Here is a 72,089-nt window from a genome sequence, read left to right as displayed (position 1 = left end):
CTTCTTATCATCGGGGGCTTTTTAATTTCCATCTCCTATATTTTTTGGTGTTTGTTCAAGGGGTGTCACTAATTTTTCCCTGGGATTTTTGGCCCCATTTTTTGCTTCCCGTTTTTGGGGCTCGATGTATTGGTTACCAAGGCAATGTGTGCCATAGTTAGTTTTATTCTTTCTAAGGACGTTTCTCTGTCCTATTTAGTGGGATAAATATTTACTAGGGTTTTTATGTCTCGTGTTGTAATTTTTGGTTGCTCGTTGATGGGTTTGTATGAGAGAGCCCTTGAATTTGTGTTTTTGGTCTAAGTGTTTAGAATTTTTCCATAGCCTTCTTGTTGGCCCTTCGAGGTTTCTTCAAATGGAAAATGTTATTTTCTTAGTGCCTTTTTTGGAATTTGTTACACGCATATGCTGAATTTAAATTTTTTCTTTTCTGATGAATAAAATTACGCGTCCTTTTTCCACATAAGAAAACATCATTAAATAAGTTGGTTAGTAAAATGAAAATAGTTTGATTTTCTTAACACTCAAATTCCTTTATGATGTACTAGTACTTTATAGATTAATATAACCATTCATTTATAGATTAATATAACCATTCAAGATTAAAGGCAAGTTTTAGTTTTAGGAAATTTGGACGGAATAGATACCTTTAGTAATAATGAATTCACTAAAGAATATATTTTTTTTGAGTTGTGAGATCTCTTTACTTCATTAATATTACATATTACACATGTTAGTGTAAATTGAAATCACTCATTAAAAACATATGATTTTGAATAAAGTTATAATAAATAATTTTTTAAATAATAAATTGGTTATGAGTAATAAATTTTTTTTATAAATTATTTTCTAAATATAAAATGTTAAGTTTGAAATTATTTACATTTAATTACTTTTAAATCAATGAAATAAATCTTTAATTCCAAAAACTCATACACCCTTAAATCTTTTAGTTAAATCATAATCTTTTTAATAAAACTAATGTTAAATTTTATATATATATATATATATAATAACACTTTGTATTACTTGAAGAAATGTTTACATAATGATTACATCCATATCTAGATTGTCCTCAAAACAAAGATGTGAGGTAGAGGACATGAGAAAACCTCCAAACCACAAGATACTCATTGATAAACAAAATCCATGTACCAAGAGACATGAAAACATTACATAAGAGCACATAACAACTTTGAATCAATTTCATGCAACTGCAAACCGAAGAGGACTGTAGGACATATTCCATCAAAGTCTTAGCCATATGCCATGAAACAAAACTAGAGGTGAGGTCTACAAAAATGCACCATCGATAAGAGACCAAAAATTAAATCTTTCAAGTCGCAGCAACCATAAGTGCCATCCCCTGCAAAAGAAAAGTGAACCATCACTGACCAAGGTTGAATTGAAGCTTCATCCAGCACATATGTGATAATGAAAGTCTGTGAGCCAACACCTGAAATCGCAGATACCAACTACAGGAACCAAAATGAGTTAACCAGCAAGCCAAAAGCAAATAGTGTCACCCATGCCAATACTTCTGAGAATTATAAGCACTCAAAGCCACTGACAAGGCCTTCAAAACCCATGTAACAACCATGTCAAAACTATGCAAAAAACACGACTATTCAAGGCTTAATCCTGATCAGAAGATATAATAGTCAAGCACGGAACACTCTCCACTGGTGGGTCAATTAAATCACTTGGATCCACAAGAGGGTCAGTAAGGTTACTAGAATCCAAAACATACATAAGGAAGCTCTCCACTCGAGCCATTCTAGGATCCAGATTGTCTAGACAAAATAGTTGATTTTCCAGCATGTGCTTAACATCTTCCAAGCTAGAGAAAACATTATAACTATTTGTCTATTTATATTGGAGTATGAAATTAAGCAAAGTGTCCATTTGTTGATATAAGGCAAGAGAGTACAAAAAATGCAACCTCTTCTTACAAAATATACCTGGTTATGGGACCCTTCTTAGATCCAGGACTGATCTTTGTAACTCAGAATCAGAATGATAGGGCCTCTCCTCATTTTATTTGGCCTCCAAAAGAAGCAACTCTTGCCTTACATCGAGAGGTACCGCACCAAAGAAGGTTTCCATAGAGTCGAAAGCAAACGATCGGGTGTGTTTAATGCCCACATTACCTATACCACCCTGCTGACTCACCATTCTCTAATGAGGAAGCATACTCCCTGAAACAAGACTACAAACTAAACAAGAACAAAACCATGCCAAGAAAATCTAGGATGTGAACACAAGATTGACCCTTGAACCCCATAACATAGAATAACTATGTTTTCCCCCCAACGTCAGCACGGAGGGCCAAATTCCAGTAAGTAACTCAATTTCATACAAATAAGAGACATAAGATACCAACAGTACTAGGACCAACCTATACTCCAGAAATAATTTAATAATGATAAACTCAAAAACAAGTTCGTAGAAAAGAGAAATAACAGATGTGGAGAAAATAATACCTTAAAGCACCAAAGCAACCCAATGTAGCGACTATCCAATGCAACAACTCTCGAAAGAGTGAATCGAAGCCCCTGCGTAAAACCAGACTTCCCTAGAAAAGATGCCACCCAAACCAAGGAGAAGGAGGGTGCACATGAAAACTCACCGTCCTTCGAACAAGTTACGTACCTTTGCCACCCAAAATGCATTACTCCACATTTAAAATGATAGGACCTATGGAACAACTCCTAAATCTCTCCTCCATCAAAATTCCATGCCATAACAATATTAAACCAAGTGTGAAGCAGGAGCACCCTCCAACAAAATATGTTTACATTGCAAACTCTCAACTCCATTGAGGATTGACTGATCCAATTGTTGAAAAACTTGAAGTGAGGAAAAATATCCCTCTAGATGAGGAAGGGAGCATTTCTCATCCAGCATCGCTTGTTTGAGTCGTAATTTTCTAGAAAGTCGACCACCTTGTTTCCATTTCGCCGAACTTGTTGAACTATGACATACTCTAGTTTACCAAGCAAACCGCTTATGCTCTCTATAATTCCATCCAACCCCAAACTTTTGACCATTTTCTATCATGGTTGTCCATTTAAAAAAATTTGGAGACATTGAATAGTGATATGTGAATTTCCCTCTATCTATGATAATTTGAATCCTTCTCTAATGGAAATTTGAATATCCACTACCATGAAATTTGCTAGATTATTACCAGTAACCCCACAACTTTGAGCAAAGGCCCAAACAGTAGAAGAATCAAAATCTCTGAAAACCCCTCCAAATTCCATAACACCAGGATTCCCTTTGAGGCTAAAGGTGCAATTTGATAAAATCACCTATCAGCGGGGAGAAATAATCCTTTGAGGCTAAAGGTGCAACTTGAACTGAGTTCTTTGTGAGCATAACTATTCTATGATCCAAGTCCAACTTTTGCATAATATCAACCTCTATACCTTCAACCTGCCAATCATCCACAAACCAAGGTATGACAAGGAGAGATTCCCCGATGTTCATTAACACCATTTTCCTTATCATTGCACAATTATGCCTCTTACCTCTAAAGATTCTATGATTTCTTTCCTTCCAAAGGTTCCACAAAATGAAGCCAGATCCTAGCATCCAGACCCGATTCAAAATTATATTCTTAAATTGAGCATGATTCCATTGAGCTAGCAACTCATAGACATTATCTTGTTGACAAATACCTCTTCCAAAAACATAATTAAGGATAGACCATACCTCTTGAGCCTACAAGAAAGAAAGAAGAAGATGATCTAGTTTTCCTGATGCTTCCAACATAAAAAATAAAAATAAATAAATAAATAAAGGGTCCTGCATATCCTTTCCTACAAAGGCGATCCCAAGTTAACAATTGACGCCTACTAATCAACGAAAGAAAAAGAGTGACTTTGGCCAATCAACTCCAGACCAAATTTGTCGCCAAATATCTTCCCTAATTAGCCTGTCACGACCTGCAAGGAATTCATAAGCTTCATTTAGAGTAAAAGACCCAATCTTCCTCACACCCCATTAAAGAATGTCTCTATCTTGGGAAAATTGAATCCTCCTCTCATCTATGATTCGCTGAAACATTTCCTAGGTTATGTTTGGTAATGCACAAGGCCAATCCTTTGGACCCTTCCATCTCATCCATAGATTTTATTATGTCTCTGTTTTCCAAAAATCTTGCACCTGGGAAAAATCCATGGAGTTTGTAAAGGTTTGGAGTGCTCGAAGGTGCTCATTCTCCATTAAGTGTGGCAACTATTTCCAAGCTTCCTCCCAGAAAAGAGTAGAGGATCCATCCTTTATTTCCCAAAAATAATAACGACAAACAACTTCTATATTGGCTTGAGCCCAATACCATAAACTAGAGCCTGTGACAGACATATGGAACCTAAGACACTCTTCTTATGATTGCCATTGAGCATACTTCTACACCCAGATCCTCTTACATAATTGATTCCCACCTAACACCCATCTCCTCCATAACTTTTCCTTGACTACCACACTAGTAATTATTGGATCCCACAATCCTAAACCACCAGATAATTTAGCCTTCACTAGTGTATCCTTAGCTACCAATGACCATTGCTTTGCCTTGTTTGTGCCTCTCCAAAGAAAGTCTCGCCGGATAGACCTGATAGTACTGCATACAACCTTAGGAATCGGCATAACTGCCATCTGATATATCAAAATTCCCTAAAGAACAAACTTGGTTAAAATTAATCTACCAACAAAATTTAAAGCCCGAAAAGTCCAATTATTAATCTTCTTTGACAACTTTTGAATCAATTCTTGCCCACAAGAAATTCCATTAGGGTTCAAAACTAAAGGGATCATCAACTTATATCTAGATGGGAGAGTGACTCATCTAAACTCCATAACACAGGCTAGATGAGGCTGGATTGACTCTTTATAATTAAAGAAAAGGATATTAGAATTCTCATTGTTAATCAATACCAAAAAAGGCCATAAAATGTGATAACAAGGAACGAATAGATTTAGCTTCACCATGAGTGGGAATACCGAAAATACATACATCATCAACAAATTGTGATGAGTAACAGGGAGATCCTCCCCCAGGAGCCTCAAACCTTTAATGCTACCATGAGAACAAGTCTTGGAAAAAAAGTGACCTAGACCCTCCATAGCCAAAATTAAAAGAAAGGGTGACATTGGATCACCTTGTTGTAAGCCACGAGAAGGAACAAAAGTACTAGAAGGTGACCCCATCACTAATATTGACAAAAACGAAGGGGAGATGAGGGAGAGAATCCAAGAAATCCAATACCAAGAAAACCCAAAAGCATTAATAACTTGAGTTAAGTAGTCCCAGCATATTTGATCATAAGATTTAAACAAATCAAGCTTAACAATAATGTCTAGCTTATTTGAATGCTTCAAACACTAAATTATTTCCTACACTGTAGTAATACCATCTGAGAATTGATGACGTTCAACAAAACCAGTCTTCTCCGTAGAGATGAGTTTTGAAAGTAGTGGCTTCAAATGATTTACAATCATTATTGATATCACTTTGTATATTATGTTACAAAGGGATATGGGTTGGAAACCTATTGGATCCTCTGGCATTCTAGATTTAGGCACTAAAATTTAAAAATTTGCATTTAGAATACCCCACACTGATTATAATTGTCTGGATTCCTCCACCACCTCATCTATTTCACGTCTTAGAAAACTCCAAGGAGCCTTGTAAAACTCTGAGGTGAAACCATCAGGCCAAGGCACCTTATTTCATGCCATGCTCATGACCACAACTTCCACTTCCTAAAAATCAAATGTTCACATCAATGGCATATTCTGCTCTTTACTAATAAGTTTTGTAATAATCCACAATATCGTTTTGATAGTAGACTCCCTATCATAAGAAGGTTCAGTTAAAACATTCCTAAAATGAGCAATCGTTTCCTCCTCCATTTCTGAATGTGTGATCTTATGTTCACCGCCTCTCCCAATGATGGAGAATATCTGGTTGGAGTGACAATGTTGGAACATGGTCTTAGGGAATAATTTTGAATTTTTATCACACTCTTTCAACCATTGTACTCGATATTTCTGTCTCCGCAAAATTTCCTCTTGTTGCCTCTGCAATTCTAGTTTGTGTGAGGTGGTGCCTTCTTCTAAAACTAAACATGGTGTTATGCCTTCCAAAATCATATGTTTTTGTAACTATTTCATAATAATTTCAAGCTTAAATCCCTCCTCAAAAATGTTGCAAAATTACTTCTTGTTCCATAATTTGATTTTATATTTGAGCTCCTTAAGTTTCAACTAAAAAGTATGTAATTTTTTCTTACCTGTAACTGAGATTTACTCCCAAAAACCTTTGGCTTTCTCCACAAAATATGGCGCATGAAGCCAAAAACTCTCAAAACGGAATGGTCAATTCTTAGGAGCTGCTTTTAGGTCAATTTCCAACTGCACCGGCCAATGATCTGACCCCAACAGAGGCGAATTTAGGCCTCAATAAATATATCCCTATCCAAAACATCTTTAGAAACCAAAAAACCTATCTAGATGACTAGCCACTTGATGCCTTCCTCCCCGACGATTATTCCAAGTATAGACACCATTGACATTTGATATGTCCACTAATCTTAATCCCTCAATAAATCTCTCAAAAGATGTCGAATCATAATCCAATTTACGAAGACCACACTTTTTCTCCTCCAAAGAACAAATGAGATTAAAATCTCCACCAAGAATCCAAAGGGGGTCAATAATAACACTACAGTGACTGTGAATAGTCTCCAAAAATTTGAGTTTCTCCCCTATCACAGGTGGTACATAAACTATAGTGAGTGCCACCATATATTTAGATCCTAAATAGAAAAATCTACTTGTGAAAACTCGCGGACTCGCCACCCAATCCTAGAAAATAATTTCCTCTGGAGTCCAAAAAAATGCAAGCCCGCCTACACTACTCCTTGCATCAATAATCATGACTTCACAACCCTGCCAACATCTATTGCTAATTTCCACCAATTTATTGATGAAAACCTTTATTTTTTACAAAATTAATACAACTGGTTTTTCCATCTTGATCCTATCACGCAAATAATGATGTTTCCCTTTACTATTCAAACCCTGCATGTTCCAAGAGTCCTGGGGATGGATTTTGAGAATGGGGATAATAATAAAAAAACACATTTTCTTGACCAGAGTTAATTCTTGTATTCTTAAGTAATTATTGTGACATCCTGTGGCCCTTCCTCTTATGGTCCTTAAATAGGTCCTTGACCAACAATGTATTTCCTTTCTCCTTCAACTCATTCACCGACTTAATTGTATTCGCATTCGATATGTCTTGACACTTCTTAACCTTCCAATCAATATACACTTTTCCGTATAATTCTCGTTGTTCTTTTGGTAACTCCACACAATATGTGAGACCTAATCATTTAAAAGATTTGGTAATTTCCTTTCTTCCTTTATCAGCGTAACATGGGGTACCTTAGACAAAGAGACAACTTCTCTAATACCAGACATATCAAAAAATAACTCAGACGCTTCTTATATATTTTCCCCATCGGGGATTTACATTTCAGTGGAAATTCTTCCACCTGAGAATCTAAGGGTGACTCTAACATTAAAATATATCTTGACATAGTAAACTCTATCTTCATTTCCTCTAAAACAACAAATGGGTTCTTCTCTTCCAACTTCTTAATGGATTGAACATTTTGTCCTCAATTATCCCTTTGTCTCAAATCCGTCTTGATAAAACCTTCATTGAATTGTGGCCCAATAGTTCAAATTCTTTCTGGCACAGTAAACATTCCCTAAATAAATTGTCATGCTTGTGGCAGTGCCAACAACAAAAAGGCACACGTTCATAATCTAGGGCTTCAGACCAAATTTTCCCTTGATATTCTAAATCTATAGACTTGGGTAATGGCTAGGAAATATTCATATACACACAAAACAGGCATAAGACATATTTATATCTCTCTTAGTGGCCTTTGAAACCAAAACAAATTTACCTAGTGCATTTCCAATTTCTTCCAAAACCTAAGGGATCCAAAAGTCAACTCACAAGGAATAGAGTCTCACCTAGAAAACTAATGCTAACTTTTTTTAAACAAAAATTAGTATTATCATTAGTAAATTTGTGCCCAGTCATAGAAGATACACGAGTACATCTCTTAGATTCAAAGCATCAACAAAACCATCTTGCTATACCATTACAAAAGTCTACCTAATGACCTATTGACATACAAACTTGACATTGCCTGGTAAACAAGAAAGATATTACACTATGATTGTTACTGGTGGTGGCATAACCAGGACTTACCAAATATGAGCCTCATTACAAAGATATTGCCTTTAGCAATACACATACTCAATAAACCACAAAACTGTAACCCGACAAAAAAATACATGTAAACCATTCTGATTTTCGTGTTGGATTGTTAATGTCATTATCTAGCTTGACAGAAGAGTCCACAAGTTGGTCCAAAAGAGTTGACTTAGTTTTGTTGAGCTTGAGATCTGTGAGAATCCCTCTGAGAGTGTCAACCTCATCTGCCAACCTGGAAATTTGCTACTTAAGAACTAGAGTAAGCTCCTCTTGTTCAATCTACGCTTAAAACATCTTCCCAAATTTCACCTGTTGATCATAATTTTCCTTTTGCAATGCTTCTATTTTTGGATTGCATTTAGAACACTGGTGATAACTCAAAAGGGTGTCAGAATTAGAGCTGGAATCCATTTAAAAGGGGGAACTGTTGTGCTAGAACAAACTAGGTTGACCCTAACTGACGAGGAGGAGAAAGATCCTAAAGTGAGCGAATTGAGTGAGAATTGGCATACTAGAGGCAAAATTGTGACAATTCAGGATTGCAAACCAGCAACTCCCAAATTCCCAACCTATACACTACTCCACAGTAGGGTTACTGAGTGCCCCTAAACCAAAGGCTCACATGGGCCAACAACATGCATATGAAACAAAGAATAATCTTGTACAACTACATCGAAGTCTAGTTTGAAGGAACTGCCTTTCCCATAAAGAAACTGTGAAATTTCTGAATTCAACAAAGATGACTCATATATACCTTAGACCATGATTACATGGAGAGATATATTGTCCTCAAGAGTTGTGTAGCCAGCGTCTGCAGAAGAACACTGCGAGCCAGAGAGGTATTTGTGCAAAATTACCCACGAAACAAAGTGACGAACCTCGGAATCCTCTACTGCCAAATAAAGAGCTAGGTTCCTGCCTGGAAGATCTTCACAGAGTAGACCAGAGGAAGCCAGTCTAGATGCCACAACTAATTTCACAATCCAAACCGTTTTCCAATTCCTCAACCACGAGAAGAGACACAAAATTTTTGAATTACTGGGTGAAATCTTATTCAAATTAAGAGCCATTTTATCACCAATTCACATAACTTGCCACACGATTGGCATCATTCCTTCATTAATTTCGCTTGAATGCCCAACATCGAAATTCTTCAGAGGTTTGGCTTGATGGAGATTCCAAGAATTTAGCCTTGGATAAATGGAAGTGAAAGCATACGAAGAGGGGACATCAACCTCTGCTTGGCGGCGAATACCATATGCAAGCACATCAAGGACTTTATTGAAAGAGGACATCTTAACTCACATAATAATGATGACAAGATGGAAAAGGCGCTTGAGGAGCCTTGAAATGCAGAAGGAAGAAATGGCAAAGGGAGAAAGTGAATCAGGGGAGGGGAATAAGGGGTCAAGGTTGAGGGAAAGAGGGGAGGGGAGGGAGGGCGACAAGAATAGGGTTTGAAAGGAGAAGGAAGAGGGACACATATCCTAAAACGGGACATGAGAGAAAAGGATAAAAAACTTGAATTCAATCTTGATTTCAAATATCACTAAGGAGTTGAAACTTTTGTTAAGAACTAAGTTCATTGGTCCTTAGGGAATGAGATTGAGACTAATGTTCTCATCTATATCAAGGATGACTTCTCCTAATGCACAAGCTTTGTTTGCTTCCAAATCAGCCTCCGGGTTGTTGCCTCTGAGAATATGGTAATACTCTCTAGAGTGCAAATATTTTGCCAAGCCTTTTATGCAAACAAAGATTTGGGAGAGGGAATTGTCCTTTGGGCTACTTGGCTTAATAAGATATAAGATTTTGATTAGTGAGTCCCCCAAGATGATGATGTCTTCAATACCTTTATCTTTTGCAATACTGAGGCCTTGATAAATTCCATAAAGTTCAGCTTGATTGTTAAAGTTGCCTTCCCAATCCCCATGCATGTTTTATTTCAACTATTCCAATGAGATTGAATAAAATCCCTCCCCCTCCTACCACCCCTAGAAAACTAATACTAACTTCACTAAATAGTTGTTAGACTATTTATCATTTTTGAATGATTTGATTCAATTTAAAAAAATTATTATTTTTATTATTTTTATAAGATGAAAGATTTTACTATCTAATTATATAATTGGTTAATTAAATTTTATATAAATCTTAAAATTTTATATTTAAACTAAACAACAATTCAATAATTTATAAAAACTCACTAACTTTAGTTGAGGGAAAAACAATAAATCCTTTATCTAAAAGGCATTTGGGTTACTTGGAGTTATGTGGATATTTTTTTAACTAAAATTTTTTGTATCCTAGATGTTATTAGTAGTTAGTTTTTCATCATCTCAAGTCCATGCCCTTAGGGTTGGCAGGGACTATAGTAATCGGTTGGCGCTTTGCCATTAGTCTATGCACAAATAACGATGACAAAAACTTTGTTTTAAGCTAAAGTTTCATTTACGTTTTACTTTTAACGAAATTTTATATTTTCCACATGTTATTGATAAGCAAAGTTTTATTTCACCATCTTATTTGGCCTCTTCGCGAGGTCAGATGGAAAAGGCCTACATTAACATTAAGATATGAGCATGTATTTAGGGGCACATTGGCATTATGATATGGACATGTATTTAAATTTTTCTCAAAGTGAAGTAATGCTAGCATTACTTCACTAACATTTAATGTTTGTTTGTTACAATTCCCTTACTTGATGTTTATTAAACTTCCCATCTTGACATCATTAAATTTCTCTAGCTTGACATCTGGGTCTATGCCCTTTTCTTGGAAAGCTTCAACATGCTCTACCTAGCGCAACTCCAGTACCCTATGGTCATCTCATACTACATCCTTCCGCAGAGACCTAAGATATTTAACTTTTGGTTACATCTTGCAGATGTTTAACTCCCAATTTCAGTTTCAGCTCTGTAATTCCTATAATTCTCCAGTTTCAGGTTCAGCTTTGCTTCCTTTGTTGATTCCTCTATTCCCATTCTCGACTTAGGATTCCCCACTGATAAAAGAAAATGTGTTTTTCATTTTTCTGCTTCAGTCACTTAGGTAAACTCTAGCCGCTCAAGTAAGCAAAGGCAACTGAGACCTGAAACTCATAGCTACCCACTTGAACAAATTGTCAGTTATTGAAACATATTTTCAATATTGCAAGTTTCAATTATTTTGATTACAATAACATCAAACTATTGTGGTATGAACATTTTTCATGAGTGTTTTTCTTATTTTATGTTATTGTAGTAAAAGGAATTTGGTTAGATAATTTCTAACACAAACATAGATTTCATTTTCCAAATCTATTAAATAGGTAGACATATTCCCTTCTTGTTCTTTCATACAAATATAACTAGAGAATAATCACTATGAGATTTCAATCTAGATATAACTTCTATTTCTTATCACTAATGTTGAGGTTAACTTACAACGATAAGTTTCATTTCGTTGAACTATAGCAGTAACAAATCTAAATCTAGTTAGAAAGAGAATTAGACATAAAGAATAGCTCTATAATAATAGGAGACAAAGCTAAATCTTATATTTTTCTTTCTATGGACCTGTAAGTCCCAAGTCTATTAATAGTTATTGTTTTCCCTTATTGGAGGCAGCTATGGGAACAAATGCTTTATGTTCAGACTAAACTAGATCTTGAACACAAACAAGACAGCCATATTAGAAATAGAAAGGAAGCAAAGAATACAGGGCAAGGTTTGGTGAATGTGACGTGAGCTAAAGCACTAAAATGGAGTATTCTGTACCGAATTCAAGATAATCGTAATGGACATCACATCATCAATGGAAATCGTAGAGGTCACAAAACTGTCATCTGGAAAATATCTGTTATAAGATACACATGAAGAAAATACACATTCAAACCGAAATTGTAACCACATAAATTCAAAAGGCATATTTCATGTTCATGTTGTTCCTAGCTACTAGTTGTATACATAAGCCAAAGAAAATTGTGAAACTACATAACAACGATGCACAAATATATATATTTATATATATATTTAAAGAGTAAAATTTACAGTAAACAAGGTGCCTTAGATTACCCAACAATATAGGATTTACAGTGCATTGAAATGGCCTACTCCTTGTTATTTTATTTTTGGCTTGTGAACTCTTTTATTCTTCTAGGCTTTGTAGGATACCAGGAATTTCTGTTCATTACTTCTCTCCTCATTGTCAGCCTATATATCCCTCCCCCGCTGTTAAATGTTCCCTTCCATTTATAGAGAGAAAAGGCCTTTAAGTTCGAGGCCACACTCACCTCCTACATTATCAAGGAAAAGAGCCTTAAAGCAATGGAACAAGCTCACCAGGATTCCATCCAAGCATCACCAGTCGCATGGCGACTAGTGTTCCTTGAACAACCTCCTTCTTTGGTTTAACAATGACTTTGTCCAGTGGAGGCTCCACAATTGCAACATGCAATGGCTTCATAACTGCATGTTTCGTGATTTTGACATCGATATTTGCATATTCATACAGTTGGGAGGCACTCATCTGCTCTTCCTAAGGAGGAGGAGGCATGGCATCATAGAGGGGTGCATATATAACAATGCCACAAGCCAGACAACTAGCACTGTGTACTTGATAATCGCCCATCCTTGACATGCATAGTAGAATAACTCTATATACTCGATAAATCCTCCAGAACTACAATAGCCACGATGAGATTTGATATATTCACACTTGTTATCATGATTCAAGTGTCATTTCTCTACTCTACAACAAGCATCATCTTCATCCTCCATCGTCGACACCATGATGTTATTATGTTTTACTTCTGAACAGCTTACAGCAAGGATACGACTGACTTCCAAGGGACTTTTTGGCAGATGATGGCCTACTGCTGAAGCATTTTCACTCAGAATTCTTGAGAGTATATGAAAACCTGTGAAGACTGAACTAGCATAATTCGATATTTGTGAGATAGATATTGAGTCCCGAGAAGCTTTTGAGCTCCACCGATGCAAGGCTTTTGAGGATTTCCTTCTTAGGAAAAGAGGGGATGTAATGCGAGTTTCGTTTAAGAAGAAAAAAAAACACAATCACGAAGGCTAGATTAAATATTAAATGCACTTCCTTTATCCAAATGATTGAGCCCTACTGCATCCCCTAGAATCGCCTAGACTTGAATTCAAATATTTTGAGTGCTTACCTATTTTGTAACCCAAATCATCGTCAGACAACATGGGTTCATTCACGCTAGGAAGGAAAGGTTGTACCAGTAAGCGAGGTAGATGATCCAAGTGTGGTAACTAATGGAGCACTCACGGGACACATGAAATGTATGCAAGCTCCGCGTGACAAATATTTTCCTTCCTTTGTTTCGTATAATAGTAGACATTCATTATTTCTAAGGTGCTACATCATTTTCTTGTTTGAAGAATGAATTCAAAGAACATTGTCCAAGAGTGCGGGAACATCACCATATAATGATTATGCAACAAGGGGTTATGCGGGTGAATTCAAAAAATGGGTTATGCCAATGTGATAAGTCAAGTAGGCCACCTAACAAACTTCACCATCTTGTACGTGGAAATTCAATCATCTATTGGCTTACTCACACCAACTATAGTACCGAAAAAGCTATATGACATTTCCTACCCACTTTTCAAAGACATTTATATGGATTAATCTTCCCGAACAACATTCTCATTTTGGTCCTATTCTAGAAGTGACTCTGAGTGCATGTTCCAAATCGGGTGGCACGAGACATACATTATTGACTAAATAGGCCCACCTATGTATACCATCTCAAAGGTGCACCATGTATATCCTCTGCTCTCTTGACCTGCTCTCTATCTCCCTCAAGGTCGATCTCCTTCCTTCGGACCCTAAACCCCTGATCTCCCTCTCCCAGCTCACGAGAAAGTAAAGAGCCTCGGTCGATCGATTGAATATACCCTTGGGTTGAGTGCTCTTCCTCGATGTTTTGATGTCGGTCGAGTACATAAATGACCTATCGACCGAGTGAGAAAAGTGAGACAGCATGCTCGCATTCACTTATCTTGTGTTGTCTCCTTCCATCCATCTAGCCCCAGTAATATGTCCATGGTTTCTAATAGAGTTTGAGGTATATGAATCTTTTGTATATATTGAGTGCTATGGTTTCATCGAGAGTAAAGGTATAGGTTTATGTATGGCATCTCTATTCACCACCTCCTTATCGGCTTACCGGTTGGCATTGACAACCTCCTGGGAATGAGACTCGCTGTCAGCGACCACAATCTATTGACTATGATCGAGTACTTGGCATAGGCTAGAGCTTCATTCCCTGAGTATAGGTTCTATTAAGCACTAACGACTGTTGCAATGAGTCTACAGTTGTCTTACAATGCATATGAATAATAATCAACTACGCCTTATCACATACTGACTTCATAGTCTCTGGCTCTCGTGTTTTCTCTTTACTCAGCAGTAAGGACTCGTTGCTTCGCAACCTCCCTTGTTTAAAATTAGAAAGGCATAATAACTATGCTACTACAAAGAACGAGTCTCTTAATACAGAAAGACCTTTGTCCACAGCTTCAATTAAGTGAAGAGTATTGACTTTTTTAAATCTTAAGACCAAAGTAAATTGAAAAATTGTATATTTCTTTGTATTAATATTAAAAAAAAAAAACAGAAGTTTTTTTAATAATTTTAATTCATAGTATATATATTTGCAAACTTGTAATTGTAAATGTCAAAAATAATGATAAGTTTAAAAATTTGTAAAAGCAATAAAGTAAACCTTCATTTATACCTTTTTATTAAAATATTTTACCCATTTTATCACAACAGGAATAAAATTCAAATCCCTTCCTATAAAAGTGGAAAGTTAAACTTTCACCATAATAAATAACTATAAACATATTTAAATTAAATAAAATGATTTTAAATTCCAAATTTCTAAAATAAATTATATTTAAATAAAATAATATAATTTTAAATTGTAAATTTCTAAAATAAATTAAATTTAATAGACAATAAATTTATTCCAAAAATTATAATATTATAAAAAAAAATTTAATCAGGGAAATTTTAAAAATATATTATAAAATTTTATTATTGAATTGAGACTTCTGTGATCCATATCAATTGTTTGAGGAATCTTGGGCGAAAATCACATAGAAAAAATTTTGTGGACGCGAACCAGCGAGTGTAGTTCATCGTCAGGACAAGTGTGGTTCATCGTCAGGACAACGTCAGGACAAGTGTGGTTCATCAGGACAAGTGTGGTTCATCGTCAGGACAAGTGTGGTTCATGGTCAGGACAAGTTGAATGAGTAGATCTCACTAAGCACACTAAATAGATAGGGTAGAGAATTCCATGACTTAACGCTTAACAACCAACAGCTAGAACTAGATTGACTCAGATAAAGGGTCAATTAATATTAATATATATAAATTTTTTTATTTTTTTTTAAAGAAAATTTTATTGGTTATTAATATTAAAATTAAAATGTAAGGGACAATGTTAGAATTAATATATAAAAGATATATTAATTAAAAGTTTATGTAAAATAAATTAATTTAGTAATAAATAAAAATGGAGTAATAGTTAATTATATTATAGTATTATAATATTAAAATTAAAATAGTATATTAATAAAAATATATAGTAACTTGGGCGAATATTTATAAAAATATATATTTTTTATTATTAACCATTTCTATTTATTACTAACTAATATTTTTAACTAAGCTCTTTGTCTATTAATTTCATTTTTAATTTATATAAAATAAATTTAAAATTAATCTATTTTATAACGAATATTTATAAAAATATATATTTTTTATTATTAACCATTTCTATTTATTACTAACTAATATTTTTAACTAAGCTCTTTGTCTATTAATTTTATTTTTAATTTACATAAAATTAATTTAAAATTAATCTATTTTATAATTCAAAGCTAATATACTATTTTAATTTTAATATTATAATACTATAATATAATTAACTATTACTCCATTTTTATTTATTACTAAATTAATTTATTTTACATAAACTTTTAATTAATATATCTTTTATATATTAATTCTAACATTGTCCTTTACATTTTAATTTTAATATTAATAACCAATAAAATTTTCTTTTTAAAATAAATAAATAAATAAATGATATATATTAATATTAATTGACCCTTTATCTGAGTCAATCTAACCGTTATCCAGTCAATTCTAGCTGTTGGTTGTTAAGATTCTCTACCCTATCTATTTAATTTGCTTAGTGAGATCTGCTCATTCAACTTGTCCTGACGATGAACCACATTGGCTATGTGATTTTCGCTGAAGATTTCTCAAACAAATAAAATTTTATTTTAAATTATTTAATTTGCTTAGTGAGATCTGCTCATTCAACTTGTCCTGACGATGAACCACACTGGCTATGTGATTTTCGCCAAAGATTTCTCAAACAAATAAAATTTTATTTTAAATTTGAAAGATATATAAAGACTATTTGGTCGAATAAAATTCACATATTTAATTTAGAAAATTTTAAATAAATTTTTATTTTTATTTTATAATATTATTTCAATTTAATTATATAATTATGAATGAAATAACCATTTTTTAGTTTATATTTTTAAATATTAAAAAAAAAATTAACAACTATGTCATTTTTTACATTTTTTAATTAAATTTTAAAAATTAAATCATTTTTGTCTTTTTAAATTTTTAATTTTTTTTAATTATTTGAAAAAATAACTTAATAACTAAACAAGAGTCTACAAAGTCCAAAGTCCAGTATTGACTACTAACACAGAAAGTTTAATCACAGGTGGAGTGAATAAATAGAGTGAAAATTCTATAAGACAGCTTATCCTTTGAGCCTAAACAATACAAAGTAAGCATATCATTTTAGAAAATCAAACCCAAAAAATGAATAAAATAACCCACCTAAACCACTAATTCTGCCCTTCACAGTCTTTAACCAAGTTTTAAAATAAACTAATGGAATGTGAAAAGGTCGAGGACGTCTAGAGTAAGCAACCTTCCTCCAGATATAGTCCACATATTTCAGAGCAAAATGCTACTTACATGGCCTATTTAAACTGGACTACTAACTATGATTAAATCTTAACTAATATCTACACTATATGTCTTCAAGATAACGATAATGCTCGCGAAAGATGATTGGGCAACAATAAGATTATAGAACAGCTCACACAAAGAAAATAACGGACTTTTAAAGCTCTGAGAGTGAATATGGTCCATGGAGCAAGGCAGTGAAATGCAATGCAGGAGAGTTCAGATAGTGTCTCAATGGGTCATGGAAGAAGCCATGTGGGTCATTCTCTAAGCTTAATAATAGCGGTACGTGCATGTCTTCCAGTAACAATATGTGGAACTGCACATAAAACTGGCCTGCAATTCTTAGACAGAGTTGCAGCCCACACAAATGGATTGGTGGAGTTGGGTCTGAAGGAAGGGGATGTTGTAGCCATTGCTGCACTGAACAGGTTTGTTTTATTTATCTGAATTTTTATATATAGCATTGAATAGAATTGAATTGCTTTATTTGTGAGTCAATTGAAGTTTTCAATCCTCCTTGGGTTGGCTCTGAAATTATTATTACATTCTCTCAGTGATTTATATATGGAATGGTTGCTGGCTATCATCTGTGCTGGATGTATAGCGGCTCCCTTGAACTACCGTTGGGTAAGGTTCTCTGTTCAATTTGTATAAATGTGTTTCAGTCAAGGCAAAACTTTCTGTGAAAACACAGTAAGATTATATACTTGGTGTTGTTCTTTGTGTAGGTAATTCTTAAGTGCTTGTACTGACTTGGGTGGTTTTATATTTGATCTCAGAGCTTTGAAGAGGCTTGTTCGGCAGTTGAGCAAGTAAATCCTGTCATGTTGGTTATGGACAACTTATGTTTGGCTTGGTCTAATGGATTTATGAACAGAATTCCAAGTCTGCGCTTTCATGTCTTCCTGGGAACACAAGTAGACTGTTTGAACACACAATGTAGGTCTGGACTCTGGATTAATTTGCACATTTTGATTATGTCGAGATGCAAAAACTATTACACAAAATAGATAGCAAATCACCAATGCTTTGCAACTAGTCTAATCTTTACAGATTAGGTTGTGTAATTTTGATTTTTTAGCTGACCAAGCTCAGGGTCCAATGGTTATTGCTTACAAATTTTCATCTGTGGTTTTGGTAACCTAATTCTACATAGATATTATTTTATTTAATTTACTGAACAGTGAATTTTGAAGTTTCTAAGCTATTGAAAATTCTTCTTTGAATTCTAACTTCGACATTTAACATAAATAATATGAATCATATGAATAACTGTGTAAATCTTCATCGTCAAAAACTCATTATTTCTCATTTATATGCCTCGAAGAGAGCAATTTGTAACTATCTGGCTGTCATCTAATAAAAAGGAGACATCAATTGGAGACCTGCTCGGGTCACCTGGGCTACTAGAGCCCTACAGAGGGCTTTAAGTGCTCTATGTGCATCCTAGAAATAGAATGTTAACAAAAGTTTGAACCTTGAGTCTGCCCACTCCAAAATAAAAGTAAAATTATGTCATCTTCTCTGTTGGCACGAGCCCTTACAATTAAGTGATTTCTCATTCTTGTTCAACTGCCCTTTCCCGATTGTGGGAGGGTAATTAAGTAATGTAGCATGATTTTGTGGAAATTATTTCACTGATTTTGTTGGGATTAATCATATGATATATTCCATTGGTGGAAACCCAAAGTATAATGACAATTTTAAATTGTACTGATTTTTGGATCTTTGTTTTGTTAGTGATTGCTGCAGAGTCTGTCGGACAATATGCAGGAGGATTTGAGGAGTTGAATTTTCGCTGGGCACCAGATTCAACTGCATTGATTTGCTTCACGTCAGGTATATTAACATGGTCCTCTTTTACTGCCATACTATTGTGGTTTGGCTCCTCTATGTACTTAGTGTAAGAATGCCCTCTAACTTGTATTGTCTAGGTACCACTGGAAAGCCAAAGGGAGTAGCCCTTAGCCATAGTGCACTTATCGTTCAGTCACTCGCCAAAATTGCCCTTATTGGCTACAACTACAATGATGTAAGACCCTTACATATTCGTACTTGAAATGAGAAAATTAGAAGTAATTCTTTAGCTTGTGACTGCTCATTCTAGGCTTCTCAGAAACCTTTCCATGGTAGTGAAGGAGAAAATCTACCCATCCTAGAAGTAGTAGGGATAAAGATGAGCACTACATGGATTAACCTAACAAGTTCATGTCCAAGTTGAAATTAAAAAACAATTCAAAGAATTCCCATATTCGTTGATGCTGTCGTGCTTGGCAGGTTTATCTCCACACATCTCCACTCTGTCATATTGGGGGAATCTCTTCAGCATTGGCCCTTGTAATGGCAGGAGGATGCCATGTCTTCATACCTAAGTTTGAAGCGGCTTCTACTATGAATGCGATACAGAAACACTCTGTAACAGCAATGATCACTGTACCAACTATGCTGGCTGATATAGTTGCATACTGCAACCACTCAAGGTACCTTAATATTCACATACCTCGTTAAAGCCATGTACTAGAGAATTGAAATACATAGAAGATTAGACAATTCTGTAACAAATAGACAAAAAACATGTGCAATACAGAAATGTGTACTACTCATACAGCTATTTCTGTATTGGAAATGATTATAAATAGGATAAGAGTGCAACCCCAAATGTTTTCAATATCTCATGCAAAGCCAACCTTTTACTATCCGATCCAATATAACTGATATAAACTCCATTAAATGGTATATCGCATCAATGATCACATATCAAACGCAGCTGTAGAGACAAGCTGAATAAACCCTAGAAAGTTACACTTCAGTGAGTGCATTGTGTAGACCATGAAATACCAATGTTTTAAGATACCTAACCCTACTGCCATCAACACATCCTAGAAAGCAAGGTGGGCTGAGAAAGACCTATGCAGCTAAGACATCTTATCCAGGACCACCCAACTCCCCTACTCATTTATAGCCTGGCAAGGCCATCTTATCATCTCAAAATGGCCCAGCTGGATTTGACCAAGTTGCCTTGGTCCTGTATGTATTACATTTTTGTAGCCCTTCTCCATGGAAACCCAAACAAAGGTTTCTTTCCACTCAAGAAGGGGCTGACACAGCCTTTCCACTTAGCACAAAAACTGCCCAGATTTGAAACCCAAGTCATTCAACAACAATATTAATCAGGTAGTGTGATACACCCTGGTGCACAGTGCACACTGGCTTCCCCTTAGATTAACATATTCCAGTACAGAATTAGGTCAAGGTCTCCGTAAATTTGTGATTAGATTCAAGTGATCGAATTTAGGTCAGTACACAATCAAGTCAAGGGCCCAGGCAAGGTCTCTTATAATTTGCTATTACATGGAACATTTCAATCCTTCAATACATCGAATAAATATGTTTCAATTAATGAAAAGTGTCATTGAAATTGTGGCACCAACCGTGTGATTTCTGATGCATCCCACCTTCTTGAATCTACTTTGTTTCTTCATCTTTCTCCTGCCAATCAGGCATTCTTTCAGATGAGATGGGAAATCTTTGTTTCTAGGTCAAATTTCTATTTATTACAGGCCATCTGCCTAGGTCTACAAAGCTGAATTGAAATCCATTGCTGACGTTAAGTTGACTATCTCCATGGATTGCCAAATTGGGATCTGCGATGACCCTTAGAGGGCCTCTCCTGGCTGCAAGAATTTGCATCATAAAAAATAAAATAAAACAAATCTTGATGTAGCTATTAAATGGTTGGAAAATCTTTTATTAATTTCTTTAAAAGCAATTTAAATCGTGTTTATATGGTTCTGTCTATCTAATATCATAGGAAGCTTAAGGTTTTTGCAGATAGTTAAGGTGCTTAATTTGGTTTGTTCCTTGTCAATTTTGTGTTAATGGGAAGGATAAGATCATTTAAGAGCCCAAGGAGTTAGCTCAACTAGATATCACCAAAGATTGATAGGTATACTAAAGTTGCCATCCATCCCCACATCTCTTGGGTTTTCCACACATCCCCCCACCCCTCAAGATTTTCTTTGAAAGAAAAACATTTTAGGATGGATGAACATTTCGCCTTTGTTGTTGAAGTACTAAATGAAGCAATCCAGCCTTGTGTTTTCTCAAAAAAATCAGAAAAATTGGCAACTCAGGAGAAGCTTTAATAGCACATGCAGATTTCAGAAATAAAGGGATTGTGAACTTCAATGTATAAGCATCCTTGATGATATGAAACAAGTAGATGAAGAAGAAGAATTTTGGAATCATGAATGCAATCAGCCACTTTAGGAAGTCTAGTAAATCAGTTTTATGGTGCCGTTAGCAATTCATTAGCTGGGGAAACAAGCTTTGATACTACAGTCCATCTAATATCCCAAGACCTTTGGAAAAGTTGTACAAAAATTTGCATTCACATCGAATCTACAATTCCTATATTCAAATTATTACTTTCTTTCTTGTAGTGTAGCCTGTGTTTTCTTGTTGGCTTGTTTGAATTCCAAATGATCATAATATAGTTATTATTCTTGAATTTGTTTTGTTGATAATATAAAATTTTGTTGTGTGTTTTCTGTGGCATATATGTTATTATCTTTCTGCATTTGTGCTATAGAAGCAAGGATGGAGGATTGGAGCTATGTTTTCCAACTGTTAAAAAGATACTTAATGGAGCAGGAAGCCTATCGCCACAACTTCTCAAGAGTGCCATTGAACTTTTTCAAAATGCTCAATTTTTTTCAGCTTATGGTTAGTATACCATCTTAGTTACTGTTGTCAAAGAAACAAATTAAAATGATTGCCAACCTTTCTCTCGCAATCATTCTAGTGCCATCATCCATTTCTACATAATATTGCAATCTTGCCTTCTGACCTCATTTCCCTTCTGGTAACTTGTTGATGACTATAAAGGTATGACAGAGGCTAGCTCTTCAATGACTTTTATGGCTGCTTATGATCCAATGATCAGAGAAGGCACGGCTAGAATCACACAGAAATTAACCATGGCATTACACAATCCAGATGTTTCCAGAGATCACAGTGTAGGGGTTTGTGTGGGAAAGCCAGCCCCTCATGTGGAAATTCAGATTGAACCAAGCAATACATTTTTATATGAGAATGAGCTATATAATGTGGGAAATATATTAACAAAGGGTCCCCATGTGATGCAAAAGTATTGGGGCCAAAAGGAAGCCACTGCAGCTGCATTTAGAGAAAATGGATGGCTGAATACAGGGGATGCTGGATGGATTGACAAAGAGGGCAGATTATGGCTTCTTGGTCGTTCCAAAGACATGATTAAAAGTGGTGGAGAAAATGTTTATCCTTCTGAGGTAAATATACTCAATGTGATAGCTTAACGTGTACTGTTTGAAGGGATGACATCTGCGTCACTTTCAGTAATATATATAGCTTGAGGCTCACCTATAAATTATAATGCACTCGAAAATAAGGTTAAGCCTTTTTCAGGGCCTTTTATTTCTTAAGTTTCAAGTATGAAAAGATGAAGTTGACTTGTTAGAGTCAATTTTTCTGAGGCAGCCAAGATAATGTTTAGCTATTTCATGTGGCACTTAATAACATTGAATTGTTCCAGGTAGAGGTGATTTTATTGAACCATCCAGGGATTCTGGCTGCTGTGGTTGTTGGAATCCCCGATTCTAGACTGAATGAACTCGTTACTGCAAGTATCCAGCTACACAGCAGTTGGCAATGGAAAGACGAGAACCTGGCAATGCAGAGTCAAGAAAACAACATATTGTCACCAAGGCTGCTACAACTATATTGCAAGCAGAAAGGACTATCCGGGTATGAAAAGCATATATTTATACTTGATTTTCTGTGGGATGAAGAGAATTTTTTAGTTTTCTAGCTCGAATATGGGGTGCTGTTTTGAGGCAGTTTCGATTCTTGTAGGTTTTTTCTGCCATCCATTGTTCACAGTGATATTGTGCCAGAGTATTGTGATTTGCAGTTAAAAATATTGAATGTTGCCCCTTTATGTTAACAGGTTCAAGGTTCCCAGGATCTTCTTTCCACAGAGACAACCGTTTCCGAGAACCACAACTGGTAAAGTGAAGAGGGATGCAGTGAAAACAGAGGTCCTTAAACTTCAACGCCAACCCTATACAGAGTTAACTGTGGCAAGAAGTAGTTTGTAAAATGATGTGTAATCGTCCGTTTCCATCGCATTCTTAGTTTACCTAGCAGATTTCATAACAAGCTTTCCTCTTGCTTCTAATAAGATTCAAACCTCTTGCAACTTATAGGTAAGGTCCCTAAAGGTCAACCCGTCAAAGGGTATTGAAAGGCCGACCTTACAAGGTTGATCATGACTGAAAGGTCAACTCTTCTTGGTGTGGTAAGGTGCTGCATGAGAGGTGTGACCAGGTTGGTCTGCTCCTTTCATGGTGGGTGTATGCCTTCACTAAAAAGTTTTACTGGGTTGGGTTGGTGCTTTCGAATGGGCTGTAAGGTCCTGACGAAAAACTCCTAGTCTTTTGATCTGGTAGAAGGGTTGCTCCTAAAATATCAACCCATTAAGGTCAAGGAAGACTTTCCATAAAATATTGGGAGGCTGAAGTGTAGATTACATTGATGACCTTATTCTTTTCAAAATTCCCATTGGAATTGCATAAAATTCTTTGTACACTGTCAGACTGTGATGTTCAAACAAAATATATGCTATCACTGGCATATTATGCACCATATATTTTGTTGTATCTGCACCAATACAATAATTCCCCTGCAAATTGGAAACTATCTTCAAGACATTGGACATCAAGAGATAGTTAAGACTCTATATGGTCAGACAATTTCGACCCCAACTACAGCAAGAGTAGAGTTGAAAAGGATGAACCCTGAATCCTGCAAGAATTGAGTTGAAGAGGATGAATCTTGAGACATGCATTTAGTGATTGAACCACTTCACAATTAAATTGCATACTCATGTCCAACTCTCCAACTGAAAAACGAGTTCTCTGCACCGAACCGTCATTGAAAAAAATATGGAACCCTTTTTAATCTCTAACTGATTTGCTGAACCAGATACTTCCATTTTTCTAGTTTGTTCTGGGATTCCTTGGCCTCATGCAACTTGATAAAATCTTGGATGGCTCGTAGTTTAGCCGGGATTGAGAGATAAAGGCTAAAGCCAAATCTAAAACCGGATTTTTAGCTTAAAACAATGAGCTTGGTTGTACCTACATGGGAGAGAGAGGTTCGAACATGTGTTTTGAGGGGCATTTGGCATTGGGAGAGAATTGGAGATAGATTGAGTTAGATTGTGTTTTTTTAGTAAATTTTGTTTAAAATTTGGTATGGATGAGTTAGATTTACAATTTTGAATAGTAAAGTCCATATAATTTTTTAGTGTTTCAAAACTTTACTCACTATTAAATTTAATTATATTTTTTCAAAAGTATATTTTAAATAACAAAAAAATCACAATCTCACCAAAATTGGTATCACCAAATTCAAAAAAAATTAAAAACATAAAATAATTATAATACCTAAAAATGGATATCATTGTGAGTGATATTTCAAAAGTATATTTTAAATAACAAAAAAAATCACAATCTCACCAAAATTGATATCACCAAATTCAAAAAAAATTAAAAACATAAAATAATTATACTACCCAAAAATGGATATCATTGTGAGTGATATTTGAATGATTTAGGAAGATTGGAAGGAGAGTTCATTTGTCGACTTGATTCAAAGTGGACATGTAAAGTGACATTTGAATCAAGTACATCCCAACGATTTTGTGTAACTATGGAGTCGAAGTTGTCCAATGAGTTTTACATGCTCGCCTTAGATATGGATTTGAAGAAGGACTTGCCACAATTGATATTGAGTTTTACTAAAGCAATTTGTCAAGAGGCAAAGTCTCTCCCATGTGGGAACTCATGTCCTCCATAAAGTTGTTCAACAATAGCTTGTGAAGTCCTCCATAAAGTTGTTCAATGAATGTTTCTCCTAACTTCACATTATCTATCACCATTCACCATAATGTGGTTGGAGCAGTATATGATTTGCATTGAAGTTGATCGAGGAGTATAACATTATTATCTTTATGGGATGTGCTATGGGATGTCAAGTAGGTTATTAATTTTTCTCTATTATTCTTGTGGGTTATTATTAATTTGGATGTCCTATTTGCATAATGATCATGGTATATTTAGTTCATTATATTATTGTAAGTTAAGCCTCAACCAATGTGGAAGGAGATGAGAGGAAAATATAGAAATTTCGAATAAATAAACAAAATTTTCCCTTATAGCATCATACTTCATCTTGTAACATCATTGTTATCATCGGAAGCTAGAGAAATATACTCATCTTACTATCATTAAAATTAAGAAACAAATAAGGATATTGTATTTTCATCAAATCAATTTTTTCATGATTAGCACAATAGAAACAATTAATATTTGGATAGTAAAAATGTTGCAATTGCACTTTACAACATGCTAATACATATATTAAGATTGTTTAGCAAAATTGTAATGAATGAATCCAAAACTTGAGCTTGACAATCTATGTCTATAATAATTCTTTTTAAAAAGTGTATGCATGTATCCTAACATAAATACCTAATAATAAACAAACTTTGAAAAACATGAATAATTATTGTTTAAGGCCTCGTTGTTCATTTGATTCAACCTTCTTGGTTCAATGTGACCAAGTTCTACTCACATCTTTTGGTTGTTGTTGTATTGTCTCATTAATAAATACAATTTGTTGTATTTATTAATGTAAATTTTCCATCAACAAAGCCACTTCACTATCTCTATTAGACTCTTGTGTCTGCACATGGTCGACAATAGAGATTATTGTAAATTTATTCCTAACGATATGCACATCATGGCAGGTGAGCACGCATTAAATATCAGTGTTCTCATAGAGTGGATAATGTCCACATACCTGTGATCCATTCGCTTTTCCTAGCGAAAACCTTGAAACTATTAAGACTTGTCTCCCACCAATTTTAAATTTAATATACTGCACAAATTTGATGTAACAGACCTTGGTTGATTTTCCATGTAAATAAAATAAAACCTAGGTCATGGGACATGTATTCCAAGCTGAATGGTGGGAAAACATCATAGTGCGCATCACTTGTGGTTGACTAATGGCTATGGAAATTGGCAAAGACAAAGAGACGATAATTGACATTTAATTATGAAAATAAAGGAAAATAGGAGAAAAGGAATGAGAAGAGACGCAAATTTGCATGCAAGGGAAATTAGAGGGAAAATGAAGAAAAATGAGACATCAATAATAAAAAAGCATCAAAGAATCAAATGCTAGATTTTTTATAGTTTTGAGTTTAACTCATGTTCATTCTCTCATAGCACAATTAGAGCATTCTTGGAGCATTCTAGCATTCACTTGGATTGGAGAAAGAAAGCAAAGGAAAACAAAGGAATGCAAGGAGACAGTTGGATCAATAGCTACAGCAGGATTACTTTGCAGGTAACAGGTTGCATGTGTGATCTCCTTACTAGTTTTTGGATGCATGGTATATGCATGTGGTTCCTTGCTTATGTGATGTCATTGGCATGGAGATTTTCCTAGATTGACAGTGGTTTCAACTTTGTAGTGCGTTCCCCATTTGGTTTTCTGATTGGTTCTCAGGTTTCCTATGGCTGTGGGTTGGGACAAATTCTCAAGAGCCCTAAAACAGTTTGGGTTCCCTAAAGGTTGTGGGTTGAGATAGGAGATCTCTGGAGTCCAGTAACAACTTGGATTCCCTGGAGGTTGTGGGTTGAGTTACTAGTTCCTAGAGCCCTGGACAGCTTGGATAAAGACCTATCTAGTTGATGTTAATGATTTTTGGACCATATAGGTGAAATCACTGTGTTTGAGGGTTGAGGTGGTTTGGCCTCTAGAAGACCGAGTTGATTTTATTTTGGTTTAACCCTATGGTCCCACATACATGTTTGGAATATGGCACGGGGGTGATTGGCTGAAAGAGAGATTTGGTTCAGCCCAATCTATGCTCAGGTGGTACATGGAAGTTCCTGACTTCATTGAAATTTTCATATGTTAATATGAGATATTTTCCTATTGTGATCTATGAGCACTTGTATTGGTTATTATGGTGATCTTATGGTTGATTTGTCATAGTTTCTATTATGGTTATATGCTTGGTTTTATGATGTGCTCTAGCTGTGGATTTTGTTCATGATTTAATAAGTTATTGAATGGTTGATGAATGCATGGACTAACAAGTGTTGTTGTAGCTAGCTTAAGAGGAAATAGAGCCTTCTTAGTGATTCTCATATGAAGTTCATAAGTTTATGATCAGATATTCATTCATGACATGTAGCTTCCATGTTTACTATATGTTTGACAAAATGTATATCTTGCATTAGGCATGTCTAGGTCAAGATCTTGCTCAAGTTTTGAATATTTAGTAGTGTTATCATCATTGTCATGATTCTAGAAAGTTACAAGCATTTTTTGGCAATGGTCTAAAGACTAGCCTCAAAAAGTGGCACAGATCTCACGACCGCATGCACAGAACAAAGGAAATTGGGTCATAACTGCATGGAGACATGCCTATGGGTGTAGTTATAGCCTCACAACTGCATGGAGACAGGCCTATGGGTGTAGTTATAGCCTCACAACTGCATGGAGACAGGCCTATGGGTGTAGTTATAGCCTCACAACTGCATGAATGAAGTGTTATGGGTGCAGTAGGGGAGTAAACCTAGTAAAAAAGAGTTTCATCTCAGGGATTGATCACTTGGGGTGGTTGGTAGGCTCCTAAGTGATTTCTAGTCTTTGAGGGATGTTATTTTATTTCCAGTTTGTAGACCCCACTCCCATAACTAGAACTTGGAGGTCAAGTCATATCATAGTGACTATCGGCTCATGTTTACCCTAGAAAGCTTGTAAAAGTGGGTAAATGTGGGAGGGGTAGTTATAAGGTGGTATTAGAGTGAGTTATATTCTCTTTGGGTGAAATGTGATACCAAAAAGTGGTATCAGAGCGGGTTTTGTTCTTTTTGGGCATTATATGATACCACAGGGTGGTATTAGAGCTTCCGAGTTCAAACACTTAGAATGGATGGGGTAAATGCACATTGTTATGCATGCAGATTAATTGTATATGTGTCTTCTATGCATGCATTATGGTGGTCATTACTGCAGTTTTGTGTTATCATGCATGATGTTGATATGTTGATGTCATTATGCATCTATATTGTGTTAATATGGATTGACTTGTGCATATATGATAGCCTCCCCTGAAATACACTAAGATATGATTTTGATTATGCCTATATTTGGTTTATCTAACATGACATGTTTGCAGGAGATAGAAGGTCAAATACGAATAGCATAATGGTGGACTACAGTTCACATGACTCCCCTTACATGCATGATGTGAATTCTGTGGAATGGGAAAGGTCAATTGGGCAGCAAGGAGAAGAGTATTCTCCTAATTTATCAGATATTCTAAGAAGTTTGAAGGCAGGGATTAGAAGTTGCAAGGCAGATAATAACAGGTTGATTGAAGCACATGAAAGACTTGCAAGAGCTCATGAAAAAATAAGAAGAAGTTAATGCAGTCATCCTTCAGAATCTTTCAGATTTGCGGAAGCATGGACAACTGAGGATCAGTCATGGACAAGAAGAAAAGAAAAATGAGACATATGGCAGCAGGTCTCATAGAGGAGACGGGTTGGATAGGGACGACCCAATCAGAAGTGGCAGATACACCTGACAGACAAGCTAGCACTCATGGATTTTATTTTAGTTCCAGATTTGAGAGACATCATTGTCATTACCACCAACATATTTATAACAGGAGTGAGAAGCAGTGTTTGCTAGAAGAGTTCAAGAAAGACAAGCCTCCTACTTTTGATGTGGAAGTGAAGAAATAAAAAGATGCAGAAACATGGTTGCTTGGGCTGAAGAAGTTCTTCAGATTGCATGATTATTTAGAGAATATGAAAGTCAAGATAGTTATCCTTAGTCTCAAAGGAAAAACAAATATCTAGTGGTACTATGTGAAGCAGAGGCATCAGGGTAGAGGATCTGAGTTGGTATGAGTTTAAAAGACTCTTCAAGAAGAAATACTTGTCTGAGAGATATTATGACAGAAAGGCCAAGGAATTCTATGAGCTCAAGATGGGTTCCATGATAGATGGAGAGTACACGACCAAGTTTCTGGAGCTTTTGAGGTATGTACCCTACCTCAAGGAGGAGAAGACAAAGGTCCAAAGGTTCATCAGTGGATTTCCTTTAACATTTAAATATTAGATTGAGTATGATGGGCCTCGGTCATTAGAGGAAGTCATTGGGAAGTTGAAGCATTGTTATGAACAGTCTACAGACAAGTCTGAACCTATGAGGGATTGGAAAGGTAATGAGAAAACTAAAGGAAAGTGTGAAAAGAAGCAAGGAATACTTCAGGATGCAGGTGACAAGGAGAACATAACACCTTATAAAAAGTTCAATGCAGTTGACAAAGGACATAGATTTCAGCCCGAGGAGTAGAATAAGGGTGATGCCAAGAAACCTTTAACATGTTGGACTTGTGGTGGAGAGCATTGCAAGAGTGAGTGCCCATCACACTAAGGTGGAAGACCTCATATTTACAGTGCTCAGGAGGCACAGACAATAGGAGATGTTGGTTAGAGTATTCCTTAGATTTATGTAGTAGTGGATAATAGATAGGTTGATCATTAGGCATCCATTATCGAGATGGAAGGTAAACTTCATGATCAAGTTGTTTCCATTTTGATTGATCCTGGATCTACTTATAGTTATAACAGTCCTGGCTTGGTGGCGAATTGTTGCTTGAACAAAGAAGTGCATGCAAAATATTGGTTGGTGTAGTTGGCTACAGGGACCAAGAGAAGATTTAATCATAGGGTGATATCTTATGCATTTGATTTGAATGGTATGCCTGCATCAGCACATCTAAATGTGATTCCTTTGGGTTTATATAGAATGACTTTGGGCATGGACTTTTTGTTCATTTACAACATTAAAGTGGACTGTTATGATAAGGTTATTGAGTGTCTTGATGATGATGGGGAAAAGAGTGTTTTGTAGGGAAAGAAGAAGCCTATATCAGTGAGAATGGTTACATCTATGTAGACAAAGCGCAGTTGCAGGAACTTATGTTTATTGTTTGTAGTTCATGTTTCTAGTGATAAAGGGAAAGATGTTGAGGGTGAGGAAGTCCTAAAAAGGTATCCTATTTTGCAACAGTTTCAGGATGTGTTTCCTGCAGAGGTTCTAGAGTTATTTCCTCATAGAGAAGTGGATTTATCTATTGAGTTGATACCAGGAGCAGCACCAACATCTAAGGCACCTTACAGGATGAACACTTCAGAGTTGGTGAAATTGAAGTTGCAGCTTAAGGAAATGCTTAATAAGGGATACATAAGGCTAAGTGTATCGCCATGGGGTGCATCAGAATTGTTTGTAAATAAGAAGGACAATACTCTCAAATAGTGCATTGATTACATGCAGTTGAACAAGGTGACTATCAAGAATAGGTATCCATTGTTGCATATTAATTACTTGTTTGATCGGTTGAAGGGAGAAATAGTGTTCTCAAATATTGATTTGAGATTGAGATATCATTAGGTGCACATCAAAGAAGAAGACATTTACAAGATTGAATTCCACATGAGGTATGGACATTATGAGTTTTTGGTGGTTCCTTTTGGTCTTACCAATGCTCCAACCACTTTCATGTGTTTGATGAATAATGTGTTGTGTCCTTATCTAGAAATGTTTGTAATAGTGTTTATTGATGATATATTGTTATACCCTAAGAATGAGGAAGAGCGTGCAGAGCATCTAACATCAGTGTTGAGATTGTTGAGAGAGCATCAGTTGTATGCAAGCTCAACAAGTGCAGTTTCTTTCAGTCCCAGATTCACTACTTGGGAAATGTTATTTCCAAGGAAGGGAGACCAATGGACTTGAAAAAGATTAAAGTTACCATGGAGTGGCCAACTCCTAGGAATGTGGATGAGGTCAGATCATCCATGGGACTAGAAGGTTATTACAGGCGGTTCAACAGGAACTTCTCAATGATTGGTTATCTTATTACATATTTGTAGAGGAAAGGGAAGAATTTTGAATGCACTGACTGTGCAACTATTTTTGAGTAGTTGAAGCATTTGCTTACAAATGCTTCAGTTTTGAATATTGCAGATCATGATAAGGAGATTTTGGTTTGTACATATGCTTACAAGAAAGGACTTGGTGGAGTCCTAATGTAATAAGAGCAGGTGGTATGTTATGAGTCAAGGAAGTTGAATGAGCACGAGCGGAACTATTTGACTCATGATCTTGAGTTGACAGTTATCATTCATGCATTGAAGATATGGAGATATTATCTTCTTGGCAGGAGGTTCATCTTGATGAGTGATCACAGTGGGTTGAGGTACTTGTTTGACCAACCTAATTTGAATGTTAGACAATCTAGATGGTTGGATACCCTTAGTGAGTTTGACATTGAGATCAGATACATCAAGGGAAAGGAGAATAGAGTTGCAGATGCTCTCAGTAGGAGAGTGCAGGTGAATCACATTCTAGTTGTGAGCTCTTATGGGACAAATTTACAAGAGCAGATATTTCATGCAGGGTAGCATGATGAGAGGTATCAATTGAAGTAGAGGTTGCAGCAGCGTGAAGGTGACAGGGATGAGGAGTATCAATTCACGACAGATGGCTTGGTCAGACTCAAGACCAAGATTTATGTGCCAGATATCAGTGAGCTCAAGAAGCTTATCTTGAAGGAGTTTCATGTCAAGTTGTAAATATGCCATCCAGGATACTGGAAGACTTTGACAACTGTTAAGAAGTTCTATCATTGGCCAAACTTAAAGAAAGAGGTGGTTGAGTTTGTTGCGAACTACTTGTATTGTTAGCAGGTGAAAGTTGAATGCAAGCATCTAGTTGGTTTGTTGCAACCTATTACGATTCCAGAATGGAAATGGGAGGTCATTTCCATGGACTTCATTACAAGATTGTGGAGGACATCAAGATAGCATGATTCCATCATGGTCATGCTTGACAGGTTGAGCAAGGTAGCTCACTTCATTGCAGTGAAATCTACTAATTCAACTAGAGAGGTAGCCCAAATATTCATTAGGGAGATAGTGAAATTGCATGGTGTTCCCAATAATATTATATCAGATAAAGATGCCAATTTCACTTCCAAGTTTTGGAAGGATTTGATTGCAGGCTTGGGGACAGAGTTAGCTTTCAATATAACTTATCATCCATAGACAGATGGATATAGAGAGAGGGTTAACAGGATTCTTGAGGATAATATGAGGATGTATGTCATGCATCAGTAGAGGAAGTGAGAGGAGTACCTTCCACTAGTAGAGTTTGCATATAACAATGGGTATCAGGAGCCCTTGAGGATGAGTCCATTTGAGGCTCTTTATGGGTGGAGTTGCAATACTCCTATCAGCTAGAGTGATCCAGTGAATAGAATATTGATTGAACTGAATATGTTGGTTGAGATGGAGCAGGAGATGCAGGTTATTCGAAGTAATTTGAAGGCAACACAGGATAGGCAGAAGAGATGTGGATTCGCATAGAGAATTCAAGGAGTTTCAGGTTGGAGAGCATGTGTACTTGCACATCAATCCCAAGAGGAGCTCCTTGAGAATTGGATCATGTGCCAAGATGACACCTTGGTATTGTGGGCCTTTTGAGATCCTTGAGAGGATTGGACCAGTGGCATACCAACTTGCACTGCCGCCAACAGTGAAAATCCATGATGTTTTCCATGTTTCATTGCTTAAGAGATATGTCCAGGATGTTGATGATGTGATTTATTGGCTTGTATTTCAGGTGGAACTAGAGGGAGAATTCCAATCAGAGCCATAGTGCATTTTGCAACAGAAATAACTCATGCTTTGGAACTGAACAATAGAGAAAGTTAAAGTGCAGTGGAAGCACTCTGGGCCTAATGAAGCTACATGAGAGATGGCTAATCATATGCGGGCTTTGTATCCTTATTTATTTGTTGGTTGAGCATATGTGTTTGGTTTATATTTATATATGCATATGTGTATTGTAAATATTGGAATGAGTTGTGTTATAAAGCTTCAATAAACAATATGTTGTAAATAGTGCATTGTGTTGTGTTATAAAGCTCCATGGTCAGCATGTTTTGTTGGTTATAATCGTAATTGAACATCGAGGATGGTGTTCCCCCAAGGGGGAGGGGTTTGTAACAATCCCTGGTTGATTTTTCATGTAAATAAAATAAGACCAAGGTCATGGGACAAGTATTCCAAGCTTAATGGTGGGAAAACATTATAGTGGGCATCACTTGTGGTTAATTAATGGATATGAAAATTAGCAAAGGAATTAGAAAAGGCATTAGCAAAGGCAAAGAGACAATAATTGGCATTCAATTATGAAAATAAAGGAAAATAGGAGAAAAATAAGGTGAAGAGACACAAATTTGCATGCAAGGGAAATTAGAATAAAAATGGAGGAAAATGAAGAAAAATGAGACGTCAATAATAAAAAGGCATCAGAGAATCAATTACTAGCTTTTTGACAGTTTTGAGTTTAACTCTTGTTCATTCTCTCATACTCTTACACACTTAGATCACTCTTGGAGCATCCTTGTAGCATTTTAGCATTCACTTAGATTGGAGAAAGAAAACAAAGGAAAGCAAGGGAGCGCAAGGAGACAATTGGGTCAACAGCTACAACGGGATTACTTTGCAGGTAATAAGTTGCATGTGTGATCTCCTTGCTAGTTTTTGGATGCATGGTATATGCATGTGGTTCCTTGGTTATGTGTTGTCATTGGCATGGATATTTGCCTAGATCGGCAGTGGCTTCAGTCTTGCTTTTCCATTTCTTGGATAGCCATGATGTAGTGGGTTCCCCATTTGGTTTTCTGGTTGGTTCTCAGGTTTCCTATGACTGTGGGTTGGGACAAATTCTCTAGAGCCTTGAAACAACTTTGGTTCCCTGGAGGTTGTGGGTTGAGATGGGATATCTCTAGAGCTATGTAACAGTTTGGGTTCCCTGGAGATTGTGGGTTGAGTTATTAGTTCCTAGAGCCCTAAACAACTTGGGTAGAGACCAATCTAGTTGATTTTAGTGATTTCTAGACCATATAGGTGAGATCATTGTGCTTGAGGGTTGAGGTGGTTTGGCCTCTGGAAGCCGTAGTTGGTTTTATTTTGGTTTAACCCTATCATCCCACATTCATGCTTGGAATATGGCGCGGGGGTGATTGGTTGGAAGAGATATTTAGTTCAACCCAATCTATAGTCGAGTAGTACATGGAAGTCACTGACTTGGTTGGAATTTCATATTTTAATATGAGCTACTTTCCTATTGTGATTTATGAGCACTTGTACTAGTTATTATGGTGATCTTGTGTTTGATTTGTCATAGTTTCTATTTTGATTATATGTTGGTTATATGTATGGTTTCATGACATGCTCTAGCTATGGATCTTGTTCATGATTTGATAAGTTATTGAATGGTTGATGGATGCATGAATTAACAAGTGTTGTTGCAGCTAGCTTAAAAGGGCATAGATCCTTCTTGGTGATTCTCAGATGAAGTTCAGAATTTTAAGATCAAATATGCATTCATCACCTGTAGCTTCCATGTTTACTATATGTTTGACAAAAGGTTTATCTTGAATTAGTCATGTCTAAGTCAATATCTTGCTCAAGTTTTTATTATTTAGCATTGTTATCATCATTTTCATGATTATGGAAAGTTACAGGAATGTTTGGGCAGTGGTCTAGAGGCTAGCCTGAAAAAGTGGCATAGATCTCGTAACCACATCCACAGAACAAAGGAAATCGGGTCAAAAGCGCATAGAGACGGGCCTATGGGTGCATTTATAGCCTCCCAACCGCATGAATGAAGTGTTATGGGTGCAGTTGGGGAGTAAACCTAGTAAAAAAGAGTTCCATGTCAAGGATTGATCACCTGGGGTGGTTGGTAGGCTCCTGAGTGATTTATATTCTCTAAGGGATGTTATTTTATTTCTAGTTTGTAGGCCCTACTTCCATAACTAGAACTTGGAGGGCGAGTCATATCATAGTGACTCTCAACTCATGTTCACCCTGGAGAGCTTGTAAAAGTGGGTAAATTTTGGAGGGGTAATTACATTAGAAACCTAATAAAACTAGGAACAAAGAAAGAGACCTAGAATTGAAGACACCACCAGTGGCGCCCCAAAGAAGATTCAATCCTTCATGCTAGAAGAAGAAGGGCTAATAGGCCAAGAGAACTACCCTATCCATTACATCTACCGAGAATCACCCAACACAAAATCAAAAGAACAGGGAGGCCATGTAAGACATGTTTGTCCCCCCCATCCTAAAACACCCTTAAACCACAAATTCATCATGTTCCAACTAAGTAAATATCTCTCAGATGCTCAATTTTTTGTGATCCAAATACAAGAGCCAACCAAGATCATAAATTGCAACTTTTCTCTAACACATCTAATTCCCTTAAGGCTTTTTTTGAGTATGGAGTGTACATAACCAAGTGTTAGGGCTACTTTATGGAGATGGAGTTATCAAAATTCATCTTCTCTCAACCACCTTAAACTTCTCCTTTTTTGAGATCACCATTGTCTTCATCTCATTGAGAACTTTCTAACAATACAAACTTCGTAAAATTCCAAGCTTAAGATCTAAAGTTATGGCCCTCTGAAGATTCGGCCCTCTTAGAGCTAGGTCAAAATTCGTATGATTAACACATGATAGTGTTCTGCCCACTTGTTTCCATTGTATAATGGCACATCAGCTAACATGTGTCTTACGCATGGTATCCCTCTGGCCACATGTCATCAATACATTAGGCCATGTCATTCTTCCAATTTGCAACTAGATTCTGAGAGAATTCTTAACATCCCTTTATTAAAAGTTTTGGATCTCCAAATGTGTGGATTTCTAAATTTTCCAGATTCATTAGAGAATTCTAAATCTTTCAGATTCATTCAAATATTATATTCATTTTTCTCCTATTATGGCTAGTGTCCTTTCTTCCTGATTCTTGCTACAAACAACGAGTCAACTTTTCGTATATTCAAATTCGGAAAGACCAACAAATCCCATTAAAAAAAAAAAAACCCAAATTTCCAAATTCCACATCACCCCCACCATAGTGTGTAACATATTGTTTTCTCCTATTTTCTACTCATAATTATGACTCAATGTCATTGTAAATCACAGCATAGACACTTTGGTCATTTTAAAATTGTGATGGACCAATTTTAAATTATGTAAATGTATTTTGTTAATTAATCATAACTTTTTGACCAATTGACTAAAGGGTGTAGCACTAGTACAACCCATGATACCACAAGTGGGAATCAATGAGTGGACTTGGGAAATATCATCACCTACAAAGTAAACAATCATAGCGAAAAAACCCATTTTTTGCCAAAATGCCAATTTTTGAATTTGAAATTTTTGCCTCTTTTCACCTCCTCCAAATTTAATCATGGAGGGGAGATGGATAGTTGGGCATCCAACCACCCACAATTTTGGAGATATGAAGACTAAATGGGTAATTGTAAATGATGAAAGAAGGGTACACCAAGTACCCATCTCGAGTTCTAAGCTTTGACCCACAAAATCTCCTAGCATAGACCAGCGAATTGTGATTTTTCCTTGGCCATATCAAGCGAATGAATGTGGGAATGGAGGTAGACAATTTTTTGTGTGGGGGGAGTGTGTTGAAGACCCCAAGAGTGAAGAGAAAGATCAAAGAGAGTAAAGAGCACCCTGAAGTGAAAAACAAATTGATTTGGGAGTGGGTATTCCGCTTGTAATTACACACTGATAAAACTTCCTAGGGAAACAAAAATTCATGTTCATATATTGCAAAATCTGAATGGGGACCATTTTGAGTGTTTGGGCATGATAAATATCAAATTTGACTAGAAATTTGAGGTAGGAAAACTCAAACTCGAATTGGGAAAAAGGGGGTTGTGAATTGACATTGGTTGGGTTGGTTAGCAAGCACTAAGAGGAGAGGGCACTAAGGGATTGCACAAACAATGAAGGGACTTCCTTTTGTAGCTTTAACCAGTTGGGTAGGCATCTAGACAATTTTTGGAAGTCTTGGCTTAGTGGGTATGGGGTTATCACCATCGTTTGCCTGTAAGAAGAGTGGCTTTCACCGTTGGGAATTTTGTTAATATTTTTATTTTTCCCATGGTGGTATCATAGCTGCTAAGAAGTGGCTAGCTATAGATAGAGACAATCATTGTTAAGCTTATGTTTGGGTGGACAAGAATACTGTTATCTTGAAGATTTAAAACAATCATATACATACTTTTCATTGATACAATTACAATTATATATAAAGTTATAATAAACCCTCCCAGAATTATTAACTTGAATAATTAAATAGTATCATATAAACACATTTATTTATTCACCAATGTAATTGTGTGTACCACCCATCCCATATTAGAAGTAGTACTTGATAAAAGCTAAAGAAAAATTGAAAATTAGTAACACTTACAAAGTTGACAGCGTTGGATGAAAGCCTATTCCTTTTTTAATATCTTTGATTAATATAGTGGAGTGGTGGGTTGAATGACTTTTTGAAAGAATAAAAAAGTTTAAAGTTGAAAAAATTATGAAAAATACAAATAAAATTTTAAGATGTATTTTAAAATAAAGAATATAATTGTAAAGGATTTTATCTTATTTTTTAATGTTTGGGTTTGTGTTTGAATGTGGAATTGGAAATTTATTTATTTTAACAATTTAGTGTATCAATTGTCACCTAGCATGTAATTAGCAAAGACATCTTAGTTTTAAAGATTTATTTGACTAGCAAAGACATTTTAATTTTAAAGATTTATTTGACAATGATGGATTTGTATTATTTATTTTTAATGTTATTATAGAGGATGTTATGAGTTGTCTTATAAAGGTTGTTTTAGTTTAAGGAAGTCCACTTATTTCTTGTTGATGGACAAATTACTTATTGTTCATTTAGAAGAGGATTAACTCTCACCTAGAACCCATTTGATATTAATCAAGTTGAATAGATCTTTTTTTTGTATAAGCCAAGCAGGAGTTGCAATAGATCACCTCAAAAAAATATTACATACAATATGTCATTTGTGTGTACTAGCCTACCATTGGGAAACTAGACTAGCCACACAACAAAATTGATTATGTCCATTTAAACAGTTTGAAATTGAAATAAAAGCTATAGAAAAACTAAGTACTAGATATATTATAACTAACCTTACCTATTATAGTCCATCTCCTTTCAACTAATTATTTAAAAAATAAGCAAAACATGATGACAATGTGTGACGACATGACTAATCATTCAAAGGGGACATCCACTTGGATAGTTATCGGTGGGATAGTGTCCTCTAAATTGATGAATTATAAATTCGCAAGAGCTTGAGTAATTTTTGTTACCTTGTTGTTTAGCTTCCTCATCACTGTATATGAGTCTCGTCCAAACATATTGGAATTTCTTGCTTCTCCTCTGAGCGCTCCACGAAAACCTTCTCCATGATGGTTTGATCTACCAATAGACGTCCACTACCTACTTATATTTTGTGTTCTTGGTCCTTGTTTTCTTTTTTTTTTCACAAGAACGGTTATAGGATTTCATTAACTGCTTGGCTAAAGGCCACCCATTCGGTTACAAAAGGAGGAGCAATTTTCAGCACGTCTTTCTACCAAGAGGGAAATGGTGCCTGCTCTTATCAACTTCCTCTTTTTACAATTGTTAAAGTGCACTTTTGCTGCTAATTATCCAAGTTGAAAGATACAAATGAACTGATGTAAAAGAAAGCAGTAAAACATGGCTCTTTACGGGATCGGTGCCCATAGAATTTCCTTATTTTTGAGAATAGTTCTAGCCTCTAATTGTATTGCCTTGTTTGCCTCAATGTCTACTGCTTTATTATTTGTTCTCAATACATGAAAATAATTCAGATGTAGGGACTTTGACATGCTTTTGATCCTTGTAATTAGTCTTGCTAGCTGCAGATCTGTTGGGTTGGAGTTGGTCGCCACTGCTCTTATGATTACTTGGGAGTCTCCAAAGACATTTGCCTCCCAAATTCCCAGCTCTTTGAGGAAGTTTACACCTTAGAAGAGGGCCACGCCTTGGCTTGTATGCTAGAGGAATGGCATAATCCCCAAGTGAAATTGTGTGGAGATGTGTTGTCTGGCATATTAATGTGTCCACCAGCACTAGCCTTTCCTGGATTTCCTTTTGCTGCCCCATCAAAGAATAGGGAGGGAATTGGTTGATTAGACAGCCATTCCTGAAAATCTTCTTCATTTTTCCTAATTTGCCAATCTTCGAGAATCGAAGGAGAGCTTCTTGGCTTGTGAAAATTAAACTTAAGGACAAATCCCAGGTCTCTGTCTTGCTGGCTGATATTTGAGTCATTTCCTTTGTCTTCCAGCCACTCGGTTAGCTGGCATTTCACTAAGTTGACTACTATTCTATGGTCTTGATCCTTGCTCCGGAATATCCTCCTGTTCCTTTCCAACCAAACATGCCAGCTAATGAATTTTGGCAGTGCACTCCAAGCCGTCCTGACCGTTTTGTTTTTTGGTTGTGCGCCTAGATATCTGGCCATCCAGCCCGTGAACAAATCCTAAACAGAAGTAGGAAAAATGAAATCATAATTCCAAGGATCCAGCAGCTCCTGCCAAATAGAGATTGTAAATTTTCATTCGATCATGAGGTGGAGGGCAGTTTCTGAGTTCTCCTTGCAAAGAATGTATCTGGAAGGCCCATTGATGCCTCTTTTCTGGAGTTTGTCCTCAGTGAGGATTTTTTGGTGGCAGAGAATCCAACAGAAATGATCTATTTTAGGAATTGAGGGGAAATTCCATATGCCTACCCAAGGGGCAGGGTTGGGAGGAACGTGGGGACGTTCAAGACACTTAGAGTATCCCTAAGAGACTGTATATCCTGCTCGGTTTTTTCCCCAACCTCTCACGTCCTGCCTGCGCGCATGGATAGGGGCCAGCCCGTGTAAGAGGTTCTTGAGCGATGCCAACTCAGGTTGCAAGGCGATGGGCACAGGGAGGTGTTTCCAACCCGCCTAGGTATCCTCCGTCCACATCGATAGGTCCCACAAGGTGTGGACGTTTGCTGCAGCTAGCCAATTCTTTAATTTTGTAAAATCTCTCAATTCTTCCAGCAGAGGTCGATCCAGAAGTCTGTCATTCCACAGCTGAATACGTTTACCATTTCCAGGAATCCAGTGAGAGTAGTTTTTTATCATTGGACCAATTCTGTTAATGAACGTGTTGAAAGGAGTTCTGAGTTGGTTTTTAGGCTGATCCAAACATCTAAGCCTCATTCCTCTGAAATATTTTCTCCACAATGCAATCTGAGCCCAATTTGGATTAGGAGCAATGATTTTCCAAATTAATTTGGCTCCCATGGCTATATTTTCAGCTCTGAGGTCTTTAAAATTCAATCCCCCTTCAAAAATTGGTTTGGTGACTATATCCCAATTGATTAGGGAAAATCTCTTGTCATTTTGTTTGCCTCCTTTCCAGAATAATTGCCTGATTAGTTCCTCCATCTTTTTGATGATTTCCACAGGTGCCATGAGGACAGAGAATTTGAAAATCGGAAGACTGCTGAGAACTACCTTGATGAGCACTGCTTTGCCTGCAATGTTGAGCCAAGAGGATCCCAGGCTTGCATCTTTGCTTTGAATTTTTCTAACTAAGGTGACCAGTCTACGCTTGATGCCCTCTTGTTGAAGATTGGCAAACCAAGATATTTGAATGAGGACCAAGTAGTGGAGGCTGCAAATCCAAGGCATCTAGCTATGGAGTTTGCAGTAGAAGCGGGGATGTTCCAACAGTATATCTGACATTTACCCTTGTTTAACACGCTCCCTGAGACCTTATAGAAGTCGTCCAGGACTACTTTGAATTTAACAACAGAATGCGGTGTAGCAGCTCCCAGCAGTAGAGTATCATCGGCAAAGAGGGCATGACTGATGCGTTTCACCCCTCTTGCAATGCACAAGCCAGCAATGTCCTGTTCTTGTTGCTTTTTGTTCAGATAGAAACTGAGAACAAAATCCTGAATGACGAATAGGAGAGGTGAAAGAGGACACCCCTGCCTCAGCCCTCTAGAGGCTTTGAAGAATTCAGTGGCCCTTCCATTCACCAGAGGGGCAATCCAAGGCTCCGATATGCAAGATTTTATCCACTTTATGAGGCTTTTCCCGAATCCCAATTTATACATTACATCAAACAAAAACCTATGTCTAACACGGTCAAAGGCATTAGCTAGATCTATTTAATAACCATACCTTTTTCCTTTCGGTTTTGGCTGGAATGGATTGCCTCTTGCACCAGCACGAAGTTGTCCACCAGCTGCCTGCCCTGAATGAATCCACCTTGATTGTCTGAAATGATTTTAGGGATAAATATTTTCAGCCTGTTTTCTATCACTTTGGTGATCACTTTGTACCCAATATGACATAATGAAATTGGGCGAAATCTATTGAAAGAGTTTGCACCCTTTTCCTTGGGGATGAGGGCGAGAAATGCCGAATTTGTGCAACCCCCAATCTTCTGGCAGTCCTGGGATTTCTGAATCATTTTGAGGAATTCCTTCTCAACTATCTGCCAACAGGTTTGTAAAAATCTCAGCGTGAAACCATCCGGTCCCAGAGCTTTATCGGGATCCATTGCGAAGAGGGCCTCCTTGGTTTCCTTATGCGTGATTTTGCTTTCTAGGACCTGATTCATCTTGGGAGTGATGAGGCTAGGGACAGCATCCAACAGGCTATCATTTTGCTCAGCTCCTATTTCTTCCCTGTACAGCTTCTCAAAATGATCTGAAGCTGCCTTTTTTATGCTTGCAAAGTCCTTCAGAACGCAGTTTTCTTCTTTTATTTCGATGATGGAGTTCCGTCCTTTCCTAGCTTGTGCTTGTTTATGAAAGAAAGAGGAGTTTCTGTCACTAGATCTGAGCCAAAGACTTCTAGACTTGAGCCTCCAGTACTCCTCTTCTGCCAGGCATGCCTTATGGAAATTTTGTTGAAGCTTGGCCTCCTTTTCCAATTCCTCTTTAGTGATTTCAGCCATTTCAAGATGGAGATGCTGGCTTTCTAGATCGATTTGAGATTTTTTCCTTTCCGCAGCAGGGTTGGGCAGGGTCTTAGCCCAATTTTTTAGCATGACTTTAACTCTTCTGAGTTTTTCCTCCCACACAAAGAAGGCGGATCCCTTGACTGGGTCTTTCCAGCAGTCTCTGACCTTGGCCATAAAGTCTGCCTCTTTGATCCAGAGAGAGCTGAACCTGAATGGAATAGGCCCCAGATCCTTGGGGGTCAGCAGTTCCAAGCTAATAGGCTTGTGATCTGATATGTTGCTGTGAAGGATGTGCGATCTAGCTTCTAATCCTAGAAGCAGGAAGGAACTTTGCACCAAAAACCTATCCAATCTTACAGCTATGTGACCCAGGCCAACCCTCTTGTTTGACCACGTGTACTTGCCAGTAGTCGGTTTAATGTCTATCAGATCCCAATCCTGCATGAGATATTCCACTGATTCTCTTGCCGGATCTCTAACAATACTGCCTCCTCTTTTTTCTGACGAGAGGAGGGTGAGGTTGAGGTCTCCAGCTATGATAATGTTCTCCAAATTTTCCAGATCTGCCAAGTTTTTTATGGTGTCCCAACATAGTTTCTTTTCACCTGCATTGTTAGGATCATATACATTGACCAGACTAATAGTTTCCTTAGATTCTAAGTGCTGCAATTTTAACAAAATCTAAAGAGTGTTCAGGGACACAGAGATCATAGAGAACTTATTTGGATTCCAGAGCGACCCAAGTCCTCTCGATGCTCCACAGGAAGAGGTTGCATGCACTTCGTCTTTTTTCCAAAACTTTCTGCTTGCTTGGAGGAACGCTGAATCCTCCAGTTTAGTCTCCTAGATGAGAAGAATGTCCGGGGCTTCCAGTCTTATTAGACTATTCATTGCTTCTTCCTTGGCTTTGGAGCCCATTCCCCTACAATTCCAGGAGACTATCTTCATCATTTACTTTTGTTGTGATGAGCTCCTTTGGAGCTCTGGGTTTGGATCCTCTTCATCTTCGGGGTTTTTGCTAGGAGTTTCTCTAGCGTTGGCTGGCTACCCTGGAGCTTGTCTTTGTATGTTTCTTGATCTCTTTTTTCTTTTGTTGACATTCGTCCTCTTGTGGATCTTCTGGGGGTAGACTTTGAATCCCCTATTTCCCCTTCTTCCTCTGATTCCTCGGACTCTTGGGTTTCCTCCTCTTCTTCTGAAATCTTCCCTTTGGATCCCTCTGGTACACTTTTGGATTTAGGCGGAGAGACTTATTTCGGAATTTCTGTCTCCTGCGTATTCATGATTTCAGATCCAAGGATCTCAAATTTGTTCCCTTGGCTTTCCATGGGTGGATGTTGAGCAGGGCCCATTTGGGGGGCTCTAGCATTAACATTTGCATTCTTCCTGAAAGAAGTTTTGGGTCTTTTTGCCTGATTCCATCCTTCTTCCTTCCCTTTTTCCTCAACCCCTTTGGATGGGCAGTCTCTAGCAAAGTGCCCGTAGAATTGACACTTCCGGCATTTGAACGACAGCTGTTCATAGTCCAGCTTCTGAACATGCATCCAAGGACCTACCCTTATTTTGATGGCTTCTGGTAATCTGACCTCCAGATCTACTTCCACACAAATTCTAGTGCAGTCGTACTGATCCTTGCTATTGGCCTTATCTATGAATTTCTTGAGAGTATTTCCGATATGCTTCAGAGAGTCCCAGTTCCAACAGTGAACCGGGAGATTGGGGAGCCTTACCCATACCGGGATCGCAGCAGGCACATCCACCGCCGGATCAAAGTCTGGCATCCATTTATTTAAGTACAACCCTTGAGGACCCATGAAGTAGGGCCCGTTTCTGAAAATGAGATCCTTGTCCTCTTTTTCTGAGAATTCAAATAGGAAGTATCCTCTTCCGAGGAAGAAGATGTTACCTTATTCTTGATCAGTGGAGCCCAGTTTCTAGCAACCCAGTTCTCTATTGATTTCGGGGAGGGCCAGAGACCTGTAAACTGACCTACCAGTGCATGATCCGCCAGAGATAATTCTACTTGAATCAGGCCTTCAGGAGGAGGGGCGATCTCGGGGATATCTTCTAGTATTTTCACGAACTTGGCAGCTTCCACAACTTTCTTCTTGGGCAGAGAGGCCAGCAAGGATCTAAAGGCCTCAGCGGTGGAAGACAGAGAAGGGGAGGAAAACCCCTGGGGGGGAGTCGGCTCCTCCATGGAGAGCCAGCAGATCAAACCCTAGTCGACCGCAACAAGTAGAATGAGCCCTCGGCGGAACTGCCCGCAGGGATTGGAGAATGCAGATAGCGGGCGCACGCGTAGCCTTCAAATTCCGCGGGGTGCAGATCTCGCAGGAAGCAGAGCTGAGCGAGCGCACACAGCAGGATTTTCCTGTTCTTGGTCCTTGTTGTTCATGTGTCTAGTATCCAATTTCTCACCTATGCAATCACTTCCTCATTTAACATAAAACTTTGCTCTGTTATGCTTCTCTCTCAGCGATCTTGATTTCTTACTAGACGGGTGGAGGTGTAAATACTAGTAGATATTTCTACATCAGTTGGTCCTCTAGAGGTGGAGGGGAATGAGCCATCACAACGACTTCTCTTATGTTGGGCTCCCTTACCTCTGGGCACAAGTCTCAACAAGTGGAGTGTCAACAGGAAAAGGATAGACGGGGCCTAAAGTTCTAAGGACCAGAGAGAGAAGGGAAAGGAATCTATAGAATCATTGGAGGCCCAAGTGGAGAGGATATCCCCTAAACTAATGACAAAGTGAGCCCATGTGACTTTGAACGAAGGGAGGAGAAGATCCCTTGAGCCCCAATTAAAAAGAGAGTTTTGAGAGAAATGACCAAATCTAGTAACCCAAGAGAAGGATAAGGAATGTCAGAGCAACATAAGGGAGGAGAGGGATCCCCAAATCAAATTTAGCTAGATAAAGAAGAGAGTATCTCTACACATTGAGCCTCGCCATAGCCCTGAAAAGTCAAAGAGACTAGGAGGTTGAGCCCAAAAAAGGAGACTCTAAAGGAGTGAACAAAGACACTAAGGCTTACAAACAAGGTGAATTTCCAAAATTGGCATAGAAACAAAAGTGAAACTTCAAAGAGAAAGAGGTATAATTTTGATAGTCTTAGCAAAAGATGGAAAAAGACTTAGAGTAATAACAAAACCGTAAATTAGAAAGAAATTGTAAAGAGGAAACAACAAAAAAAATCTTAGCATGCACCTAGGATAAGAACTTTATAGCCTCTAAAATCCTATTAGGATGGGGGAGTCCTTTCACTTCATTCTCTAGAGTAGGCTCTAAAGGTGGCATACCTCCTCCTAGATCCCCATCGTGCTTGGAAACAATCCTAGTCAGTACCCCTACATTTTGTGAATCTGCTTGAAAATCCAATTGATGAACCTTATCATTCCCTCCATGTATTAACTTTGAAAGCATGTGTTAATGGCCCTCATTATGATGGTGGTATGCTTGTAATTTCCCAACACAAACTGGTGCCATGTGGAATTTGTTGTCACCTCCAACATCCTCTTGATCTAACACAAGTTGAATAGATCTTATTATAAAGATGTTATATGATTTAATGGCCTAATATTCTTGTCCTTAGATATTCCCTTTGTTGTTAGAGTATTGGTTGCAATATTATATGGAGTATGTATGTATATATGTACATATGTATATATTATATATGTATGTACATATGTATATATTATATATGTATATGTATGTATATCATTGCGGTGTATAAGTGTAGTAATGAAATTAATTTGTAAATTGTTTGGATATTTTAATGGTCGAATCACCAAAACAAATCTATAACTACAACAAGGCTATGCTTAGTTGTATAACTATTTTTGTTTTTGTTTTTTTAGTTATCTAATAAGAAATAAAAGACACCAACTAGATTCTTAACTATCATAACATGAAAATAGAACTAGAATAGAAAAAACATACATATGAACATAAAAAATTACCCCTAGAAACTCGTCATGAGAAATTTGGCAAGAAAATGATGGATTATTCCTTTTGCCTTTAATATCATGGAGATTACCATACATATTTCGCAGTAGTCTGAGATTGATGCAAAGTTATGAGACATTGTGGTATTCTACAATCCTGTGAAGTAGTATTCTCTCTCTTTGTTTGTTAGAATCTCCTCCACACTTACTGCTCATACTATGGAACAATAATGGTGGCAAAAGAAAATGAACTTACTTCCTCCTCCTGCTAGGATTTTGATAGCTAAAATTAGAATTAGGTTTAGGATTTTAAAGCCATCTTGGATTCTTCATGATTTTTGTAGAATTATATGGTGGATTCACATATGTTACTAGCTCCACATGTGTGAATTATGGTGAGCTAACATTGCTACCGCTGAGACCTATGAAGAATAATTGGATTATTACCTTGTTGGGGGCATAACTTTTGTGTGCACACCTTCATTGTCAAAAATGAACCACTATTAGAAATATATCAATGTATAGAATGCAAAGATGTTGTAGTACATGTATATTACCCCAAAATTCCATTTATTAGGCCCCAAATTAAGGATTTTCAAAATATGACCCAGACTGACACTTCTATGTCCTAAATTATATATTCCAAAGCTCATAAAATCAATAAAATAAGCTAAATATGTAGATCCATCTTGGATCATTACTCATGTTTTTAGGATTCTTTTGGTCTCCAAAAGATTTATTTTTAAAGGAGACGAGAAAACAATTCCTCGACTTTCTCATTACATACTTCTTTTATAGAACTATATCATCCAGTAATTAAGCATGTACATCTATGCCAAATCTTCATTGGAGTGTAAGGTTTTATTTTTTTCCACCCTCATAGAACATAGATGGATCCTAGAGTTCTAGGATCTCTAAATTTATTACCAAGTAAATATGCATATAAGGTGGAAGATTGAGTCTATAAACATTTGCCTGCCTTTTCCAAAATTCCAAACGTCCATATCTTAGGGCTTTGATTTTGTTTTATGGACCCTGTAACCTTTATTTATTAATTTATAACCAAATTCTATCTCCCACTTTGAAGATATATTCAGCCCTTTGTAATCATGTTTGGCCTTATACCTCTCTTGAACCTATAAGTATTTATGCCCAATCCTATCATTGAACCTTTTTTTCCTTCATTGTATCACTTGAGGTTGGTGTTCTTGGTTCAAGATGTCCATATACAATATCCAATGATGGTGGTGGACAATATTCAAAACATATTTTAAATTGGGACTCACTAGTGAAAATTTGGATAGCTTTATTAAAGAAATGGTGTATATAAACCAATTTTTCATCTCGAGTTCATGGATGCTTTTGATTGTAGCCTCCCATAAGTTGCACTAATGTCCTCTTCACTACCTCTGTCTTCCATTATTTGTACTAGGTGAAAGTTAGTGAATAACTTTAGTTTAATATCTAATTTAGCCCACAATGAAGTCCAAAATATAGTAAGAAATTTAGTATATCTATAAGAAATTACGCTGCTTGGAATCCTAAAGTATACCAAAACTCTTTCAAAGAACAAACTTGTAACTTATTTTCTATTCATTTTCTTTTGACAAGCCATTAGCACACATATTATTCAACCTATCATCTACCACATACAGATAGTTCTTCCCTCTTCTTTTTGTAAATAAGTGCCTAACAAAGTCCATGGATATGCTTCCCCATGACCTTTTAAGGATTAGAAGTGGATTGTATAATACTTACTTCTTGCTACTAGGCTTGTTGATAGAACATAAATGCATCATATAATAAATTTATCTACTTATTCTTGAATGTGGACCAATAAACATACATCTACAATTTAGTCATGATCTTTTTATACTAAAATGCTTAGTAACCTTAGAGGCATAAGCCTCACTTATCAATGGTACCCTTTCTTACTTTGGTACACAAAGCTTTCATGCCATGTAGAGTAATTTGTGTTGGAGGTGGTAACCAACATGTGATTATTCATGTTGGCCCCATCACCACTAATAAACCCCCTCAATGTCCTCTTCTTCTACATTCTCTTCTTCAAATGCTTTAGGTAAACGGCTCCATGTGCATAGAGGGTCCCAAAAGTTTTATTTTAGGTTCTAGCAATATTGATAATAGGTCATCTAACTTTTTTACAGCGCCCTTATTATATTTAATTGTGAAATGAAACTATTATAGAAATACCATTTGTTTAAACTGTCTTGTTTGTTGGATCATACTCTGAGTTTGAAAGTATTGTATAGCTTGGTGATATGTATGGATAATGATCTCCTTACCTATAAATAGATATTTTGGTTCTTCACTACTTAGCCAATGGATATTTTCTTTGTCATAAGTAGGGTAGTTCAATATTATGCCATGGAATACATTGGCTGATAGTAAACCAACATTTGCCTTGCACCAACACTACTCCCTTGGCATACCCACAAGCATTACTTTCTACATCAAATTATTTATGTAAGTTAGATAGAGTAATGACTAGAACTTAGCTAATCTTCTTATTCAACAGATTTTTGTTGATTCTTACCCCACTAGAAACTCTTACCATTGGTTATTATAGAACGAAGTGGTGCTATCAAAACTAAAAATTATGTTGAACTTTCTTAAATATTAGCTAGCTCCCAAAAATCTCCTAACCTATGAGACATTACTAGGAGTGGCCCATTTAAGGATAGCCTCTATCTTCACTAGATCATTCTTCAACTCATCTCCATTAACCACATGCCCCAAGTGGATTGCCTAACAAACTCACACTTCTTTATGTTTGCCAGTAGCCAATGTTTCCTTAATGTCTTTAACACAAGCTTCATATATACTACATGCTCCTTCCAAGTAGAACTAAAGATGAAAAGTACACCATTTATGGAAGAATAAAACACATCATTCATTAAACGCATAAAAATAGATGGTGCATTAATCAAATCAATCAATTTAATAAACCATTTGGACAAACCCTGATTTTTCTTGAAGGTGATCTTCTAATTATCTTTTGCCTTTCAAGTCAAGCTCAATGAAATACCTTGCATGTTATAATTGATCTAACAAGTCATTGATCTAGGGAAAAGGGTATTGATTCTTAATAGTGATTTTATTCAAAGCTATGTAGTCCATGGACATTCTCCAAGTCTCATTTTTCTTTGGTACTAAAATGATAGAACCACATTGTGAAGTACTTTTTCTTATAATGACTCCTTAATCCAACCGATCATACAACTACTTCTTCACTTTATTTAACTCTAATATGCAATATTTATATAGTCCTATTTTTGGCAAATGATAGTTTGACATTCATTCTATCTCATATTGTACTTCCTTATTAATTGACATTCTTGTTGACTTTGAGAACACATCCCTGTACAATTGTAAAATCTCTTCCATTTCATTCTTATCTTCTTTTAGACATCCTTTCAAAAATACCTTCACACTTGTTATTTTTTAATCTTCCTAATTTTTTTAAGCACACACTTCTGGGCTTGGATGACATATTAGACCATTAAACTATTAATTAAAGTTCAATTTCTTTAAAATACAAATTAAGATTATAAAAAATTCATACATAAACTTTGATAAAATAATACTTCTTTAAAGAGAAACCAAAATTCATACATGACTTTGATAAAATAATACCTTTAAAAGAAAAACCTTCATACATAAACTTCGATAAAATAATACTTCTTTAAAGAAAAACCGAAATTCATACATGACTTTGATAAAATAATACTTTTAAAAGAAAAACCTACAATCCTTCAAAACTCATTTCACCTTTACAAATGAACCTCTTGGAATGGACCACCTCTTTGAATTAAATTAAAAAACTTCCACAAAATTTAAAGGAAACATTTCACAAAACGCCATAATTCGTACATGCTAGAATGGTGATATTCCTATCATAATTAATTGCAATTTTAAGTTATTAGTGACCATATAAATCTTTTAAAATTTGGTATTAACTAAACTTTGTATTAAAAATAAAATTTGATATTGAATAAATTTAAGATAAAATAAATAAATGTCACACTATATTTGACAAAGGTTTTTAATATTAATATTTTTCAATTTTAAAATTGTTTTTATAATATTTTTTTAATTAAAAATGATAAATTTTATTATAATTTCGTTATTAGTTAACATTGAGGATAATTAGTATTACTAACAAAAACGTGATTTCATATTAATTTATAAAACTTTCTTACTTTATATAATATTTTAGTATTTTTTAAAGGTAATTTAGTGGAGCTTCTGCAGTGGCGGTGTATTTTATGGTTGGATATCTAAAAGTTAGGGAGTAGGGTTTCACATTGCCTAGTAGCTATGGGCGCTGAGTTAGACAATTATGTCGATTCATTTGAGGACATGGTGGATTATTTAGGGGATCCATGGGATCTAGGTCCAATTTTTTCGACATAGGCATTGATGGCTAGTGAAGTGGTATTTTGGCAGACAAATGGCATGAAAGGGGTTGGTGATTTGGCAGTGCATCAGTTTAGAAAGGAGGTATGGTCAAAAGAAAAGAATGAACCCTACCTAGGGTTAGGGCATGATGAACCTCTATTGATGCAGGAATTGGATGTCGTGCTCAAGTCCAAGGACAGAGAAAATGAGGGTTTACAAACCCTGGAAGGAAATGAGGTTGCTTAGTACTTGAATTCGCAAATCAAGGAAGGAGTTGATTCTTAATCAGAGCCTCCTCATTGTGTTGATTCAAAGTGTCAAGAGATTATTGTCAATAAGGGGAAAGAAGCTAGGGTTTCTCTCGAGAACCATGTACCTAACCCATATTCAGAAGCGGCTTTGCAAGAGGGTCGTAATGGTGGTGGATAAGTTGAAAACCCTCGTTGAGTAGTAGTTCATGAGCATTTAGAGACAACATCTAACCCTTATGGTGAAAACGAGAATTCCCTAAGGGAATGGGAAAACTCAAAGGAGGCGCCCAACTCTTCCAAAAAAATAAAGAAGGGAAGGCTTTCAAATTAAAGGAAGGGGATAAAAATATGACACTATGAGAAAATGTGTCGCTGTACAAAGTTATGGACACGATAGAGAGGGTTATTGTAGGAAGGGCTAGAGGCCAAAAATTCTCACAAGATTACTTGCAGAAATGGGTCGAAAAAACTTGGGGGGGGGGTGGCTAATGAAACCCCAAAGGTGAGTTCTCTTTCTCATGGGTGTTTTATGGTGGAATTTCAATCGAGTGAAGTGGCTCTCAGGGTTCTAAGCAAGAATTGAAGTATAAACTCCAATCCAACCATTCTTAAGAGATGACTTCCATTGTTTGATGCTAGTCGCGAAAATCTTGATTTGGTTCTGGTCTAGGTTAGGTTACCGAGACTTCTTCCACAACTTTGGACATTGGAGGTCTTTAAAAGAATCATTAACAAGTTGGGAACTTTCCTAGAAGTGGGTATGTCCTTTCTGGAGAGCGGAAAAAAATCAATGGCTCATGTCCTGGTAAGTTTGAACCCTAGATAAGGTTTCTTGGATGAGCTGAATATTAGTTTCAGAGGTTACTCGCACAGTCAACTGTTGGACTATGAAGGCTACCCTTTTTGGTGTCGTTGATGCCACAAGATAGGGAATATCCTTAGATATTGTCCAACGTCGTATATTGCAAAGTTTGGTCAATGGGGAATGAGGCATGAGGTTGGGGCGGGTGGATCCTATGCAGAAAAGGGGTGTCAGATAAAGGTTTCTACTGAATATCTAAAGGTGGAGCCTATTAACACAAAGGAGAACTAGGGTGAGGAAATTGGTATATCTTCTGATCAAATGGAGCTCATGGGTGCAGTAGTTATTGATCAAATGGATATTGAGGAGCCTCAAATGGACCAGGGAGGAGCTTCACCTTCTGCAGGAGCCATATTCTCGGGTAATGTTTCTCCTTCTCTCCTTGTTAATTCATTAATTCATTCATTGGATTTGCTTGATATGGATGTTGAAAACACACAACATCATATAGACACTTCATTGATATCATCTCCTTCATCTTTTGTTTCTAAAGACTCTTTTCCTCCTCCCTCCTCCTCAAGTTGTATTCATATCCGTAAAACATTCACCTCTAGGGATTTGTCAGATCAATCGGGTCCCCATGAACCATATAATCTTCAACCCCGGAATGGGAAGGGGGATACCCTGGGTTGTGTTGGAGGTCTTGGAACACTTTCCCTGGCTAAATTTGGAGGAAAATCACGAGGTTGAAAATCTTATATGACTAGGGCGAAACATAAGGCCAATCAAGAAGTTGTAGATGGTAAATAGAAGTCAATTTAAGGGGTTCTTAGAGCTTGGAAAACCCCAGAACTTGTGACCTCATGATCCTTTTATCCTTTAACTACAAGGGCATGGCCAACCCGTCTAAAAAGTTGGCCCTGAGGATTCTGGTGAACTTAGTAAATATGGATGTGATCTTTCTACAAGAAACTTTAGAAGAAGGGGACCTGATTAAGAACGTTATGGAATACGTCTTCCCTGGTTAGTGGTTTGTAGCTTCAGATGCTAAAGGTAGATCTAGAGATTTTGCTTGGGTCTAAATGTAAATACCATAAAGATTTTGGGATCCTAGGGGGCATATATGATCTTAGGAGCAAACATATATTCTATCGATCTAGATAAGGAACTAAAAATAGTAAATATCTTTATGGGATGGTTTAATGTATAGAGATTTCAAGAGAGTGGATAACTTGGTTGTTGGGGTTGATTTAAATTTCTCCCTAGGAGTTTCAGAAGTTTGGGGTCCTCATTCGTACTCAGATGCTCAAGCTAGATATTTAAGACATTTAATAAAGGCCCATAAGCTCGATGATGTGGATTTGATTAAAATGCGTCCTACATGGAGAAATAAATGATTTGGTGATGATAAGGTGGCTAAAATGATATATTTCTTTATTATGGTGGAGGCAATCATAGAGAGGACTTCACTATTTTGACAATGGATACAAACAGGTGGGGAATCTTATCATCACCCCATTTTCACTGAACTCAGATGGGATAAGAACAAGCTCGGGAGCTCGTTTAAATGCAATTCCTCCATGTTGAAAGATGAGTCATTCCACGAATCAGTTTTTGAGAACTAGGCTCCCATTGATCCAAATCAGGAAGGATCGAGGGTTGAATAGTTTGCAGTGAATTTGAAGAAAGTAAAAAAGGAAACAGTTCAATAGGCTTCTTAGAAAAGAAAAAGTATGCATAATCCATTAGAATAGTGGAGAGGGAACTAGATAGCTTGGAGGATTCTGAAGGGGGAGGATATAACACAGAAAAAGCCAAGCAAAGGATTGTGTCCCTTGAAAAGGAAAGAAGAAGAATTTTGGGAGAAGAAGAGTGGAGACAAAAGAGTTGAGCGACATGGTCTCAAAGTGGTGAAGATAACACAAAATTCTTTCATTTCCAAGGTTTGCAAGGTTCAAAACATTATATGGGAGTTGGAAGATCAGGTAGGTGGTAGAGTTTCATATTTTGAGGATCTAATAAGGCTTAGAGTCAGTCTTTCAATACTCTATTCAAGGCCCCAAGGGAAGTGATTATATTTGTGTTGACGGTGTTGGATACCACCAACATAGAAGGGATCTCCCCAATATGAGGTCCCAATTATACCTCATACTGTTTGGTGTAGGAGTCCCATTCGGAATACAACCTGACTACCGTTTACTTAAAGATATGCCTTGGATTTAGCTATTAGCACAAGAGAGAAGCATGTATGTGCTTTTAAATGAGCAAGAGAGTGTGCCTTGTGAATGTTTTATTGCAAATGTATCAAGGTTCTTTCACTCCAAAGCAAAAAGAAATTGAGCCTCTAAGAGATAAGTAATAGTATTATCCTAATGGAGACACACATGAATGAGAAAGACTTATCTAACATCAACAGAAATAGTTCACATAGATGTGATGATCATTATAAACATTACAACACATTTCCAATAAGTTAAGCACCGAAGTCACCAAAATAGTTCAATTACTCCAGTACATGTGAAATAAAACATGAATCATAAACATCTAAAGAGTAGTCTTAGAAACATCCACAATCCATGTGTGAAAATGTGTTGGCCTAAAAGACTTCGATATTAAGCAAAATTTCCAAGATACATAAATATAATGAACATCACTAGCTCCAATAGTGGAGCATTAGAGCCACTACTTACTCCCCAAAAGTACTAACTCTATCTCTATAATGCCTTGTGGAAGAAGCCAAGGTTAAAAGTCCTTTACATGAGTAATGAGGATCCTTTTATAACTTGAGGCATGACCTTTCACATCCCTATGACTCTTGACTTTCCAACTCCTAGTGACCTTTAGACTTCTACAACCTTTGGACTTCCAAATGAATTTTGGAATTACATATGACTCTTGGTATTGCATGTCCTTTGGACTTCCATGACTCTTTTGTCCATAAATAACTCTTGGAATTCCACTTATTTGTCTCTATACTGATTAGATCATTACATCATAACTTCCACATCATCATATGATGAAGACATGACATCCCACTATCCTTGATGACTAGGATTGATAGTGACTGATGACATCGACTTTCTTCAATGGTGACATGGTTGTCACTCGTGTCTTTGTTCTTCATGCAACTTATGATCATTGATGCCTTCATCCTCCAAAGGGTCTTTGATATTGGAGACTTTAGGGTGCTTCAATCATCAAGCTTTCAATGTATTCTTTATTCTTAGATGCTTCCTTTTTTTGCCTTCTTTGTCGTATCTTTTGCATGTGTGCTACCATGCTACTCCTGGAATACCTATAACTGCAATCACTTATGACATGCAACCATCAGCTTGAAAATCTCCTATTCTAACATGTTTTATGTATATTTTATGTTCATGCCTTCATAGTGCACTTGGGAAAATAAATAAGAGCTTATGGGTGCAAGGGCACACTTCGAAAGGCTAAAGGGATGAAGGGGAGAGGCTTCAGGGCATCGACATGTGCTCATGAACTCAAGAGGAAGAGGCAATCAAGTCAGGGCACATGGTGCAAGTTCAAAGGAAGAAGGAGGAGGCTTCAAGCTTCCTGAGTGTGTTGTACGCTCAAGGGAGAGAAGGAGGGTGTAGGGCACACTCCTAAAGTTTGAAGGAGGAGGCTTTAGGCCTTTGGGGTGTGCTCATGCTCTCAAGAGGCCCAGGAGGATGCATGGCACAAGTCTAAAGGCTAAAGGATGAAGCTTTGTGCCTTCGAAGTGTTCTCATGTGCTCAAAGAGTCAAGAGAGATCAGGGTGCATTGTAGAAGGTTGAAGGATGGAGCTTAAGGTCTTCGAGGTGTGCTCATGTTCTCAAGGAGGGTGCATTCCTTCGGGTCGAAGGAGTGTGCTCAAAGGAAGACTTGGTTTCTGGAAGGGCACAACTCAAAACAAGGAAGGGGAAAGGGCTTAAGGAGCGCGCTTTGCGCTCTTGGAGGGTGCATGGCACACTTCTGAACAATGAAGGATTCCTGATCAAACCTTCATAGTGCACTCATGCACTCTTTCCTTTAATGGGTTTGCTTTGAAACCAAAAATTGTCTAAGTCTGGAAGATACGACAAGGTGCGAACATGATGAATTTAAACATAAAAATGAAGTGCGACATGTATCAACTTATCAAGAAAACTTAAACATGCTTGAACAATGATAAGTAAACATAAAGATGCCACTTTACAAGCATTCCCCAAGTACAATAGGTGAAGTGTGTGTGACTGTGACTAAAAAGTGTGGTTTTACAACAACAAAAGAATTATGACCATGAAATGCACTAAAGATGTTCTAATCAATGCGATGACACTTGTGAACACTCAAGAACACTTGAAACACATATATTAACTTTAAACGACACTTGACGACCAAGGCGACACTAGATATTATGGTAAGATAGGATCCAAAATTTGAATGTAGAAAATTTTGGAGGGTGTTGTAGTAGTGACAACACTTGGCGATGCACTAGGCGAGCTTCAACTTCTCTGTCTAGGAATAAATTTCAGTTAAAAGGGTCAAATCTAAGTATTGATTCACCAGTTGGATTGCTTTGACTTTCCCCTTTCGACCCGATTATACACATAATACCTCGCTTTCTTCTACTTGGTTGAACACACAAAAGGTACACCATATACAAATTGTTTCAATCCAAGAGAGGGTAATGTGTGTGCCAATTTTATGATATTAAATGTATGTGTTTTCATCTCTGGTGTTGCTCCACTGCCAGCAGGCCTAGATAGTACCCCAACAGAGTCACTTCAAGAGAAAAAAATGTTGCTTCATTACCAGCAAGCCTTGACAGTAACCCGACGAAATCACTTTCTTCACCTCCCTACGCAGGAAGCCTTTCTCTTCTTTCACCCTTTATTTATTTATTTAATACGATTGTACATAGACACTTATTATTTTCAATGGGCAGAAGAGGGATGCTGACATATTAAGAGCATAGGAGGTTGCTCCTTCATAGGAGTATTTTAATACCTCTTATATTGGTTTGCTCGCTTTAGATCCCCCCCTTATCCTTTCTCCACAAGATTGGACAAGCATTAACACACAAGTAGATTTACACCAAGTTGAGTATTTTAGATTCTAGCATAGGCACAGATCTAGTAGGTTCCCTCAAGGTTCCCCTTTTGGACATATCATATTTTTCATTTGGGCTTAGCTCAACCTATGGCATTTTCCCAAACAAAGAAGGAGAAAAAACAGAAAGCCAAGTGTTATGGCTATCATACTTCTTTTTATTCCACCACAAAGTCCTTTTGTGCCATGCACTTTTACACAAGGTCTTACCTATGTACAATGATCAAGACACAACAAGACAGGACATGACTAACACAACACATCTACAACCAACACTAATGAAAAAGAAAATAAAAGGGACAAACTTTATAGGAAGCACAGCTTGTAGATGCTATTGAAAATAATGCTTCAAATATTGGTCATTTACGAGAAGGGGGTCGATCCTCGCATCTAAAGATTTTAGCTTAAACATTTTATGATTGAGATTTTCGTCGATGGTGAAGGGTCCAATCCACAAAGGTTGGAACTTTGTGTGTTTTCCTTTCTCTTCATGGGGTTTATCCCACTTCAATACTAGGTCACCCACATCGAAACTCTTTTTCCCCATGGATTTCTTATCAAACCAACGCTTAACATGGTTTTGGTGAATAAAAAAGATCTCTTTGGCTTTGAGCCTTTCTTCCTTGAGTTTGAGTAAAGTGTTTATCCTACTTTGAACAAGAAGGCAAGGTTACCTTGGGACACTTGGGAGAGTTACAAGGCTAGGAGATACAGGTTCGGGGGCAAGATAACTTCTTTATCATAAACTAGAAAGTACAACGAGGTCATAAGGGAAGGATTAGGAGTTATATGGTCAGATAATTCATTGGTCAAAGCATTGTGCTATTTCCTTTGCTTAGAGAAGATGGTTTCTTGATTATGCAGATAATATTTTTATTCATCAGTTTAGCCAAACCATTTCCCCATGGGTAATAATTATATGCATGCTTTAATATAATTCCATTTTCTAATGCAAATTCATAAAGTTTCAATGATGAAAAGTAAGTCGCATTATCAAAGACAAGTGATGTTGGAATGCCAAACCTGGTTATAATGTTTTATCACAACAAGTGGATGATTTCATGGTCATTTACTTGTCTCAAGGGAACTGTGTATGGCCACCGAGTGAAATAATCTGTCGTCTTCAGAAAATATCAGTGTTGCTTTGATGAGTGAGGAAATATTTCTACGATAACATCTAGGCCCCACTATCCGAAAGGTTCCTCAATTGCTATTGGTAGCGGTGGATCGGTTGACCTTTGATCATGACCGACACATCTCTGAAAAGTTGGGCACTTGCAGACATAAGCGTGATCATATTTGAATAGAGTGGGCCAATAATAACCAGCCCTCATGACATTATGCGTTGTTGTGTCACTCACATACTGACCACCTATTGGTCCATTGTGAAAATCTTTAAGTACCTTTTCTATATCCTGTGGCTCTCGACACCTTAGCAAGACATTGTTATGGGGATTTTTGAAAAGAAATCCATGAACTAGCTGGTAGGATAAAGATTTTAAGTGAATTGTCCTCTTTTGTTTATTTGATAAGTGCGTGTGCAAGGTGGCATTCTCTAGAAATTTTTGTATGCTAGTATACCATGGTGTTGAAGATGTGGACTGAGGAACATGTTCAACATTGTACATTTCTATATCCTGCTCCCAACCTAAAATATCTTGCACAAGAGCATATTTTGCTTCAATTGTTAGCTTACAAAGGCCATGACCCTTTATGGTATGAATTGGTTCCATATCATATTCTTGTAAGTAGGTCATCTAATTTTCCCTCTTCTCACCCAGATCCTGCTGCATGAAGAGTGTTCTTACTGCTAGATGAGGCACACATATGATTGTGTGAGCTTTTAAAAGATAGGGCATGAAATATTTAACTGCCTTGTATACAACATATTATGTTTTTTTGTCAATGGAAAGATAATTTAATTTTGACCCCTGTAGGTCGGCGTTCATAAAAGGGATAGGCCACTCATTCCCTTTAGTGCCCTTTTGAGTCAATATGATGACATTATAAGAATCTAGAGCAAATGTATAAAGCAGGAAATCTTTGCCATAGTCTAGACTGAATAACGTGGGTGCATCAACAATAGCTTGCTTGATTTGAGCGAAAGCATCCTTTTTCCATTTGTCCCATTTGTATGTCGTGTCTTGCTTAATCATATCTTGTAAAGGCTTAACTATCTGAGAGTAATCAAAGATGAATTTTCTCAAGAAATTGATCTTTCCTAAGAAATATTGCATAGCCTTCTTGTTCACTGGGAACGGGATTTGTTTAATAGCTTTGACCCTATCGGGATCAACTTTAATTCCGCTCTTTGCAATAATGTGCCCTAAGAGAGTTCCTTCTGACACACCAAAGATGTTTTTGTTGGGATTAAGAGAAATCCCATATTTGCGTCACTGCTCAAATATTTGTTTTAGATGACGTACCTGATCTAACCTTTTCTTGGAAAACACAGTAACATCATCTAAATAAACAACTATGATCTGACCAATAAGGCCTCAGAAAGTGATGTCCATCGCTCTTTGAAATGCAACACCAATGTTAATAAGCCCAAATGTCATTCTATTGAAAGCAAATGTTCCCCATTTGGTCTTGAAGGTAGTTTTCAATTGATCAGGGTCTGCTACTAGCACTTGATTGTAACAAGAAAAACCATCTAGTAGCAAGAACATCTTAGACCCGTATACTGTCTGGAGGATCTGTTCTGTGGATGGAACTGGATAATTATCTTTATTAGATCCATGGTTGAGATTGCAGAAATCTATGCATAAACTTATTTTACCGAACTTCTTTATGATTGGGACCACATTTGAAACCCAAGTGGAGTGTCCGACTTTAAAAATAATCTGAGCATCAAATAGCTTTCTAAATTCCTTTTGTATGAGGGGTTCCAACGTTGGATGAACTTTCCTTAGTTTCAGCTAGAAAGGTTTTACCCCTTCTTTTATTAGAATCACGTGTGGGATAATATGAGTATCATATGTCTTTAAATCATCGTATGTTCATGTAAACACATCACGGTACTATTTGAATAAGTGGATAAATGCATGTCGTTCTTGTGGAGAACAACATGTACCGAGGTTCACATACTTCAGATCTTCTTGAGTTCCTAGATTGACTTGTTCAGATGATAACTTTGAACTCTAAGTCTTTGTATTGATTGGTCCTCTAAATCGGTTTTGTAGGTCATATAACTTCTTCAGGGACACCACACCTTTAGGCATAGTGTTTCCGTTCTTTGCATTAGATGCATTCTATAAAGCCTTTTCGTGCTCATCCTTTTTTATGGAAACATCTTTGAATGCATCCACATTAGCCATAAAATGCAGAGTATGTTGGTCATCACTGAAAACACAGAAATTAGTGATGTTGTCAGGCACAGGTGGTTTATACAATGGCGATATCTAAGTGAATGCATTTGGTAATGCATCTGTTGCAGCATTTTTAAGCCTAGGAACAAAAATGATATTAAAAGCCAAATGCCATACCTCTTGCTGGTAGTTTTTAAGATTCTGTGAAACACAATGAATAGTATCTCGTACCTAATAAGTAACCACCTGATTGAGTCACCAATTACCTTGAGATTCTCTACCTTCAGACTGATGGATTTCTTTAATCCAAGTATGAGTGATTCATATTTGGCAATATTATTGGTACACTCGAAATCCAAACGACATGAAAATATATGCTTCTTATTACATGGGTCTATAATTACGCAACCTACTCCAGATCCATCCTGCATCTTTGAAACATCAAAATATAAAGTCCAAATATTATTAGCTACTAAGTTGCTTCATACACTATTATTACTATTACTGTGTACATCTATATTACAAGATTCATTTGCACCAACTGAAGCTCAAGAAAGGAGCTCCAACTGTGTATATGGTAGGATGGGTGATGGCTGCGCTTGATAACACCTGTGGTCAGTTTCAAGGAAACAATTTCAAAATATTAGACCAGCAAAGGCAATAGGCTCATTATGGTCCTCAAGTGGTGTCACAATGTATTTCATGTATGGCTCACTTTCCACTCGAATTTGGTTATTCTTGCCCTCATATGAAAGCCATACATGTGACCAGTCTATAGAAAAATAGCCTTGTAGCTTACTAGACCAATATCTAGTTAGGAGTATGCCATAGGCTTCTGGGATGTCCACAATTACAATATTTATAAATTGGCGAACTCATTGATCAGATGATAATCAAATAAAAACTTTATTGAGTTCACCAATAGCTTGGACAAGAGACTTGTCCAGCTCAATGATTTGTGCATCGCTTTTGTCCCATTTAGCATTTATTTTATTGGCAACAAATAATGGCGTTACATTTACATATGTATCAATTGCCAATATAATGGCATTACATTTACATATGTACGATAATTGACTAAGCAATTATGGACATTGTAATTGAAAATTTCAAACGATAAAAAAAATGGAGGGCAAAGAGTGTTAGATTCTAATGTTACAACATTAACTACATATTCAAGGGAGCTAAACGACTTATCAGAAACTTTATGAGAGGTATAATATTTATCACCAGGTGAAGGTTTTGAAAAGGCTTGGACTAGCAGTTCACATTAGCTTACTATCTTCGCGAGCTCAAAGATGGAAATATTGGCTCGATCTCTCTTCAAATCTTCAACTATGTTATACTCAATTGTCTCACCTTTAGTAGGTAGTGTTGAAGTGTCTGGAGGAGTGGCTTTGTTTGAAACTTATGGAGTGATTAACTTACTTTTTCTACAATAGGAAGTGTTCTTGGAAGTGGTTATATTTCCAGACTTACTTTGTGCATTTTGAGCAGGATTTACCGGTGGTGAGATCCGTCTTAATAATTGTTCCTTCAATTTCTGTTTCGTTGCCTCCTATTCAGAAATGGGCCCTTTGTTCCTTAAACTATATTGACCATTTTTCTTTTAAGGAGGGGCTTCACTCTGTGGTGGTTCTTCAACACTTTTCTTGTCAGCATTAAGGATACAATCAAAATCATTCACTGCATGTCCAATACCGATACTTTCTTCAGCCATTGTAGGTTCTTCTATTTCATCTGTTTGTTCTGGCTACTCATCTACTAATAAGGAATCCACAATGTGTGTGGCCAGAGCATTCATGTTGTGGTTCCACTGTGGGCATGTATTTTTTGAATGATATTCCTGATGGAAAGAGCAATAGTTGTCCATACCCATACTTTCTATATTCAACACAACATTTGAACTCTAGGCAGACTTGGCGAGCTGATTATTATTGTTATTATTATTATTCCTTCGAAACAATAAAGACTTGGGAGACTTGCTGCTAGTAGAAGTCTCACTTAACCTTCTCTTTAATTCTTAATCTCATTGGTAGGTGTTTTTACTGTCCTAGTCAAGCTTTCAATATCTGACAAGTCCTTTTCTTTAGCCTTACTTGAAGAAGGTTGAGACTTCCTACTGGTCTCCTTGGAGTCCTTTGATTCATCGTCATCAGTAATACCTCAAATAGCATGCAAGTCTTTCTCGACGACAATTGCTTTTGCAAAGTTTAGTGGCAATGTTTACTTTGCAGCTCTTTTCACGAATGAGGAAATGTTAGTGGGGAAAGAAGTTGTGTAATAATCAATAGTAATTAAATCGTGTAGTTGCGTAACTGGGGGAAACTTGTTCAATATGTGAATGAAATTTTGATTAAAATCTTTCACTTTCTCATTTTCCCCCATCTTAATGTTTTCGAGCTCTTTCAGTAACATGGCGGGAGTCTTGTCATCAACAAATTTCTCCAGAAATAACTTCTTAAACTCCCCCCAATTGTGGACTGAATTGATAGGAACAACATAGTACCATGCTATTGCTCTACCCTCTAATGCAAAAGGCAAAAACCTGCAAGAAACATCATCATACCTTACTTTCAACATCCATATATGCATGTAGAAATCGTCGATGTAATATTCTTCCTTTATCTTCCTATCTAGATAAAACTTTGATAACAAATTTCCCGGGTGTATGGGCATCTTATGAAGATTATCCAGAAGAGCGAGAGGCCCTCAGGCCATCCAATCCAAGAACTTGTTAGCCATGTCTTTGTCTCTTGGGTCCTCCTCATTTTCAAAGTATGAGGATCCTTCTCTATGACTGTCTAAACCATCATTGAACTTAAAAACATTGTTAGAGTGAACAATATCTCCCTTGTACCCTTCGTTAATAGGTGGAAGTGGATCTTGCTGCACCGTGTCTTCAGAGGATTCCAATAACTCTTCAAGAGTGGAAAAAAATATTCCATAATCAAAACTAATATACCAGTACAAGTTGTTTCTTTCTTCTTCGGATGATGCAGGAGATTCTGAGCAATAGGGAGCAAACCAATAGCTTTTGCAAACTGAGAGGTTATAGGTCGAAGTTCCCTAAGTTGTTTGTAGGTAACCTCATACGACAACTCTAGACCAGGTTAAGAAGACCCTCTACTTCGGGAATAAGAGTCAGAATGCTGCTCAGAATGTTGCTACCTTGTCTAGAAGATGAATGGTTAGGGTATGTGGAGTTATCAGCCATAAAAACCGGTTTCCATCCCTTTAGCGCCAGAATGTTGATGGTACTCGATATCGCCAACATACAGGGGATCTCCCCGATATGAGGTCCTAATTAGACCTCACACCGTTTGGTGTAGGAGTCCCATCCGTAATACAACTTGGCTACTATTTACTTAAATAGATGTCTTGGCTTTAGTTGTTAGCACGAGAGAGAATCACATATGTGTTTTTGAATGAGCAAGAGAGTGTGCTTTGTGAATGTTTGATTGCAGATGTATCAAGGTTATTTCACTACATATGGAAAAGAAAGTGAGCCTCTAAGAGAGAAGTAATAATATTACCCTAATGGAGACACACATGAATGAGAAAGACTCATCTAACATTAAGCGAAATAGTTCACATAGATGCGGCAATTGTTATAAACATTACAACACATTTCCAATAAGTTAAGCACCAAAGTCACCAAAATAGTTTAATTACTCCAGTACATGTGAAAGCAAACATGAATCATAAACATCCAAAGAGTAGTCTTAGAAACATCCACAATCCATGTGTGAAAATGTGTTGGCATGAAAGGCTTTGATATTAAGCAAAAGTTCCAAGATACATAAATACAATGAACATCACTAGCTCCAATAGTGCAGCGTTAGAGCCATTACGCGCTCCCCAAAAGTACTAACTCTATCTCTTTAATGCCTTGTGGGAGAAGCCAAGGTCAAAAGTATTTTACATGAGTAATGAGGATCCTTTTATAACTTGAGGCATGACCTTTCACATCCCCATGACTCTTGAATTTCCAACTCATAATGACCTTTGGACTTCTACAACCTTCGGACTTCCAAATGACTTTTGGAATTACATATGACTCTTGGTATGGCATGTCCTTTAGACTTCCATGACACTTTTGTCCATACATGTCTCTTGGACTTCCACTTATTTTTCTTTACAATGATTACATCATAACATCATAACTTCCACATCATCATGTGATGAATACATGACATGTCAGTGTACTTGATGAATGGGATTGATAGTGACCGATGACATGGACTTTATTCAATGGTGACATGGTTGTCACCCGTGTCTTTGTTCTTCATGCAACTTCTGCTCATTGATGCCTTCACCCTCTAAAGGGTATTTGATCTTAGAGTCTTTAGGGTGCTTTGATCATGAAGCTTTCAATGTGTTATGTATTCTTCGATGCTTCCTTTATTTGCCTTCTATGCCTGATCTTCTGCATGCATGCTTGTCGTGCTTCTCCTGGAATACCTATAACTGCAATCACTCATGACAAGTAGCCATCAATCTACAAATCTCTTATTCTAACATGTTTTATGTAGATTTTTTGTTTGTGCCTTCATAGTGCGCTTGGGAAAAGCAAGAAGAGATTTTGGGCATAAGTGCACACTTCAAAAGGTTGAAGGGATGAAGGGGAGAGGCTTCAAGGCTTTGGAATGTGTTCATGCACTCAAGAGGAAGAGGAAATCAAGGTTGGGTGCATGGTGTGAGTCTAAAAGGACAAAGGAGGAGATTTCATGCTTCTCGAGTGCGTTGTGTGCTCAAGGGAGAGAAGGAGGGCGTAGGGCACACTCCTGAAGGCTGAAGGAGGAGGCTTTAGGCCTTTAGGGTGTGCTCATGTGCTCAAGAGGACCAGGAGGGCACATGGCGCAAGTCTGAAGGCTAAAGGATGAAGATTTGTGCCTTCAAAGTGAGCTCATGCACTCAAAGGGTCAAGAGGGTGCATGGCGCATTGTGGAAGGCTAAAGGATGGAGCTTAAGGCCTTTGAGGTGTGCTCATACACTTAAAGAGGGCGTATTCCTTCGGGTCGAAGGAGTCTGCTTACAGAAAGACTTGGTTTTTAAGAGGAAATCGTTCAAAATAAGGGGAAAAGGCTTAAGGAGTGTGCTTTGCGCTCTTGGAGGGCGCATGGTGCACTTCCTAAACAATGAAGGATTGTTGATAAAGGATTTAGAGTGTGATCATGCGCTCTTTGGCTTAATGGGTTTGCTTTGAAACCATAAATTATCTAAATCTGGAAGATAGAAAAAGGGGCAAATATGATGAGTTTAGACATAAAAATGAAGTGTGACGTGTACCAAATCATCAAGAAAACTTAGACACGCTTGAACAATGATATGTAAACATCAAAACATCACTTTACAAACATTCCCTGAGTACAACAAGTGAAGTGTGTGCCACTGTGACAAAAAAGTGTCGTTTTACAACAACACAAGTGTCATGATGATGAAGTGCACTAAAGATGTTCTAATCAATGTGAAAACACTTGTGATCACTTGAAACACATAGATTAACTTGAAACAACACTTGACGACGAAGGTGACACTAGATATGATGGTAAGGTAGGCTCCGAAATTTGAATGTAGTGAAATTTTGGAGGGAGTTGTAGTAACGAAAACAAGTTGAGATAATTTAAACTGCCTAAGCATTTCCAAGTTTTGTAGGCCTTGAAGAAAATAGGGATTTTATGGAGTTTGTATCAGAGTTGGAGCTTCAAAAGGTTCTCTATGGGCTTCAAAAAGATAAAAGTTATGTCCTTGATGGTTAGACTATGGATTTCTTTCTAGGCTTCTACGAAATGCTAAAGGGTGACCTCCTCGATGTTATTAAAGAATATTGTACATCTGGGCAGATCCTCCCTTCCTTCAATTCAAAATTTATTTTCGTAATTCCCAAATCGAATGAGCCTCAATCCTTCAATGGTTTTCAACCCATCTCTCTTTGTAATTGTATCTATAAAATCATTGCAAATATAATTGTAAATAGGTTGAGGCTGGTCCTATCAAGCAATATATTCAGTGAGCAGTTTGCCTTTTTGGAGTATAGAAAGATACATGAAGCGATTGGGGTCGCTTACGAAATCCTTCATAGTCTAAAAACTTGGAAGAAAAAGGGGATGGTAATTAAGTTAGATTTATCCAAAGCATATGATTGAGTAATCTGGAGTTATATCAAGCTTCTACTCACTCATTTGGGGTTTGATATGCCACTCATAAATTGGGTTACGAGTTGTTTAACATCCGTGTCATTTGTATTTCTTATTAACAATTCAAAATCTAGATTCTTCCAAGCTCAAAGTTGTCGGAGCCCTCTTTCACCTTTACTTTTTTTGTTGGTTGTTGAGGGCCTGAGTAGGTTATTAATGAAAGCAAAAATAAGGGGTGATCCACCCGGTGTATGGGTAGTTGAGCAATTGAGTATTTGATTGTAACTCAATTGTTGTTTGTAAATGACGTGTTGTTGTTCTGTGATGGAAATCGTAAGGACATGGCCTCCATTAAGGTGATATTGTGCCTGTTTTAGAAGGCTAAAGGAATGTTGGTAAGCAAGAAAAAATCATCCCTATCCCCTGTTGGCATGTCCAGGGATGAAGTCCCTTATGCACAAAATCAATTCCCATTTTAGATTTTGGACTTTGAAGTTGGCCTAAAATATCTAGGTTTCCTTTTAGAACCAAATGATTATCGGAGAGCTGATTGGCAATGGCTTATAACAAAGATTGAGAAAAGAATAAAATCCTAGTGTTTTAGATGGTTGTCTAGAGAAGGGAGATTAGTCCTCATCAAGTCAATTCTTAAAGCTATACTAGTATTTTGGATGTCTCTATCCTAGATTCCTGTAGGGGTCCTAAATTCCATTTTCAAGCTACGTAACATGTTTTTGTGGATGGGGAGTAAAGATAGAAGAACTTTCTCTTGGGTTAAATGGGATAAAATTGCGCTGCCCAAATATTGAGGAGGATGGGGTCTAAACAATTTTCCTTATTTTGCAAAGGTTCTAGCTGCCAAATTAGGCTAGAGATTGCTTTCAATAGAAAGTCTTTGGAAGACAATTGCTATTCGAAAATATATTCACCCAAAGCTCCCTTGAAGGATGGTCGCAGAATCCTAGAAAAAAGAAGAAGGTATCCATCATTTGGAAGCTTGTTCCCTCATCCTTTTTAGTTATTGAAGAAGGTTTTGCATGGAAAGTTGGTAATAGAGAGAAGTTGAGGATTGGTGAGGATCCGTGGGTAGGTTGTGGAGAAAATTTCTGCCTTCTAGAAGACATGATTCAATTTTTCAATGACTAGGGCAGGTATACTTTGAATAAGGTAGCTAATCCTCTCAACACCACTATATGGGCTCAGGGATGGATCGATGCCCAACATCTTAACTTACCCTATGAATTTCTGGACCAATGGAATAACTACACTTTGGCCTTAAACACTGCACATGTGTGTATCAGAGAAGAGGAGGGTGATACACTTCACTGGGTTCATTCCTTATGGGGGGAATATACTTCGAAAGAAGGATATGTGTATATTTGCAAAAAGCAACAGCCAAATGAAGTCGCCTGGTGGTGGAAAAAGATATGGTAATTAAAGAGTCATCTTAGAATTCGCCTTTTCCTATGGTGACTACTAAAAAACAAAACACCAACATGGGATCAACACCAAAAACAATGTATGCAAAGCCTAAGTTGGTGTGCTTGGTGCCAAAATTGAGAAGAAACAACTGATCATCTCTTTATTTTCCGCCCCTTCTTAGAGGTAATCTAGAATGCTATTAGGGATCGAATGGGAGGTTTCATGAGATGACATGTGGCATCTTTTCTGGATGGTTGGAAGGATTGGTGGGAGGAGGTAAATCCATAACAATTTTGGAACATGCCTCCTCTTGTATGTTGGGGTATTTGGAATGCCAGGAATAGACCAATCTTTAAGGACAAAGTCTTTGCTTCGAAGCGAGTGACAACCAAGGTAATCATAGATTTTGAATTGCTTCTTGTAGATGAAGTTTTGCATACCCCATGGGTTATTGTTACGGAGGTGGATATATCAATCCCCTGAGTTTATTTCGACGGTGCAACTTTCGAAAATGGCACTTGTAGTGGAGGGGCAGTCCTTTTCATTCAAGAAGATCATTCTTTTAAACTTCAAAGTGGTTTTGGGAAGGGTACAAATAATTATGTAGAACTTCTCAACCTTAAACTATTCCTTCTATTTGTTATTGAAGGAGACATTATTCATTGCAAATTCTTGGTGATTCGATGGCTGTAATAAACTGGTTTAACGAGCAACAAAGATGTCACATTCACACATTGAGCTAGGTATTCTTGAGGAGGTTTTACATTTCAAACAATCTTATAATCATATTTCTTGTCAACATATTTATAGGGAACAAAATAATGAAGAAACCACACTCTCTAAAGCAGATGCTGCACAAGCTTTGGGATTATGGAAAATCAATGAGTAGTTGAATGACGTAACCACCGAATTTTATCACAAACCCTTCATTGAAGGACTCCAATTAAATATCCCTGGTACTGCTTTAGCTTAATAATCTATGATCAATATTAATTATGCAAATTTTAAAAGCAATCATTTCTATTTTTTTTAATCTTTTTAAAACTTCATATTTCCTATGAAACTGTCCATGATTATTATACATTGATATTTCAACAAATTATTAATATTTTCTACCGCAAATAAAAATTAGCATTTTGGAATCATTAATTTATTTTCTTACATTCAACCCAAAAAAGAAGTCTTCATATAACTTTTAAATTATTTGTTCATATCTTTTTAAATACTTTTAAATTTTACTATTTCCAAATTTCAAATTTACCCCCATATATTTTTATCTTAAATTATTAACCTATTTTCTAACCGATTAAAAAACAAATTTCTCACCTACATTTCTTTTTCCTTGAACCTATTGAACTCTTCTAAACTCGACAATTTAAAATTATGGTTCCTTTTACTTTTTTGTATGTTCCGTCAGCTCAAAGTTGTAACGACATTTCTTTTGGTTTTTAAAGCGGCACGCGTTTAAAGTTGTTATTCTTAGCCGTGACATGCAAGTAAACGTAGCCATCCTCTTTGGTATTGCTTTCACTTATTTAGCACGCAAGAAAATATTTAAAATTAGGTTGTTACTTCTCACGAATGAAACATATCTAGAATTGTTATGATCTAATTTATATTCTCATTATCTAATATTTTCATTTGTGTAATTGTTTTTTTAATTTTATTTATAACATTTTATTTTATAAATTTTAGCTAGTTTTTCTGTAATTGGTTGCAAGACTCAAAATCATTATAACACATTTTATCATGTCATTTGTAAAAATTGACGGAGGATAACAACTATTTCTCCCAACCATTCAATATAAAGCCAAGTAAATTAATCCAAATTAAAATGCATATTTCTTCAATTTTATTATTATATGTGTATACTTAAAAAGATAAAAATTTAAACTATTCAATTGAACTTAACAACAAGACTCAAAACCATTATAACAAAATTTATTAGGTCGCTTTGTAAAAATTGAGAGACCATAATGTCTATTCCTCCAACCATTCAATATAAAGTCAAGTAAATTAATCCAAATTAGAATGCATATTTCTTCAATTTTATTATTATGTGTATACTTAAAAAAACTTTAAACTATACAAATTAAATATTAAAAATATAAATAAAATACTATACAAATTAAATACTAAAAATATAAATAAAATACTATAAAAATTAAATATTAAAAATACAAATAAAATACTATAAAAATTAAATATTAAAAATACTGAGAATATTTTTGTGAGTTGGTAGGACATTACATATTACATAGATTTACATTGCTCATCTAGAAAGGATTTGAACCTGAAACTTCGGGGACCAAAGTCCTCACTCACATAGCTATCACCAATGAAATAGTTTATATATATTAATACATGAGAGACAAAATTTACTTGCCGTGAAGAAATATATGTTTTGATTTTATTTTTTAAAATATTTAACCTATAACTTTAAAATAAACATATATGTTTTGATTTTATTTTTTAAAATTAACATATAATTTTAAAATAAATTTTGATTTTATTTTTTAAATATTTAACATATAATTTCCACAATTTTTTATAATTTTTTTGTTTTGTTTTTTTTTTCATTAAAAAAACTTTTTCCAATATTATAAATAATAAAATGATATTCATTTAAGTTATGCTAATTTTTCTTACTCAAAAAACTTTAATTTTTTCAATATTGAAAATAATAAACTTACATTCAATCTTTATAAATATTAAAACTTAAATTTTTCTATGGAAAATAAAATCAAATATAATTTACATATTTATTTAATATATTATCATTAATTAAAAACAATATATAGGAGTAGAAGAGTTTATTTTTTGTCTCGATGAACTGACATAATCAAACATGAGGGTTAGGAACGAGATCAAATAATCAAACAAGAACTTGTACAGTAAATAAACTTAATATTTTTTTTTAATAAATAGAAAACAACTTTCACTCAGCTATAAACTATATGCCATAATTTCCTAATTTTATTAAAATATAAATAAAATACAGCACAAACAAATTAGATTATGGAACAATCATAAAATGATTCATGTATACAAAAGATTTTTCTTCGAAGATCACATGAAATATTATTTGTCATGAACCAGCCAACCAGTGTGGTTCATTGTGAGGACAAGTTGAAGAAACAGATAAAAGTTAGCCCTTGGAGGCTCTGCTCAATCTATTTAACATGCTAAGCTGCTCAATCTATTTAACATGCGCTGCTCAATCTATTTAACATGCTAACCCTGTTTCTTCAACTTGTCTATTTAACATGCTAAGCTGGATCTGTTTCTTCAACTTGTCTATTTAACATGCTAAGCTGGATCTGTTTCTTCAACTTGTCGTGATCTATTTAACATGCTAACCTACCTGGATTTGTTTCTTCAACTTGGATCTGTTTCTTCAACTTGTGTTGATCTATTTAACACGTTAACATGGATCTGTTTCTTCAACTTGTCCTACGATTTAACACGTTAACATGGATCTGTTTCTTCAACTTGTCCTACGATTTAACACGTTAACATGGATCTGTTTCTTCAACTTGTCCTACGATGAACCACACTGATTGGTTCTAAACGCAAATGATATTTCATGTGATCTTCGCCAAAAAATCTTTTGTAAACTTGATATGAATCACAAAAACTTCAACTCTACAAGTGATTCATGTAAGTAGATTGTCACTATAAAATCATAAATATAAATTATAAATGGTTTTGGATTATTTTTTCCACAATATAGTAACCCCACAAAAAGAAGCGCTTTATCGTAATCGTAGTCACTTTCAACCGTTGCCCCACCCCACGGTGATCTTCTCAATATAAACTCACTTTTCGTTGCTTCAGCTTTCTCCTTCTCTTCCCTATATCTCCAGGAGGTCTTTTAGCATCAGATTCCTCTTTCAGGCCCACGGCCGAACATAAATCCGGAGAAGCAGGGATTATGTATACATTGAATATATCTTGCATTTTCGACGTTTTCCAGAAATAGCGAAACTCCCGACATCAATTCAAAGAATCACATTTTTCAGGGTTTCGGGCCGCAGGAAAGATTTTAGTTCCTTTCAAATTCGACTTGAACGAATCCTGTTGAAGGCGGTCGATCTTTAATCATGGTCGCTTGCATCAGCTCAGCCAGCGGGCTGCTGGCAATGCTCAACGAGCAACATCCGAAGCTCAAGCTTCACGCGCTGACGAATCTCGATAGACTTGTGGACAATTTTTGGCCCGAGATATCAACCAGCGTCTCTATAATGTATGCTATTCTTATAAACGGTTATGTATACCTGA

The 72,089-nt window shown here is 36.5% G+C and overlaps 3 protein-coding genes across 3 annotated transcripts in view; 2 read left to right on the top strand and 1 right to left on the bottom strand.

Annotated features, from left to right (window-relative positions):
- Nucleotides 1-17,446: 17,446 nt before the first annotated feature.
- On the top strand, nucleotides 17,447-23,962 carry AAE14 (acyl-activating enzyme 14). Its single transcript, XM_089377408.1, has 10 exons — nucleotides 17,447-17,763; nucleotides 17,890-17,962; nucleotides 18,115-18,274; nucleotides 19,076-19,174; nucleotides 19,270-19,367; nucleotides 19,613-19,815; nucleotides 21,927-22,060; nucleotides 22,223-22,644; nucleotides 22,908-23,119; nucleotides 23,322-23,962. Exons 1-10 carry the CDS (start codon nucleotides 17,540-17,542, stop codon nucleotides 23,470-23,472), a joined length of 1,776 nt encoding a protein of 591 aa, XP_089233534.1. The 5' UTR covers nucleotides 17,447-17,539; the 3' UTR covers nucleotides 23,473-23,962.
- Nucleotides 23,963-40,406: 16,444 nt separating this feature from the next.
- Nucleotides 40,407-44,626, bottom strand: LOC149226097 (uncharacterized). Its single transcript, XM_089380104.1, has 5 exons — nucleotides 44,404-44,626; nucleotides 43,839-44,284; nucleotides 41,683-43,089; nucleotides 41,092-41,374; nucleotides 40,407-40,984 (listed from the first exon to the last, which is right to left on the bottom strand). Exons 1-5 carry the CDS (start codon nucleotides 44,624-44,626, stop codon nucleotides 40,407-40,409), a joined length of 2,937 nt encoding a protein of 978 aa, XP_089236230.1.
- A 27,005-nt stretch (nucleotides 44,627-71,631) lies between these two features.
- The window catches only part of LOC149226096 (26S proteasome non-ATPase regulatory subunit 1 homolog A-like), an 11,488-nt gene continuing 11,030 nt past the window's right edge, over nucleotides 71,632-72,089 (top strand). Inside the window, exon 1 of the mRNA XM_089377407.1 lies at nucleotides 71,632-72,054. Within this exon, the coding sequence (XP_089233533.1) occupies nucleotides 71,912-72,054 (143 nt within the window). The 5' untranslated portion in view covers nucleotides 71,632-71,911. The remainder of the gene's footprint in view (nucleotides 72,055-72,089) is intronic.

Source organism: Pinus tabuliformis, chromosome J, assembly GCF_031772625.1.
Source record: "Pinus tabuliformis cultivar Carrire ecotype Pingquan chromosome J, CPIR1, whole genome shotgun sequence".
In the NCBI taxonomy this organism is placed as follows: Eukaryota; Viridiplantae; Streptophyta; class Pinopsida; order Pinales; family Pinaceae; genus Pinus; species Pinus tabuliformis.
The sequence above is the reverse complement of the archived record's forward strand: the minus strand, read 5'-3'. Positions and strand labels throughout refer to the sequence as shown.

Excerpts from the sequence above, each read along its gene's own strand:
- AAE14 (XM_089377408.1), top strand. The coding sequence starts at position 17,540 with ATGCAGGAGAGTTCAGATAGTGTCTCAATGGGTCATGGAAGAAGCCAT. Across the intron at positions 19,175-19,269 it reads ATTGATTTGCTTCACGTCAG|GTACCACTGGAAAGCCAAAG; the intron begins GTATATTAACAT and ends TGTATTGTCTAG. Across the intron at positions 19,816-21,926 it reads GCATACTGCAACCACTCAAG|AAGCAAGGATGGAGGATTGG; the intron begins GTACCTTAATAT and ends TTTGTGCTATAG.
- LOC149226097 (XM_089380104.1), bottom strand. The coding sequence starts at position 44,626 with ATGGAGGAGCCGACTCCCCCCCAGGGGTTTTCCTCCCCTTCTCTGTCT. Across the intron at positions 41,375-41,682 it reads TGGTGGACAACTTCGTGCTG|CAACAAGAACAGGACATTGC; the intron begins GTGCAAGAGGCA and ends CTGAACAAAAAG. Across the intron at positions 40,985-41,091 it reads GTCCTCATTCAAATATCTTG|GCAAAGCAGTGCTCATCAAG; the intron begins GTTTGCCAATCT and ends TCAACATTGCAG.